This window comes from Thermobia domestica, chromosome 14, assembly GCF_964235325.1.
Source record: "Thermobia domestica chromosome 14, izTheDome1.hap1.1, whole genome shotgun sequence".
Taxonomy (NCBI): Eukaryota; Metazoa; Arthropoda; class Insecta; order Zygentoma; family Lepismatidae; genus Thermobia; species Thermobia domestica.
This window is the reverse complement of record NC_137467.1, coordinates 176008339-176080427: the sequence shown is the minus strand read 5'-3', so window position 1 is coordinate 176080427 and position 72089 is coordinate 176008339. Positions and strand designations below refer to the sequence as shown.

Sequence of the window (72089 nt, the reverse complement as noted above, 5' to 3'; positions counted from 1 at the left end):
TCTTTTGTTGATTTATCTCCAATCGCTTTCATACTACGGGTACTAAACCTTTTCTCTGACACGGATACTATGTTTCGGCGGCCTTTTGAGAACATTACCATTTCACATCAATCGTTTTCTCCTGCTATATGTTAGATTTTGCAAGATTTATCGAACGAGGTACCACTCGACTCATGTTACTATTTGAAATTTTGAAGTTAGCCCCCAAGACCCCTTTAGGGAGGCCACTGGGATCACAGGGACCACACCGTTCGATATGCCCTATGATATCTACGTATTTCAATTTTGTTCCATTCATTTACTTTCCATGGTTTTCACACTACGGGTACTGGAGTTTCCGAACCATATTATGGCGGCCATTTTGAAACCGGTGCACAATATGGAACATCTTTTGATACAGCGTTACTCAGTTTTCCAAGACCTTTCGAACGAGGTATTACTCGACCCATGTTCCTATTTGACATTTCAAAGTTACCCCCCGTTACCCCCATTTAGGGGGAGGCGGGGAGGGGTACTTTTGGCGGTATTGGGTTTCCCCCTTAGCAGTATATAACGTGTACTAGAAACATTTCTTCTATGTTTTATCATTTTTCAGATATTTCCGTGGATTAATTAAAATGGCCCACCCTGTATATGGTAGAATACTGCATGTATTTATTCAAAACATTCAATAAACATTCACTAAAACCTTCAGCAACAAACTGACCTTTATCTAACGTCAGTTGTCTTTCGGGTGTCAACTGCCGGGCATTTTGGAAAATGGTCACCACGGCCGCCAGGGGTCAGTTTGCTGATTGCTCTACATCCAAATTTGTTCATATTATATCTGTCTACTCCTGTGTCAAATTTGGTGCTTTCATCAAAAAGTCTACAATAGTTTAGCTAATTCGCAGTCTATATCTAGTTACATCTTATACTCAATTTCAGACAAATCGTAATTACATTATTTTATTACTAATACTTCGATGGGACGTGTTGGTGCGTACATGTCAATAATAGATATTACACATATAAACAACATTATTTCATATCCAAGACTAAAATGTAATTCAAAATTCTTTAGCACACACATTAACAGTATTGATATATAGTCAAAATTTTCACACAGAATTACAAAATATGAAAGCAAGACTAATGTTAGTAGAAATCAAAGATATAATACTTCAATATCTTCAATAGATGTCCTATAAGTGTATGGTAATTTTTTTCTGAGACAGTACTTTTATCCTGTACTTCCGTTCCAGAATGTACATAATTATATTAGTTATAAAGCTAATTAGCCAATAAGATAACTAAGCTTAGCTTAGTTATAATTATATTAGTTATCTTAGCTTTCAGATATAACTTCTAAATCTGCTTGATTTTTGATGTTAAAAAAAATTATTCAATAGTTTCTTATTATTAATGCCTCTTTTGATAATTGTTTTCTATTTCTTTTCAAATAGAATATTGTCACTGTGGACGATTATAAACCTTGCCGGTAAAAGTACTATCGTAATATGATACATTTCTCGTACTTATGAATTGTAACCATAATCTTTCTCCCAAAGGGATATTCTGTCTTACAACTCATATTCTCAAGAATTGAATATTTGACTTCCTAATACACCAGTCACATACGAAAAGACCGAATTTTATGTCAATTTTGGCTTCATATTTTATAGTGATAAAAATATCCCCAGTTATTTACCACTATCCATTGTTTATTGATGCATGTAAATCCTTGGAGATACTTTGTATTTTTTTGTAGTAATAATTTGACATTTGTTTTTTAGCCTCTTTGCACTTTGCTTGCAGCAGCACATTATATAAGTTTATTGACTAAGTTTACATTCCATGTATTGTGAAAAACAAAGGCAATTCTTTCAAGAACTTCTTTAATAGTACTTTAGTTCTCTCACTCAATCGTACATACAAGAAAAACAGTCACCACCTTAGCTATTACAACATTCTAAATACACTCTGTATGTGTTGACGTCGAGTAACCTATTTAGAACATTCAAGTATGAGCTTGTTCTATATAAAAACAATAACATTTCTTGTTGTATATTCGATCAAGGAGAGAACATTCCCCTTTAAATGCGTCCTTTAAATGCGTTTCAATACAATCGTTTATATTTTTAGTACTGAATATGAAACAGTTGGTACTTGTTCTGATGTTTAATGTGTAGTTTACACTCAGTTGTTATGACCACCTTTTCACCTTTTATAACATTTGCTTAGTATGTCCCATAAATTCCATTATGTTATCTTTACCAACATTCTCTTAGCCAAAAGAAAAAGGTCTCGTATGGATAGGGACATACTAAGCCTAATCGGGATAGGAGGTAGTTTCTACATGCACAGTTGGAAGAAACATATCTATCCCATTGTAATGGAAGGATTCATATCTAGGACTACAAACTACAAAACTAAACTCAAGGCTACCAGGTGGCTCAGTGGTGGAACATTCACTTCTTGTACGGAGTCTCTGGTTCGATCCTAGCTCGTGCCAAGTGGGTTTTGTGGTGGACACACTCCATATTCGTGGGTTTCTCAGGAGTCTCGTTTTGCCCTATTTTATTCATTCCACCATGCCACTCATTTCTCATCATCACTGTCTCCTTTACCGTAACCTGGGGCGTAAAACTAACAGATTTCATTTCGTTTCAAGGCTAGAAAATAAATTTAAATATATTAAATTAAAGTAAATAGAATCAAATGCAACTTATGTTTTGCAGGATGTTATATAAATAATATTTAGTTACCGGAATCGGGAATCAGATAATCAAGATTAAGAATCATCTCATAATTAAGTAGTTCATCTAGCTTTCTAATGAAACAACCAAATAATACCCATTGATATGTTGTAATAATTAGAAGCCATATGGAGACAAACGCTCTTTTAGAACATTTAGGCTGTACTCGTTTCAATAGATTTGTCTACACTTTATCTATATAAAAAAGCCAATTGATGTTAAAATAATCTTAACACGTTTCTCTGATTTTTGACCACTTTTTCCTGTATTTTACAGACTAAACTAAGGAAATGTATGGATAGTTGAACACATGAAATGCAAAAGTGTATTCTTACCAAATATTTCCTTACTATATCTTGCCTGAGCTAACATCTATAATTATCTTTGCAATAATACATTATAAAATAAAAAATGACCACCTACATTTTAGATAAATATAATTAAAGATATTATTTGCTAGGACTTTTAATAAAAGATTTAAATACCGATAATGCTGTAAAGCTTAGTATGACACTAAATTTTTAATAAGAAATCAAATTAATAAAGAAAAGCAGTATAATTCAGACAAATGATCCTTATCTAATGTGTAGTACGGTACATTGATTAACGTCATTATGTCCAACTTTCTACACCACCGTTTCTTTCCCCTTATCTTGTGTCCCTTGCCAGCTCCCGCACTCTGTTGCAACACTTAAAGTTATTACGTTTACCTATTATTTCTGTCACTGATCACGGAACCATGCTTGCGCTAATCATTGGACCACTCTTGAATAACGTTCGTAATATTAAGATCTATATAATTTATATAAACAAAATAACTTATGATTTTGTTCCTTAGTGTTGGATGCATCATCGAAACCAAATCCTGGCATCCTGGATGGGAATTATAAATCCCTGGGAAGTTATGACGAATGTGTCAACGTAGAAGCATTGGATAATGAAACTAAATCTATTATGTTCAAAGGTCAACACTGCATGGTATCCATTTCATTGAAGTTGGGTCCAATACTTCAAGATGTGAATAATCCCAGGGCTATGGGTGTTGATCTTAGCGCTGTAAGAAAGACGCAATTACGAGAAATATTAAACCAAGTAAGTCCTATATTTGTATAATGGAAGGTAAAGCATTTCACGTTCGACAATTCTTTCTTGTTGAAGCAATGCAACAATCGGAAACAATATAGGTGTGAATCCGTTTCTCAGGAACTTATGGCAGTTATGTAATAGGGTATTTATCTGCTTAAGAGATATAAGACAATTGAACTTTGCTCATACTATATTGACTACGTTGATAAGAATTGCTTGTATTACGAGTTACACTAGTATAATTAATATAGTTATTTCATTTCATTATATTTTAATTCGTTATATTTTATTATATATTAATAAATTCATTATAACTTATTCATTGTATTCATCAAGTCTGTAAAATCACTAATTTTGTTCTGGATTCATAACAAAATAACGCAGAAAATAGCAATTCTTAAATATATTACACTTATCTGCAAATATTTTAGTGTATTAGTTTATAAAGATCCGTGCATTTTCTTTGAAAGGTGAAATGGGACAATTTTGAACTATCATTGTAGATGTGCAATTAGATTAAAGAGTTAGAGAGTAAGGAATTAGAGTTAAAGAGTTAGAGACAAGAGTTAGAGACAGAGACAAGCTTAAGCCCTCTTCTTGTCAACAAAACAAACAAATTTAGGGCTTGTTCACAAAGAACGCACACAGCAGTTCCAATGTGAACTCAGATCATATCTTTCAAAGATACTTTTAACGTAACCCCCCTTAAATACACAGTTAGAGGTGAATATAGCATTATGTTTTGCAACGTTTTAGGTGCATTAAGTTATGAGTAGATGTATAGACTTTTTTTGCAGTCGAATAACTCTGATAAAGAAAGCACCGTAATAAAACCTTCAATCTTTGCAATTAGAACTTTTCCTGTTTGCGGTTTAAAGAGGTTAATACTTTGTTGGTAATACATTGTTGTAGAACATAGTTTATAGTATATGTTAAGATATAATTCTTATATATATATAGTGTGTAACAAAAAGGTCGAGACAGTAGAATATCTAGAGAAATTTAATTGGGACTCAAGAACCACGAAAGACGTATCGAATATTTCGAAAAATCTATTCAATTAACATAAAATGAAGCTGCCCTTCCCCAACTCCTAGGGACTTGTTTCCAAGAAATAGAAACGAAGTAACATTACTTTTGAATTTCTTTAAAGGATTTTATTTCGAAAATAAATGCTTGTGTAAGTATAATATCTAATTTCTTGTACGGTGTGCAACGCACGCACAAATCATTTTGAAGTTTACGGCACTTCGATATCTCAAACCGTTATGTAGACATGGCAAACATTGCAGAAGTTCACAACTCTGTATATATCATGTAATTGCGAGAACATGTAATGACAGCTACTAAAAACTATTTCTGTAATGCTATAAAGAGGAAGAAACAACAATAATTTTCAATAATTTTCATAATACGCCATTGTCAGCAGTGTTTCGAACTTTATCGATATTTATAACCGGAACGGTTTGAGGCCTTATAGTGCTCTAAACTTCAAAATAATTTTTACATGCATAGCAAACCATGCAAGCAACTAGATATGATACTTACCTAAGCATTTTTTTCGAAACAAATCTTTTAAAAATTCCAAATTTTCAATTTGTGTTACTTTGTTACTGTTCATTCGAAACAAGTCATACGATCACCATGGTGCCCACATACTTTCGAAGTGCACTATTCTGTTCATCTCCGTTGTGATATACGTGTGATAGAGGTTTCTAAACTTTGGATGTTTCTGATACTACAGCATCCTTAGTTTACAACATTGAATAATAAATGTAGTAGTATTTATGTTTTCGTTTAACATGTTGCTTTGAAATATGTAATAACCTGACGTGGTGACAACTGATAAAATAAAGCTTTATATTGGGATGGCAACACTGTACATCCAGTGATTTTACAAAATACCTAGGATGTTGCTCCGTCCCCTAGTCAATCGATGCAAAAATTCTCTTCTCTCCCTTTCACGATTTCTGAGATATTTACTACTATCATTATGAATTGACCAGCCTATATATACGTACTTGGGGAGTAATAATTAATTTATTAGCTTGGACGAAGTGTAATGTACGTACAAAAATGTAGAAAGAAGAGGAAATTAATATTTTAAATTTAATCAACATTTATTAAAAGTTAATAATTACTACAGCCCGGATTTATATGCAAAATACATGTTTATATTAACATGCACAAACCTATAGAGAATATTTTTTCTTTCCGACAGACTTGTAAGGATTCGTTTGAGATGCATATGTTAAGCATATAAGTGCATATTTTGAGTGAATTTCTACGTGTTTGCATATTTCGCAAACTTTGCAGGATACTGCATTTTTCCGAATATTATTGCTGAATAATAGCGTATTTCAGAGTATATTACAAGAAACTAGGTTACATTTAAAGTGAACTGAATCACTTCGTAAACGTAGATGTAGAATAAAATTTGCTTTTTGGAAAAGAAAAAAAAGCGTTTAATTTGTTACTCACAACTAGGTAAATTCACTTCCGACTGCTTTCGTATTCGATGTAATTCACTCGCACTAGTGACTTTTGCTGATGTAGAAAGGAACTTTTCGATCTATAAGACTTTCTCCCTGATAAACGCAGAGGGTTTACTAAAGAAAACCTAAGCAAGACGTTCCAAATTCATTGCAACAGAGTCATTAAGATATTGAAAAGACTTGAAAATTTAGTTTCTTAGTATTTTATTTTATTTTATTTTCTTAGTAGTACAAGTACTTATATATACTTGAATTTTAATGCAAATATGAAAATGTTAGTGCATATTTCAGTGCACATTTTTGATATTTTTCGTGCATATTTGCATGAATATCTCGGTGTTTGTGCATGGAAATCCGGGCACTAATAACTATGTTTGAATTCATTTAGTTTTGTGTACGAGGTATATTATTCATTCATAAGAACTCCATATATTTTCTCTCAGAATGGATCATCAGGGTTAAATACAGAAATCATAATAGCGGCTATTCTTGGCCTCCAAATGTCCTTCTGTATTCCATCAACATGTTCACCTGATCATCTGGTACAGCAACTGAGTTCGATTTTCAACCAAAACAACATCCCAATCAATGTGGCGGCTGGAAGATGCGCCACTAACGATCCCAAGAGTTTTGAACCCAAGGATTGGGGAATGATGTAAGTATTGAAGTTAATACTTCAGAACAGAACTTATCAATCTCATTAGCTGTCTTAATATACGGTATATATTTTGTATAATTCTCTCCAAATTTTTGCTCTAGCAGTACAAAACTTTTAGTGGAATTCGAATCAATTAGAAAGTAATAATTTCCTCTACTACTCACTAAAAATAACTAAAATTCTATTTAAATGTTATTTCAGTTTGTGATAAGAGTCACTCTTTCGCATGGTCACGGGTTCGATTCCTGATGGGGATACAGTTGAAAGACCAAAGTAGTTCGGATTTCACTATAATCATTAGTGAGACAAGGGTCGTTAAGTTAAATCAAACAAGAAAACATGATTCACTCTGCTCCTCTCAGTTTATAAAATGAGAGAAAGGGTGAATTACATCACAATTTTTTATCTTGTTCATTTGTAAATTAGAAGCGACTTTGAGAGGATATTACCACATCAATTTCCATTGAAATTTGTAACAAAATTTATTTGTTTCAAAAAAAATAATAATGTCTCTTTCTTCCCAAATAACAATACTATATATTATGTACAAAATTCAATATACTGTATTGATAACTGAATACATATACTTCCTTGAATAGTGGTGAACAAAAACAGTGTTCATGTATTTAAACATAACAAAAGACCCTTCTTTTTTGCGATTTTCCCGCCTCAGATACATGATGGAGTGATGCAATTGGCACCTTTAATAGTATGCTCTATTCTGAAGAGAAGGATGTACGGACAATGATCCTACACTGAGAAAAATCCGTTCTCCGGACAGCGGTATATTGTACAAATATACGGAATCCTTTTGCTTACTACAGAAATCACTACTATGCTTACTACGAAGCATAGGTTATCCATATTCTAAATATGCACTGCCCTTAGATGTTACATCATGCCGTTGCAGGATGTCTGACATACTTATGTTACCTTCGTCAGCTATATGTTATATACGCCCACTTGTATGTGAGATCCTAACTGACCATATTGTTTCATACGGAAAGTACGTATAAATGGAACACTTTTACGGCAAGTATTACAAAACGCGTTTTCAGCTATACGTCTGTTGTACGTTAAGTCCAAATACTACAGGAATTACGCATGTAACCTACCTTTTTAAGTATACCACCTACATTTTTTTCTCAGTGTAGGATTTATAGTGATGTCTAAAGAAATTTTACCTGAGATCATGTTTTATACGGGAATCTGGGGTATTGTGGAGATATTATTTATTGGCAGTCTTACTTTTGCACGTAAAATATTGAACTTTTGCACACAGATTCAGTGCACCCCTTGGTAGTTTTCAGATCTTTTCAGATCACTGCGTTAAAACAGGGGGGCCAGAGGGGCAAAAGGTAAAAAAGAGGGATATTTTGTAAGAAACTTTCCTTTTTGCGCTATTTTCACCCTACAGATACACGATCGAGACATGTGAATGGTACGGTTTGAGAGGGTAGCCTATTGTGAAGAGAATGATGAACGAACCATAAATCTAGGAAAAAATAAGGATGTCTCAGGAAATTTTTATATTACATCTGGGTCTTTTGGAGTAATCTGGGACATTGTAGTTCTCATTGTTAAATGGTTTTCAATGTTCAATATAGAAGCTTGAACTTTAGTACAACCCTTAGTATTTTTCAGTGGATTTTCAGATCTTTGCGTTAACACAAAGAGTAAAGAGACTCTGAAAATTAAAGACTCTGAAATATATATTAAAAAAAACCTGCTTTCTCTCAAAATCTCTCGCCTCAATTTCATAATAGAGAGATATCAATGGTATATACCATTTGAAAGACCGTTTTATTGTGAAGAGAGTGAGGTACAAAACATGATCGTGGACGAAATAGGGATGATGTTATAGCCGCTTGACTGGAACTCTATAATTTACCCTTTCGGGCCTGGTGGTAACATTTGTGTACATTATGTTTTAAGATTAATATAATTATTGTGGAGGTTCAAAAATGACTGGGTTTTCATGTCAGTACTTTTTGATACTTGTTTAAATCACTTTCCACTATTTCTCTGGTGCTTTCATCTGTTCTCAGGAAGCAACACACATTTCTTGTAGAGTACTAGCATGGGTGGACAAAGCTCAGCTACGTAGGCTGTTTTATTCTTAGTGAAGCAAACTATTTGCAATAAATTCTCTTTCTGCTTTAGTGATGTGCTTTTTAGTTTCTAAACTATGTAGATCACAATGATGTTTCCGATTAATGGCATTTTGTATTTTACATACGTATTTCAACCCTAGTGCACGTAAAATATTTCGTCCATAATTCTCTAAATAAGACACCCGAAACAAATTGACGGTTGTATTTCATTTGTTAAACCAGAAAGAATAATAAGACAAAATAAAAATAAAATCGGAGAGTAAACAAAAAATCAGGTCTGAAATTGTTAAAAAAAAATTAAAAGGGTTAAAGTTTAAAATAGTTACTAATAATTCATTTCCGTATTCTTATATATTCATTCATCTCCATATTTAAAACACTGACATGATATAGATACTTTGTTGTGATACTCTCAACATGATTAGAATAATAACTTCTCTCCATATGGTATTATGGTACATTCAGTAAGCACGTGCCACTCAGAGAAGAGAACACTGTATACTCACAGAATGCATAATATAAAACGACATTCTCCTCAGTATTACACCACCATAACGTTTGCCCATCTCTCCCAAACAAAAAACCACTATTCATGACGGGCCGATTTCTGGGCGTGGGCCGCTGCACGCCATCTGTTACTGATTCGTGGAACTATGTCGAGATTAGCAACGCACGCGTGTTCAGTGGGCCGCGTCGCCCTATCGCTAACCGTCGTATCGGGATCTTTCTAGATCTAGTGGCCGCCACGTGACTTTCCAGTTTGCCTCACGATGCGGGTGGACGCAGAGAATTGGGGGAAGCACCTGCCGGGAATCAAACCCATTACCAGGTGGACATGAATCCAATGTTGTAACCACTAAATTACGGGCTTCGCTAACACATCTCTTACAACAACTATTTACACACTCACACACAAGATTTAAAATTTCCTCTCAAAACAAGCTTTTCTCATCCTTTTGTCTATTAATACTTTCAACTATGAGGGTACGAGACATTAACACGTTTATCTTCCAACAATTACGCACTTTCCATGATTGATTAAAAAGAGAAGCTCTTCGGTGGTATTTGATTTTTTTTCTTTTTAATTTAAGCGACAATAATTAACTTAATTGTGAATGATAATTTACTGTTAGTTCTACAGTGTGGAGAACAGTCCCTCTTATGGTAAATATGTATTTGGTATGGCTAATATTATAGCTGATATTTTCATCAGTATATCTCACTTTTACCCATTGTTTGGGAGTAAAGTTAATAAGGAATACACAGATAAGTTAACTATGCATGCTTACGACAAATGATGTAAGAATTCTGTGTTTTACATGATCACAATAATACGTGTTTCTTTTCATTTGATGCTAAAGAGTTAATCTTATTGTTTATGACTGCAATCAATGTCGTGAGATAGACCATTTTTGAAAAATAATATTCATATGTATCTCTACAAAGAATCCCACGGTTGTAACAAAATATGATTTCCTTTTTAATTGTAGTTTTGCAGTTAGATCTATTAATAGAAGATTAAATTGTTCAACGAAAGAATGCAAATTTTACGATGACTCTAAGCAAGTGTTTTAGAATCACTGCCGTGGAAATATTCGCACTTCCAAGTACACGGCGTTCAAATTTTTAGGATAATAAGAAAAGCTGTATGTAAGGGCTGGTACACACACACACACACAAAGAAACCAGAGGACGGCACGTATTACTTGTGAAGTGCATTGAACTGTTCGTGGCAAGTGTCAGTCTGGTTCTCTATAGAAGAAAATATAAAAATAATGTTTCGAACCGAATTGTGTGCATTCCGTTTAGGCCTGCTCTAGTAAATGGAGGATACAGCCGAGTTTAATGTACGATACAGCGGAGGAATATGGCACAAAGATGCCACTTGGATATGTCTACCAAGGTTTGTGTCATCGGGCGTTCGAACGAGGTGGTACACAGACAACAGTAGCAGAGATTATAAATGTACCTCAACGTATCATGTTTAGGTTATGGAAATAATTTATTGAAACAGGAGACGTTAGCCTTAGGCGGTGACGTAGCCGTTGGAAATCATCCACATGTAAGTACTCCACAACACAAACGATATCTGACCGTAATTGAGCGTCGTAAGTGAACGATGCCTGCAAGGCAACTGCCAGCAGGACTCCTGACGGCCTCAAGCACGATATGTGTACTGAACTCTCAGTGCAGTGTCCTATATGCTAGCAACTAGCCAATATGCGTTCCATTTGGTTCTACTGATTCCATCCCACAGAAGTACCCATTTACCGTGGGTAGAGCAGGTAACTACTTGAACCCTGACAAATGGAGTAACATACTGTTAACGGAAGAATTTCTATATAATTTCCAGAGTAAATCCCGTCACCTACTGGACGGACCCACCCAAAGGTTCCGCTCCCCCTGAATATTGTGGAAAGTTGTCGGTATACTCGTAGTTGGGTACTGACCTGGTTGAACATTATCGTTATGGTCGTAAACTCCGAGATATTTTCAATGCGTGATCCACTATTGCCCAGAGGTATAGACACGAAGTTTGGTATGCCAACGTACGGCTTTCCAATGGAAGATATCCAACGCATCTTCCGTCCTAAACCAACTGAATATGCTTGGAACGCACAAAGGAGGAGCGTTGGCGCCCGGCAGCTTCCCCCAAAACTCACGATGAATTTGCACTTCTATTCGAGAGGAGTAAAATCTGATGCCCCAAGAATTCCTCAACAACATGGAGCAATCACATAGTCTTCAGCATTGAACGTTAATGCAAAACGTTATGGCAATTCCGATGGCCATACCCACCATTAACACTTTTCATGTAATGAAAGTACGTCTAAAGTTTTCCTGTGGTATATGAGTTTTCGTCTATTTTTGGAGTTTACGTCGTGTAAGCAATTGCTACCATGGTTTTTGTATATTGTGTTTATTCCATGCGGGGTATGTGTGGAGTCTTGTTATGGTATTATGGTAATTTCGTTCAATGCAATTCATTTATGTTCATCATGCACTATGTCCTCGGAAATTCACAATTCTTGTATTTTGACACGAGTGTAAAATAACTTCGCCCGGAGGTTTCTCTGAGTATTACATCAGAGTATTACATCTAAAATGATTTTACATTACGTTGGAGGTAAAATAAAGAAAACAATCATTGTTTATTAAATTCAGAGTGAAAGTATTTAATCCACATTCATATAAACACTAATTTATATACTAACTTCTAGATGTGAATTTGTTTTCGCTTGTATTTTGTAAAACATTGCAGTCAAGAAAATAATTACTACAATATTATATTTTTTTCTTTTCAGATCAGTTTTGATTATTTTCGGATTGTTAGTGATCATAAGTACTGGCTACGATTTGTGGTTATCCTTTAGTAATGGAATAAAATCAAAAGGTTTGTAGAATGATTATAAATTAGATCAAAGCAATTTTCAAATCTTTAAATCTTCTTGTGATTTATTTTCAAAATATCACGCGGAGTTATCTACATTCCGTTTTGTCTCTGATTTCGTTTATATAATACAGTATTTCAACTCTGATTCACATAAAAAAATTAAATTACATGGGACACTGTATTGCCTTTTTTCCTTATTAACCTGCATATGATATATGACGTACTAACTTTTAACTTTCACATAAGGCGTATCATTTTCATTGGAGAACGAATTCGATATAATGAACAAAAGAGTACACATGGTAAAATAAATCAAGATTGAGTGCTGAACTTAGATATGCAAATATACTTAGATTTATTTTTATATTATTCCTGAATACGGCTTCACATGGACAATATGACCTCAAAGTTATTGTTAGTGCCAAACCTAGGATATACAAGTAAATATATTGGTAACTATATTATGAACTCATATGTTTCTTTAGTTAAATTGTTCGCCCTTGCAATTTTGTGACATAGAGTTACAAATATCCCTCAAGTACATAATGATTTAATTTAGATTTCTACCTTGCATAAAATAGAAAATTCTAAGAGACATAAAATTAGGAATGTTTGCATACGATATAATATACGTGATCGATTTGTTGGACGTAGGACGGTAAGGACTAAAATCGTTCATATATACGTGACAATCACATGGACAACAAATTGCAACCAACTATAATAAACATGAATCAGAAACACATCGGTGATGTTGTCAGACCATAATTAGTTCTGTGGAATTAAGTGTCCATTTTAAGCACAATGGTTGTTTGAGACATGGAGCTACTATATAATAATAATATCATATTCCTTTAAAATTTTGTAAGAAATAAGTGTGAGGCCTCAAGTAAAGTCGCTGGTGATTTTGCTATTAGAGTCTTCCACATTACTGCTTCAGATTTTTTGTAATGAGGAATACTTCCACATTACCGCTTCAGATTTCTTGTAAGTATGTATTTATCTATATTTGGTGATTAATTCCTGCATGTAGTTGTTTAGTCATGATAAAGTTACGCGGAATATTACGTGAATTCGAGTCTCAGCTTACTGTCAGTATTATGAACTATACGTATCATTTGGGTACTTTTGTACCAGGCGTTCCAGAAAAATAATAAGATCAGGTAACAAGGAAGTGAATGAAAAGTAGAAGACTAAACACTTTAAAAAATTATGAGCTATGTCTTTGGTACTAACAGGAATATGCACAATTGGGGAAAAGAATGATTGTTTCTATTTGAATATACTGAGAAAGAAATTAGGAAGTTAGTAGACATTAAAATATGTGAAACCATTAGTCAAGATATCCTAAAAATATCCATCTCAGTCGATAAGGTGAGTACACATTGTTTAATTACAATGTTGTAATGGTGCCAAAATCGTTGTGCATGTTACAACACTTGTAATTAGTGTTACTTTATCATGAAACACTAGTTTCGTATGAATCACAACCTGTTAACAGACCAATACACCCATTTGATTTCTAGAGTAATACATATTATTTATGGTTATTTGCAGAAAACGTAGCTCCATACATAATCTTGTATAAATTATGATTAAGTGTGTATAGATTGTGTATATACAGTCTATAAACTGCTATTTTAGTCTAAGACTGTACAAAAATATTGAGACACAAGAAATATAGTAAAACATTATGTGTATTATTAAATTTCCATTTGTTTGAATCATTGTAACGTAATATTTGTTCCAGGACGAAGACAAAATCTTTTGTGTGCTTTCTCGCTTTATTCCAATGGAAAACGTCTCCTTTCTACTTCGACATCAGGAGACACGATGGGTTGTATCCATGGCATCAGGTTTTTGAGCATGGCATGGGTTGTGTTAGGACATAAATTCTCAGCGTATGCCACACTTCCTTTACTCAATCTTCAACCATTTGTCGAGGTTAGTTTATTATATTTACATTTACGTTTTGCTTTTAATTTTAATTTATTACTTCTGTTTAGTTTGCTCATTTATTTATCGCAGGAGCTTTAAAAATTATTAATTTTACTAACATTATTTGTAATTTCGATTTGTTGATTATGAAGTATATTAAAACTTGTATTTTAGGAAAAATGTCTATACTTAAATTAACCGCTTCCTGGTTTAAGCGGAGTTATTTGGTTTGCTAATTATGTCACTTCTGGTCTAATTAGTCAGAAGTATTTGTACGAAAAATACAACTTTGTAATCGCTGTTTGCCTTAATTTCAAGAAGAACATGTGCATACTATTTCTCTCTTTTTGATAATCGTTAATGTTTGTAAATATGTGTCACGTCAAAAATTAATACACGAACTAATCCGAGTTAACTCGTACCAGTAACGTAATACCCGAACAGTTACATATATGATTATATATTTTGCATATTTGGGTCCTAATTGTTTCAGGTGTAAACTATACCATTTGTAGGAAAAGCAACTATAATACTCAGTTCTATACTGTAGTAATCGTGGCTGTTGATTATATACAGCAGAAATTAAGTTTTATAGTTTACACCTATATTACGGCCATTGCGTGGTACGCACAAAGTAATGGCAATACAAACTGCTACGTTGCAATCTGGACACCAAAAACTGAAACTCACTTCGAAATTTCTTCCCTTTTGTTATACACAAAACATCTCACGATAAATCACCAAAGAACGGTCAACGTAACGAAGTGCAAAATTATTCTTGCTAATCTAACTTGAAACAAATGTGGGAAACGTAGTAAGTCGAGTTGGTCGTCAGGAACTAGTTACCTTCGATAGAGTGGACGGGGAAGTGGTTAAGTTCGATATTTTATGCACCTAGGTATAAAACATATTTTTGTATGTATGTATGTCGGCGATACAAATAAACATTGATGTATTTAAATTTAACCTCTGAACACGGTTAGCACTAAATCGACTTAACATTTGTTTTCATCACGTTATCAGATTAAAGTGCGTATTTTGAAAGCGCAAGAGATAATGTTGAAAAATTACTTCATGTAGAGTACCTCAGAAGCTCGCATGTTAGGAAGATAATGGCTACTATATGAACACATTAAAAAAAAATAATTTGACGCGTGAATGAGCGTTTTCAAAAAATCCACTTCCAAAACTGAAGGTGATATTTCTAGAATCTTTTAGTTTAGGAATTAGATTTCTGTGATGTCTGCATCTAAGGCCATTTAACCCGTCAAGTATATGAGAGATGAGGTCCCTTGGCGAGCACACTATGCAGGGAAAGGGAAGGAAGAAAGCGTCCTGGAACGTATATATTAGGTACCATCAAGGCATTTGCCTGGTATGAATTAGAAAAACATCATTCAGGATGCTGGACGGAGAAAGCTTTCTACTTTATTCGACCATGTGTCCTCACCGGAAATCCAACCCTAGACTGCTCGCACTAATATTTTTAGTATTCATTTTTTATTTAAAGGTAAAAATTAAGAAAAGGTTAAAGCTTGTAAAATGACTTTCCGATATCAACTAACACGTTCGTTATCCTGGATGTTGTTGTTTCATTTTGACCCAAATGCTTATCCCAACAGAAGAAAGGGTTTTAAATATACATTTCATTTTTTTTCTATAAAAAATATTTTTGCCGTGCAAAGAAAAGAAGAATTTCATTCAATTAGAGTGTACAAAATGAGCCAAATTCAAGTTACACGATGGAATTTAACATATGAGAATGACGACTGTTTAAGTTACTTAGAAATGTTAATGTATGTTTGGAAAGTTAAAATCAGTTTTTCTTCTGTAATCAGTACGACAAGTAATATTTGAGAGTTTACTTTGTTACTAAATTAATACTGCAACTTAAATTTAAGTGTAAGTAAGTTATTGTCTTGAAATAAGTGAAATAATTAAATTTGGTCTTTCTTACGAAATATGAAAACATATAATCTATCTCCATATACTATCAGTGAATAATAAGACATATCTGATAAATAAACCATGCGCATAATATAACATTTTATGTCGTTAGTATTCAACTATACCCAGGATGTTTCTAAATAACACCGACAACGTTTGATTAGTGATTCCTGACACCAAGATAAGACAAAAAGTATATACAAACCTGTGTGCACAAATGATTCCTTTCGAAGTTTTAGGCTGTCGAAATCATGAAAAAATGAATTTAAAGGTCCATGGCTCTAACTGTATGGGACGTACCGTCAGTCAGGACTTCACTTAGGAACTAACATGTGCTCTATCCAGACATATATGTTTCAGAATCCTGCAGTACTCACGCAACAACTTTTATAGAAGGACTTTGGCTATGGGCATATAATTTGAAATACTCAATAACTGCCTATAACAATTGTTGCGAAGTACCGCAGGATCCTGAAACATGGTTATTTGGATAGAACACGTACTAGTTCCTAAATAAGGTCTTCACTCGACTACGTTAGGTCTCATAGTATTGGAACTATGGAACTTTAAAGATCATTTTTTTCATTGTTTCGGCAGCTTATAACTGCGACAGGAAGCATTTGTGCACAAAGGTTCGTCTATACTTTTTGTCTTTTGTACTTGTGAGGAACCACCTCGCAAAGGTTGTCTGTTTAGAAACACCCTATGTCTAAAATTAATATCAAAGGATAGTTTTTCTTCAATATTATGAATATCCTGCCGTCTCTGCAAAAGGATAAAATTTCAACAGAAATTTTGTTTAAAATCCTTCTTTAAATATTTCCAGAGTTAATTTCTCACTGAAGTGAACAATCTAATACATGTAGAGAACAAATACATCCGAGTTAATCAAAGAAATTTATTTGTTCGGTAATGTACACATATACAATAGAGTTATGGATTAAATCGGTAGAAAACTAAGCTATTTCTAATTATATTCGACTTGTGATATATAAGTGCATATGAAAATTGGTAATAATGATCCAGGGGGAGATAAAAGAATAATCAGTAGGATGTTTGTATTCTTACATATAACAAGTTGTACATGTAAGACAGGCAATGTGAAAATTGATGAATATATATCCTCTTAGTTACCCTCTCCATACACTATTGATTAGTATTCACTCGCATTTATTATAAAGAATGTCCTAACAGGAACGCCGGGTTTCATATATTAAACAAGTAATACTTTTAAGAAGATGGAAGCCATTTTTGTATGCTTACATAAGGACAATGTTTTGAACTTCAAGTTTCATTTGACACAGTGACACTGGAATGTTATCACTGTCCATTCATTTCGCAACTTAGTCAACATAGAGTTTTGATTATCAAGAATTGATTGTTTTACACAGGCTATTAGAAAGATTCGTGCAATCATAGAACATAAAAGTGCACCTAATGAAACAATACTTTGCAGATGGATAAATAAATTTGAGGACACACACACAGGATAACAGACATGAAATCACCACTTTTTTGATTCAGCCAGTCTGTTGGAGAAACATCATCATTGCAATCTCATTAACGTCCCAAAAGAGTCTTCGACGTCGCTCACAAGAGTCAAGCATTTCAAAAATTTCACTACTTCGTTTTCTACGGCATGAATGCGTATACAATTAAGCTAATTCAGGAAGAGAAAACAATTGATGATTTTCAACCTAGGGACGTTTTGAAATCGGTTTCAGGGATGCAACCAATGGATAAGAATTTTTCTATAAACATAATGTTTAGTGATGAAGCTCCTTTTTATCTGAACAGTGTTGCCAAAAAACAAAAACGTCACTTTAGGGCAACAGGAATATTTCTAAAAATTAAAGAGATACCATTTTATCTACAGTGAGTAAATATGTGGTGTCGATTTCAGGTTGGTAGAATAGTGTGGCCTTATTTCTTTTAAAATGAGATTGGAAATACTGTTACAGCTAATAGAGAACGATATCACATATGTTTACCAGTTTCTGTGTCTACACTTCTAAGGAACTGATATTTTACCTTATGGTTTAAACAAGTGGAGCTACCTGGAACTTCTCCCATGATGTAATTTTCTTTTTTCATGAGAAATTCACGGGCCGAGTACCTCCTCATAACAGTTATCAGTACTGTCTATTTAGATCGTTTTACCTTACTTCTTGTGACTATATTATTTGGGGGTTCAATATAAAGGTTTACACAAATCTGTCACTGCGGAAATAGAACGGGCTGTTAGCTACCTCGATAGGCACAGTGTGACAAGATAATTATGAATTTCGCCGAGAGGGTGTGGTGCTGCGGAGCAAGTCGCATGTTACATCATATTTTTATTATTCTTCAATCGGAACATTTACCTGATGTAAAATGTAAAATATTTTCCATTTTCTAGAAATAAAGTACTGTTGGGCATATTAAATCCGGAGTTCTTGTGGAGACACTCTTGAGTTTTCCGAGGTCCAAACATCACGCATATAGCATGACAAGCTGAAGAGATATATTTAGTTCCATACGAATGTAAACGTCCTCCTATATTCAAAAGATAATGCACCAAAAAAGTATTTTATCGAATGCAATAATACTATTTTTGAAGTGCTTTGAAACTCTCACTACGTCCATCATAACTTTGTAATAATAATTTTATTCACTTTTCATTCATTAGGTACGTAAAGACTGGCAGAAGATGGCACTACTCAATGCATTTGTGTCTGTGGATACATTCTTTGTTTTAAGTGGAATATTGCTCGTCTACGTCTTCTTAAAACAAATGGAGAAAACCAAAAGATTTAATGTTTTGGACTTGATTTCATTTTATGTTTATAGATATTTAAGGTATGTATTGACTGTGAAGTTCAATTTTTCTTTATGCTTGTCTTTGTTAGAAACCTCTTAGAGGAAATTGAACATAGGGTATCTGTACCGTAGGGGTGTTAATGAAATGCAGACGTGAAGTTTGACAAATATTCTTAGTCATCTTTGGGGAAATATCATTATTAACGCTTTCTTTAAATTTTAGTAAACTATCACTTTTCTAAGCTATAGGAACAGGAAAAATATATCTCTTGATCAATCCATTTAAACGTTATGTATAATGTATGATCCTTATACACTGAATACAAAAGTCTCAAGTTATTGTCATATAGGTGGAGGTAGTCATAGTAACTGGTGTCGAAGGAATTTTGTTTTCTACTTGTGATCATGAAGTTCCAAAATTCGTTTAAATATGTATCTCATTTTTATTGGACATTATTAAACTTACTCTGAACTACCTAGGTACATAAATAGTTGGAAAGAACATGCAACTAAATTTTAAAAATAATATGAAACACCGTTTCAGAAAACGTTTTCAATTGGTGATCACTTGCATTTTTCAGAATGTTCTTTAGACCAACCTGTTCCTAACTTATCAATTTCTTTATTTTTTGGGCATATATCAGAATACAAATTAGTACTCTTAAAATAGATTTAATTAAAATTCCCTTTAATTTATTTGCCGTTAATTAATAGACGATATCTATATATATGCTGTATTTTAGTTTTTAATAATTTGATGTTATACAGAATAAATGAAGACTGTTTTTCTTTTATTATTACCAACATAAAATAAAGGAAATTTGAACTAATGGTATTTTAATGAAAAATGTAGTGAAATTATATCTTTCAGTTTTATGTCCCACAGTTATGCCGGCTAGGCTAAAGGTGATGGTTATGATGAGAAATGAATGAAATGGTAGAATGTAAAAAGGGGAGGAAACGGGACAACCCCGAGAAAACCCATGAGCACAGTGTTTGTTCACCACAGAGTTCACTTGGGGGGAGGCTGCGATTGAACCCGGAATCCCATGCACCAGAGGTGAACGCTCTACCATTGGGCCACCGTGGCCCCGTGCTATTTTAAGGAGTAGTATTATTAGTGATTATATGAAGGCCGAACCTGAAATGAAAGAAAGGATAAAAATGGTGAAAGAAGACTTTAAAAGGAAGAAAAGTCTGTTTTTGGGACCGTTAATAAAGAGTTGAGAAAAAAGATTCATAGAATGCTTTGTTGAGTTGAGTTGATTTTAGTTTAGCGTCCCTTTCAGCAGCGAGGCTATATGAGACGTGGAATCCGAACCACATGAGCTCCCGCCGGGAATCGAACCCGGGTCTGCCACGCCATAGAATGTTTTATGTACTTTATCGTACTCTATTGGGCAGATACGTGATGAAAAGAGACCGGAAGCTTTCGAAAGTGGGTGTGGACCAGGGCCGTAACTTGTGGGGGGCAGGAAGGGCAACTGGCCCCCAGGGAAGCTCCCCACCGTTCGAAAAGGGCCATTTTAAGACACAATTTTCTTACTCCATGTACGATACGAACATGAAATTATAAATGAAGCATCAAACAGGTTCACTGCATTACATAAAAAAACAGCACAAGAAAGGTAAATGAAACAAAAGTGAGTCGTGGTCCCATTCAGTAAAAAATGTCTACTATTAGGGGCCCTAGAAATAATATTTATTCTTAGGACTTTGGGATTACCAATATTGTCTCTAATTAATTAGTGATATATGGAACGGGCGCATGGGCGTAAGTAACGGACCCGCCACATTGCTGTGCGGAAAGACCCACAAGCTCCTATGGGCCCATAAAGAGTAAGATAAAGATAGAAAGAGGGGACCCAAGAATTAGAAAAAGAACTTTTTGTATGGGGCCCAAAGAAGCGTATTAATACTTGCCCCTCTCCCCAGGAAAGATCTAAGTCACGGCGCTGCTGTGGACAAAAATGAATAAAATTACCTGAATCAATCAGGAAAGCAATGAGAGTGCGTTTCAAATGGTGGGGGAGAATAGAACATTTGTTGATATTATTGTAAACAGAAAGAGAAACTAGTTGGGGCGTTAGCTAAGAAGGAACAGTATAATTAGGTGTGTGATGAAGAGAGGGTTGGTTGAAGGGGTAAGAATTCATGAAAGGTATAAAAAAATGAAAATCGTGCGGGAAGACGAAGAGGTTATCTCAAGACTGAAGAACATCGATGCTTCTCATTTGCGGCAAGTTGCCTACCAATAATGGCAGAATACTTGTGACGATCATACTTGACTTTGAAATACAATGCGTGATAAACAATTCATGAAATTGTTATTAGTGTCATGCAGTGATAATTAGAATACTGTGTTCCTTACCTTCATATAACTGTTACTCTGATACCTCCTCAACGGAAGCGTTTTTGTAAACTTTTTTTGCAATAGATACCCGACTTCGTTAATGCAGCCAATTCATTAACATCTTCTCAGTAACGGCAAACTTAGTGGTAGCAATGTACAACCAATAGACACCTAACTTTTGAATTATGTTTTGTTTGAGTTATATTTTGAACTATGTTTACAAATAGAGCAAAAACTCGGCTGAGCTTGTTGATCGAGTCAGTCCGTTAACACAGTAAAGAGTAACTGCATTTTAAAGATGGTTATCTATATTCCATACTTGGACATTTATATGCCTTTTGTCTTTTTTCTTGTAACCATGCTGGGTTTAATAATCTCACGCTGACACTCACTTGTGCTTTGTGGAACACATGTATTAAAACGTTAATGTAGGGAAATAAGGATGAAAAGCATTTTATCTCATTACCATCAGTCACTTGATTAGTATCTTGAAACTTATATAATATTAAATATTAGATCAATATTTTTTTTTGAAAACTTTATTTTCGACTGTATAATTGCATAATAAAAATTCTAAAATATACCACGCCTGCCGTAAAAGCATTCGGCGTTCTCTGCTTTGGAGAAAACTACGTTGTGCTGGCTGATCAAATATTTCATAGTGAAAGAGGGTTCCATTTTGGATTTAGCCTGCAGTTGGTGTAACCTTCGTTTGCGTATGCTGTTGTGAATTAGTGTTTATTCTGGGTGTTTTCATGGTCCCATCATGTGTCTAAAATGGCAACACGTGGATGTACGAATAGGATCCAAAAATAAACTCAAAATGAACTCAGTGGATACATCCGACTTTGCCAAGACCTGACAAGTCTCGTGAAGATCCCGAAATATTTGTCAGGTGCGAAGCAAAAGTAAAACCTAGCTTTATCTTTTCATGTGCTTGCCATGGCAATATGCATCCAGATTACGTACGGAAAGGACAAACAGGAACAAAGGATTTTGCTGAAGATAATGTCCGTCGTTACCCGAAGATCATTGTCCGAATTTACCACATGTGTGGAATTCAAAGTTCGGAAGACTGCACCAGAATAGAGGCTATTCATGCTACTCATGCAATTATCTTTGTTGCACATTACAACATCTTGTGCTACTGTCTTGTGCCTGGTAAAAATTTAAACTTTTCCCTGTAATTAAATGCTGCCAGCAGGACACGCTCTTTAACACCCAAGAGGAGACCTCTCACAATGCAATGGCTGCTCTCGTAGCACTTCCCGATGAGAGGGGAGCAGTGGAAAAGTCAGTTAACTCGGTATGTGGAAGCTGGACAGAACTAATTTGAATGAGGTTATAATAACTAAAACACCACGTGTATTGGTAGAGACCATAGTCAGATACTTCTCCGAAAGACCTTGTATGTAGATAGTATTTATATAATGATTAATTTGATCTTCGGGTTTATTTCTTATAGATTAACACCAGCTTTAGCGATTGCAGTTGGCCTAAACGCAACTTTGTTCTATTTCATTGGAGATGGCCCTCTTTGGGAAACAACCACTTTACCTGTAAGGGAAACGTGTGCCAAAAGTTGGTGGAAGACTTTAATTTACGTCAACAATTATAAATATATCCAGACATATTCAGGTGGAGAGGTGAGTATACTTAAAAATTTGTGAGACGATTTATCTTCATTAAGCAACTTTATTGCTTAAAACATTATACATTAGAAACGAACAGTGAAATGATAGAAATAATATTTTGAAAGGCATTCTCCCAAGAACTTAGAAGTACGTCGTATATATGGAATGATATAGAAAGGATATTCACATTTTTAGACTTCCATATCTTATAAAGTTATGTGAAAAGAGATATAAATTGTACGTGCTTGAATATTTAATATTATTATCATTTTTGTTAGTGTTTTAAAATATAAAGTTAAGTGAACATCATGTTAAATTCCTCTTTAATCACCAAATATGTAAACAATATCGCGATTAAACCATATTTGTTGGTAGGCAAAAAAAAAAAAAAGTAACGGTGTTTAAATTTCAGAAGCAGATTATGAATAGTCACAAAATTATTACATCTTTACCATGTGCTTTTATGTTTTCAGTGTCTTGCTCAGGCGTGGTATTTACAAGCAGATATGCAACTCTTCTGGATATCTCCTGTTTTCTTATATCCTCTGTGGAGATGGCCAGTTTTTGGATTAGTAGTTTTGGCCATTCTCACTACTGTGTCTATCGTTATTCCATTTTGGTTGACCATGGTTCATCACCTACCGTGGACTATAGTTATCACGTAAGTATTTTATTTCTTTTATTTCTATGACTAACATAACTAACTAACTCTATGGCCAAGGGAACCCGTAGGGTGAATGCCGAGTTCACTAAAGATCTCCATTGAATTCTATCCTTAGCCAACAGGATCCGGTTTCTATTTTGTATTCCTATTTCTGCGAGATCCATCTTAATATTATCTTCCCATCTGCGCCTTGGTCTTCCTAATAGTCGTTTCCCGATTGGTCTTCCAGTTAAGACTTTGAAAACATTTCTACCTTCTTCCATTGTGCCTATATGACCTATCCACCTGAACCTTCTAGAGTTGATGATCCTAACAATGTTCGTTAAACCGTATAAATTATGTAGTTTTTCGTTATGAAGTTTTCATCATTTCCCATTCTCGCTCCTCTTGGGTCCGTATATTCTAAACCCGAACTACTGACTTTGAAGTATTTTGCTATAAAAGTTTCGTTTACAAAAAGGTCAGTACCCACCAACAAATTGTTGGGAATTTTTCGAGGTTAGTTATTTGAAAAGTGTTATCACTTATGATTAAATACACTACTTGAAACTTTGTGCATTTTGATTTTAATTAGTGTCCAAGTAGTAAACTCTAAAGGCAATTTTATAACTTACAATGAAGGGTAATCCTTGGAAGTATTTAGGTCTTTCTTCTCCATTCCAATTTATGTTATCACCATTATTTGTGAAGACTACAGAAAAATGTCAATATTGAAAACGCTAAGGGGGACACAACGATCAGAAAGTAAATGTCGGTTTATATTACGACAAACTTTAAGCAAAACTTACCATGTAATTTATACGACAAATATTTCGCAAAATTTATTAAGCTAATTTCATTACGTAGTGAACTATGAAACAATATCTGGAAGAATTTTGTCTAAAAGATAATTTTCGATACAATTGAAAATAAAAGGAAACTGGTTTGCTTCTTGCCGGCTGAAGAAGGATGAGTGTTATAAGAGAAGTGCTACAGGCTATATCGGCAGTAGAAAGAGGGAGAGGGTGAAGAATGGTACGTTTGAAGTATGGTATCTGAAGATCGTACGTGAAAACAAAAAATAGCTTAATACAGTTGTTAGTGGAAGCTTCTCAGTTGCGGCAAGTTGCATACCAAAAATAGCATAATACTTATGATAATGATTTACGTTATTGCCAATTTCATGTAACACTTACAAAAAATATATATAATTGCTAGCCATACTATGAAACACATAATATGGAAACATTTTATGTTCCTGCTTTACATTATTAACATCATTATTTAAATTAGAAGGTTACCAGAAAAATTTAACTGGTTATGGTAAGTTTACAATTACCACCAGAAACAAGATTCATAAAAGAAAACTGTTAGAATTATCTTGAAATGTATCTTATCCTAATAGAATAACAATTATTTTTCCAAGAACTGTTGTTATTTGAATAATTTACGATAAAACTATATGCATACTATGTATACTTTAAATAAATTTAGAATATATAATTATTTTTTCTTTATTTGCCATCGGTGTGGATTTGGAGCAACTTATAAACTCTTTAAATTTAAATTCAACCATTATTTAGCTACTGCGGACATTCGAAGTATTCTACATTCAATTAATTAATAACTATACGTGAATATAATTTCCTTTGTGGAAATGGAAAAGAAAAGAAAGGAAATTTCAAAGCAAGTGTGTTCATGGTTATGAATAATATGTAATCTTACGCTTGTGCATTCGAAAAGAATGCTTTCGTCGTCGTTTTGAAGGAAGAAAAGAAACTATAATCGTTAATTTGGGAAATATAGCTCACTGGTAGAATAGAGAGGTAACTGAGAAGACGATGAGCGTTTTTAGTTTATAGGGAATGTGGGTAGAAATAAATAAAAACAAATATTTAAAAAAAGAGAGAGTCGAGAGTATGTTTAGGAAGAAAGAAGAGGAAGGTTGTTTGGGCGTTTAGGACCTTGGATGTGTATTCCGTACCTCAGTTCCTGGACGTCGACTGGTAGTCTCCACGTCTCGGCTTCTGTGTCGAATTGGCGTGGAATTTGGTATAGATCTCTCCTGCCGTTGCTCACACTCGCTCCTCGTGAACTTTACCGCTCCTCGTGTAGTTCACCGCTTCTCGAGTGCTACTCCCCTCTTCCGGGTCCTGGGACCTTTTTATATGAACCAAAGTAGGAAGATGGCCGACGAAATTACGGAAAAACATCCAAAGTACGCACGTGTAGGATTCAGGAAAGTGCAAGGTAAATGGAATTCTCGACTTATTTAATAATTTGTCAACAGTTACAGAACACTTTGGTTACATCAGATTACATAAGTTACATAAATTTACCAAGAATGAAGAATGAGGAATCGTCTACTAAAGAGAATTTTGAAATGTTTGCTGACTGTCTTATTATTCCAAGTTGTGTCTGTCTCTCTTCATCCACAGAAAAGAAAGAAAGAAAAAAGTAAAAAAAAATATGAAAAATAAAATCGTTTTTAAATCTTGATTTGTTTATATACTGAATATTAATAATATGAGGGAAATCCAATATCTCTACATTCCCGCCACTAAATCTTACTGAACGACGAAAAGAGAAACGCTGTCGTTTCAGGTCCAATTACTTATTGAACGCACTGTATATATACTTTGTATTATATGAACTTTATGTATGTTATATATGTATAAAAAATAATAATTAATCACACATCACTAAAAAAAAAACACTTAAATCACTAGCGTTAACAGATAATAAAATGTAGCACTAAACCAATCAATCAATCAATATTTGAAGAATAAAGACACAAGAAAGTTAATTTGTCAATTTGAAAACATCATCTTTCAATGTCTTGGATAGTTCCTGTCTTTTCTCCCGTATAAATAGTTGACGTAATCGTTAAGATATTGAAGCACATGGTCTTGTTTATAACATTGAACTTGAAACTGTAGAAGGCTGAATCGGCAGAGTCTCAGCTGCAAGATAATCTAGGCCAGCTTGGTCGTTGACCATATGCAAAGGACGTAGTGAAGTTGAAATAGCTGTCACCAGATGGCAGATGTTATCGACTGGGCTGGAAGGATGACGCTGGGCGTGATGGGGTATGGCTGTGAGCTGCTTGAAGATGTATAATTCATTTATATTAACGATGGTTTGTGAAGAAAAAAAAAAGTTTTTTGACGAGTGATAAGGTGAGATTTACGTGCATCAAAAAATGTGTATAAACCAAAAGTGAGAAAAAAAACGTTCAGCAACATATCATTCCTTGCGTCGGTTGGTGGGCAAATTGTAAGGTTAAAATTTGAGCGTCGATATCTCTTGATGTCCATAAATCCTCTTCTTCTTAGTGGTGTTATGCTGCATTGAGGTACGGAAAGGGGTTGTGGGGAGATAAGTTTTTTTTAAAAAAAAATAATAAAGGAAGAAAAGGAATAATGGTTGAAGTTATCAGAAACATGTGACTCTGTATATGATGTATCTAGGATGAAGATTAAGAAAGGGTGTATATCAGAAGGGTAGAAAGTGAAAAGTATATATGTTATAATATAAAGAAATGGGAATTGTAGCTAAAATTTGGCAAAGGAACACAGTTTCTAAGCCGTGGGAAAATGTAAACATGAAAATTTCCAAGATGGCTGCCATGACGCTATGAGGGAGGGATGGGAGTTTTCGCAAAGGCTCTCGGTATAGTAATGGCCGATGTTTGTTTACAAACAGAAGGATAGGAGCAAAACGAATGACAAGTTATAATGGCTGTTTTTAATTTGGGAGGGGGGGGGCACAAGAGTTCAAAAACAAGGATAATGATATTGGGAAAGTAACATTTGATTAAAATAACTATTATTAGGCTTTTGAAAGGCGATTTCAAAGTCAAGGTACCTAAGCGTGAAGCCAGTGGCGTCTCGGGGGGTTGGGTTTATAAAATAGTGGAATTGTGGAGAAGATTTGAAAATAAGGAAAATTAGAGTGAAATGCGGCGGTAAAGTTATCAGAAGACTTACTTCCGATGAGAAACAGGGTTGGCAACTCAGGTAAGAATATCAAGGTATCGTGAAAAAAATCAGGGAAGATAAATAAAGGAAGTGTCGTTATTTGAGGACTGTGAGGGTGGATTTTATGAAAGTCTGAGGGTGATCGTAGTATTTCAGTAGAGGTGGGTAGGAGGCATCAGTAAAATTGGGACAATAGAAAAACATAAAAAAAAGAAGAAAAAGAAAGAGTTTGTATTAGTATAAGTACTTCATATTCATGATCTGACCAAATGCCCAAAATGTCTAAACAATTTCCTATTAATATCTTAAATACAATTTCCTTAATATCATACTCTAAAGCGGCCGGGGGGCTCATTATTTCCAACATAAACCTAACCCATTTCCAAATTAGGTTCGGAATTTAAGGTAACTAGAGGTTGGATTGGGTTTTATCGCCCAATACTCGATTGTGTTAGTAAAATTATGTTGGAAATAAAAATTGTGGGGAGGGAGAAGGTCTCTAAATTCATAAAAATAGGTATGCCCGGTAATGATTCTCAATTTTATATGGTCGTGCGTATATACGTTCTAATATCTTCTTCTAGATGCTGTTTCACAAAATGCGTGAATTGCTCGACATCTCAGTTTCCGTATCCGCTTTTAAGAATACACTATGTAGTTGGAAATGTATGAAGATTTTACGTTAGAATTCCTTAATTCCAAGACGGTAGAATGCGGCACTATAATCTCTGTACCAAAACTTCCGTCACTAACTATGAATTCTTCCGGAGGAGGACGTAAACTCAATTCTGACACTGAATGTGCATCCTCATTTCTGTTCGACGTGGTGAACTTTTCTGGGGTCACTTCAGGTACTTGATCTCTTTCTTCAATCCTCCCGTTACATTTATTCTAAAACTCTTCATCTGCAGTGGCGTAGAAAAGGAAGGTTGTTTGAGCGTTTAGGACCTTGGATGTGTATTCCGTACCTCAGTTCCTGGACGTCGACTGGTGGTCTCCATGTCTCGGCTTCTGTGTCGAATTGGCGTGGAATTTGGTATAGATCTCTCCTGCCGTTGCTCACACTCGCTCCTCGTGAACGTTACCGCTCCTCGTGTACTTCACCGCTTCTCGAGTGCTACTCCCCTCTTCCGGGTCCTGGGACCTTTTTATATCAACCAAAATAGGAAGATGGCCGACGAAATTACGGAAAAACATCCAAAGTACGCACGTGTAGGATTCAGGAAAGTGCAAGGTAAATGGAATTCTCGACTTATTTAATAATTTGTCAACAGTTACAGAACACTTTGGTTACATCAGATTACATAAGTTACATAAATTTACCAAGAATGAAGAATGAGGAATCGTCTACTAAAGAGAATTTTGAAATGTTTGCTGACTGTCTTATTATTCCAAGTTGTGTCTGTCTCTCATCATCCACAGAAAATAAAGAAAGAAAAAAAGTAAAAAAAAAAAATATGAAAAATAAAATCGTTTTTAAATCTTGATTTGTTTATATACTGAATATTAATAATATGAGGGAAATCCAATATCTCTACAGTAATATGTCGTTTATGAAGTAATCCACATCTTTTTAAAACATGGTCTCATGTCTTGAGGATGATGTTAGTAAAATGACCTGCGTTTTCACGTTAACAGTTTTGCATCCATGAGCATCGTGCGTTTCATGATGTAACATGTCCAAAGCAATCTGATTGCTTTTCTCGATGATTTCTGTCTTCAGATCTCCAACTGGTGTATATTGGTTTTTGCATGCTTTTGGCTTTAAGTAACCGCAGAAGAAGGAACCAGAGACTATGAAATCTGGGAATCTTAAGGGACATGGGATATCACCAAATCGAGAAATTATTCGATTGTCAAACAATTGTCTAAATGCTTCAATCGACTAGCAATTTGTGTTTGATGCTACTCTTTTCTACTAAAACCACGTACTGTCACGAATCTGTGGGAATTATTTTAGTTCTTCAAGAACTAGGTTATTCATCATTGCAGCATAGTGTTCGGAGTTGATGGTTGCTGCGTTTCATTCATCTTTAAAATATGTATGATTTCAGTGGATGGCATTCATGCTCTAAACAGAGTTTTCAGGATCAAAATATCTAAACTTTAGCTTATTCATGAAGCAATTTAGATGGAAATGGTCCTCGTGTGACATCCACATCTAGTCAATGAACTCTTCGTATAATATGCTTTCACAGTAGATTGAATCTTAGTATCATCCAGCAACCCCATGGTAACTGAATAACATGGCATTTCTACTTTGTACGTGACACGGGGCCACGTGTACCAGTGCTGCAAACTGTATCTGGTATATTTTATTGATCACAAGATCGGTACGAAAAAAAATGTCGGAGTATCAGAAAATAAACGAAAATACAGGAAAAGCAGTTCAAGTTTACACTTTTTCAATGTTTTGCGATTTTAAAGAACGATTTCACCATCTATCGTCACTGTTTATGATTCTATGTCTTTCCGATTTCTAGTTCAATCTTTTATTGTCGTGACGCCTACATTAAGTTAATTGGCATTATTTTGAGTGATTCCCCTTTGCCCAGTCTTTGTAGCATTTCTAATTTCTCATTTAATGAAAGAGTAACGTGTTTACGTTCCACTCTTGACATTTTGAAAAGCACATACTATAATAAACATAGAAGAATACTGTCCTGAAACCAAAGAATAGTAAGCACTAAAAATTGCACCGTGCAGTACAGAAACACGCACAAAGAATGAACCCATACGAGAGATGATAGAGCACTAAGGCAGACAACGGTGACAGCAAGTAAACAACAATGCGACGACGGCAGTTAAGGACAATGAGTCTCACGAGTCACCGACGAGTCGAAATAAGTTCGAGCACGGTCGGTTCAAACGGAGTGGTGGATCAGCCGATAGCGGACGAGAATGGTTCTACTGTATTTCCATATGTCTCAGGTTCTTACATCAATAATTTTGCTGCATTATTGAGATTTTTTTCAGTGTATTATTGTTTCTTGCTTTCAGAAGTTTTGGATCCCTTATCAGGATTAAGACTATGTCGATCGTGTATTTACAATTTAATGAGGAATTTCGAACTACGTTCAATTATAATACGGGTCTTCCATCGGTAATCGAACCTTGAACCACGTCGCACGAACAAGTAACTAGAGCAACATTTAAAGTGTTGTTTAGTTTAATTTTACAAAATCAACTATGTAGTAACGTTTTTCAGTAGCGACTGAACCTTACTTTTCTGTAATCTATCGTAACTCTTTGTATTCACTCCTTTTTACAGTGACCTACTTAAGCTTGTGGATTACATGTCATATATCTACGTACCAGCTTTCTCAAGAGGGGCTCCATATTTTGTAGGTGCTGTATTGGGATATATTCTGTACAAAACTAGAAATCATAAAGTTAGAATTCCTAAGGTAAGATATGAAATACACTTTCGATATATTTATATTTTCATTACTATAGTTGTTATTTGCTGTAGAGAAAATTGTTTTAAGTTTCAGCTTATAATTAGCAGGCTTGTATCACGTATAGGACTATTTCATAACTAAAAATGTGATTTTTATTGAGTTCAATGCCAGGTTTGTATATAATATAAATTTTATGTCCATTATTATCAAGTTACGAAAGATGGTGAACTTTATAATATTACACCTTTTGAATTATTAGCAAGGTATTCTATATTTCACCCATTCATCACACATTTTTGTATAACCCAAAGTCTGTGTTGGTTGAAAACGACAGAATATAATACTTTCCATTTTTGTTTTCTGCACACAAGTTACGTTGTTCTTCGGAAACGAGATTCTAAGTGTGTTATATTTTACTTGGTCTACCATACTTGTCTTAACTTTATCTCAGCTGCCTTTGAATAAAAAATCCTTTATTAACTTTTAAATAGAATATACGAGGGGTGTTCCATATTGATCTACAATTTATTTTTTACACTTATAAGAACCTTTATGCTTCGGTAAATACATCCATTTTCTCGACATTGTCTCCATTAAAGACTGCAACTTGCGCCACTGATGTGGCAGGTTCTTTTGTGTAGGTGTGAATCACTTTTTCGGGGTCTGTCGAACCCACGTCCGGACAGTGTCTTGAATTTCCTGCAAGTCGGCTAAATGACGTCCACATAACAATTTCTTCAATGCCCCGAGTACCCGTAGGTGGTAATTAAAATGGACCAAGTCGTGAGAATAAGGTGTGTGTGAAAGCACCTGGAACGAAAACTCATTAATGACAGTCATGGTTGCCGGACTCATGTGGGTACGATTGTTGTCATGTTCCAGGAATACACATTTCGCCCGTTTTCCTGGTTGTTTCTTGTGAATTCCACACCGCAAACTCCGAAGCGTTGTCACGCATGACTCACTGTTAATGGGGATCCCGGGTTCCAACCAGTCAATGAGGATGATTTCATCTTTATCCCAGAAGACTGTGACAATGCATTTTCCAACAGAGAGCAGTATACTGAACTTGTTTAAGAACTTAGCTGTATAGGAACTGGGGATGCCTTTATGCTTCCATTGCAATGATTGGGGTTTGGTCTCTGTCTCATAGTAGTGCAGCCAAGTCTCGTTGCCAGAAATGAGTTTGAACATGAAGCCTTCTAAATCCTGGCTGTAGCGTTGTACAAGATCACTGTTCACGTTCTTGCTCTGTTGTCTTAGTGGTGCATTCAGTGACATGGGAACCCACTTGGTAGACATCTTACTCATCTTAAGGTGTTCGTGCAGTGACCACCAGCTCCGTGCATGTGATGCACCTGCTGTAAGCCACTACACTCTTGAAATGTACACTAGTGTTGTCACAGTCGCTTTCCTCCCAGAACTGGTCCCATCCTTGTTGACTTAAGGCCACTTTTCCAGCCGTCCACCCAATTGTATACGGTTTTGCTTGACGGTGTGCACTCTCCACACACTGTCTCCAATCCCCAGTGTGTACACCCTCTTTCTACAGAAATCACGTTGTGCAGCGCTGTCCTCGCTCATCACTTTCCACGTTGTCCGCTCATGTATTTACAGTTGTTTGTGAAATGTACTACAGTTTCTGTATTGTTCTTTCACATGAAGGCAGATCTATGTACTACGTCCTTTCAACTGTGATGGCTAGTTGAATGGTGGACCCTGAAAGAAGTGAAAAATGTGTAAATCAATATGGAACACCTCTGGTAATAATATTTGTTAGAAAAGCAAAAAGAATTACATTAATATATTACTTTCCAACATGTTTTTCGAAGAAATATCCTTTATTATGCAGACACATCGGTATATTTTGTTTGAAAACAACATTAAAATGTTATCATTAGCACAATATTGTCGGTAAAAATTGTACATGTTTAAGGTTTTTCACTATATAAATACCAAATTTGATCCTTTGTTAGTTTATTTCAAAACTCATAGGTCAAATCCTCTTCTAAAAATATACCAGTAAGCAGCTTTCATGTTTTGAAAAATGTAAACAAATTCAAACGAATTTATTCTACTTCTCCATATACAGCAGCAAGTCAATTTCACTTTTTTGAAAAATCTAAACAAATTCAAAAGAATTTATTCTATTATTTCTTTTCTGTGTAGAAAAATTTCTTTATTTTCTTTCTTTTTCTCTAGTTGCTTGTTTGGCTTGGATGGTTAATTTCAACAGGAGTCTGTCTCACAGTTCTGTACAGCCTTATTATTGTATATCATGGTAATGACGTTTTTACCAATGATCGTTCAGACATAGAATCAGCATTCTATTCTAGTTTGCACAGATTTGCTTGGGGAGTTGGTATATGTTGGGTTATTTTTGCCTGTGTAAAAGGATACGGAGGTAAATATATATGTAGCATTTAATTTATGTTTTTTCTCACATATCCTTAAATATATTTATTGGCAAACTACAGGTATATTAGAGATACTATTGTTTCGGTAGTAAGCGAATCTTTTTGTGCTGATTTGTATAAATTCATGATTTTTTTAAGACAATGTATTCAATAATCTTCTTAGCTGTTAAAAATTCAAACACAGCTTGTATCATTAAATTCTTTACTCCGGCCATGGATTTCAACGAAATCGTAGGCCATCACGTTGGGGTCCCTGGTGACCCCCTGTTTATCAAGTTATGAATGATACGTAGTTTGAAAGCTTATGGAACGCAAATTCCAACGAGGTAACATTTGTGCAGACCAATTCAAAGAAAATATATCATTTGTTATATGGAACCGTCTAAAAATAAATGTAATCAAGGTAAGAAGAACTGTGGCTCAAAAATGAACCAAATTTGCCACCCTCAACTCCCCACATAAGCAAGTATAGATACGGGGTATTACAATATATTGGACTACTTCATTGCCTTACATAACAATTTTTATGAGTGTACTCCCAAGGGGGGAAAGCCGCCCCAAAAGACTAAGACAAAAGAAGTGAAATTTATTCGTCCCCTATCCTCCGTGGTATCTCTTACATACACAAAATGTGAAAAAATAAGCTGCAAAATTCATCCTTCTGGAAGACATTAATACAAAACTTAGCTTGCTAACTTAATCTGAGACTGAGTAATTAACACTTAAAGCCTTAACCCGCCCGTTGCTTAAAAAATATATTTAAAAATATCAGTGCAAAATGCGGGACAGCTCTTTAAGAAATTGAACTATAACATAATGGTAGACACAAAATAAGTTATATTTTCGGCGAAACGAACCTGGGTCCTACTCTATGACAAACGTACATTTCTCCTAGTGTAACAAATCTATACAGAAACATTTATGAACTTAGCAATACCTTGATGTACTAGTAAACAGAAAAATTTCATAACACATATATTATCACAATAATTTTAATCAAACTTATAATAAATGGAACCCATTTGGTGATGTAAATTACTGAGCGAACGCAGTTACGATATCATATTATTCTAAGTATTGTGTAGACACACAGTACGAAAGCAGAACTATTAACATATGAAGAAAAAATCATTGTGTTCAATAATTTTCTCGTAGGTCCTGTGAATGCAATTCTGTCATGGAAAGCTTTCCAGCCACTGAGTCGTCTCACGTATTGCGCTTACCTTACACACTTCTTCATTATCAATTATTTCGCAGGAACTGTCAGGACGTCGGATTATTACTCTGATCCAAGAGTGGTAAGTTCTTTATCTCTCAACAATTAATGAATCATCACTTCTTCAATATTTCATTACAAAATCATTATTTAGTCATCGCTAACACGCTTGAATAGTTTCACAAAACGAATGCTTTTATTATCATTTTAATATATCTAAAATATTGCAATGCAGCGTTAGAAAAAATACTGTTTATCACATTTTTGCTTAAGGATAGTTGAATGAAAAGATCTAGATTAGTGAGTAGAAATTCCAATTTTCTTCTTTTTATAATATTATTTCTCTTGCATAATCTTGGACGAAAATGAGTAGTATTCTTATTGATTCTTTAGAAGATGATTAAAGGTGCCATTAAAGCATTTATTTTCAAGATTATCCTCAGAATAATTGTCAAGTTGACAGACCTCAAAAGTCATTAGTTTCCTATGTATATTGTGCTTTATCCTACATCCTTATTCTTTCAGTTTCTACCATTTCATTTGACAATATTCAACTTTATCCTATAGGAAATGATCATTATGTAACTATACAACTAAATACTTTTTGTTATGTTATTATTAATTCAGTATTTTCATTATCCTACTACGAGTCCAGATATGGTGAGTGTGGCATTATATTTAAAAAAAATGCACATGAGAGAGCAGAAATTTAGTAATAATATCAGATGAACTTTGTGTCTTTATCTATCAAAGTTTTTTTTGGGGGGTAATTAGGGTATATCATTATAATGTACAATAACATATAACTTAGATAACTGTATATTATAGATGTTAACTTTGTATCTTGACAAAAATATTATAAAGGTGACAAGAAAACCAGTCAATATAATAAATAATGGTTTTCTTCTTAACGAAAAGACAGTTTCAAAAATAATTACTAAACTTATACAAAACGTTCTCGAGAAATGAATGAATGTGGTACACCTGGCCCTATACCGATGTTCCGAGCCGATGATAATAAGCTGCTCATGACATACCGTGGCCTCTATGAAAGAACTAATGTATCAGCTTCAACTATGGAGTTGTGCCAAATCGTTGGAGATAGTCATTTGAATTTATGATATCGACAAAACTTATTCAATATGTCCACCGTGTCATACTGCAGTGCTCCAACCTACACGGATATTGTAACTAAGGCCGAAGCGAAGGGCTGGCTTTGAGGAGATTTAACACCCATCCTATAGCCCGAGTTTATCACAAAACAATATCAAAATTGAATAAAGACCTTAGAGGAACAATTTTCCAGATTGCAAAAAACTGAAATGCGACTTATAACCAATTTTGTAGATAAGAGTTTTTACGTTTGTACGCACAGTGATATAGATGCTATTCAAAAAACGTAAATTGTGTTTTCAAGCCACGAGTGATTACATTGTAAACTAACATCTTCATATTATTCTATCACTTCTCGATGTTGGTCAGGACAGAAAATTCTGAAAATGTCCTCCTATCAGTTTGCTACTTTAAATCTTACGCTTCTGAGAACAAAATGATAGATGATGTGTCCAATGTTACACCTCTTTGAAAACTAAATTTACATTCAGTGTTATGAAGAACGATGCACATTATTAGAGTGGTCATCTAAGACAGCTTATTTCTCATAAGGAAAATCGTTTACTGTAAACTTGATTACAAGACTAAATTACTTTGCTGTTAATGTAAAGCTCAGCCGACGCTTTTTATCAGTTGAAAATTAAAATGTCTTATGGCAGAGGGGAGTAAAGTATGTAAAAAATTTAAAACCAGTAATAATCAAGGCACGAAATCAATGTCCACAAAACCATCCTACATATAAATTTTTACTATTTCTTAATTATTTTTCGTTTAATTTATTACAGGTAGAAGCATACCTGGGAGATATGGTCTTAGTTTTGATGTTGTCTGCAATATTCACATTGATTTTTGAATCACCAATACTTATTCTCGAAAAGGAACTCTTTGGGAAGGGTAAATATAAACTTTCTATTTCTCCATTACAAGTAGTTATTCGTTATGTTTCAAATGTATTACCTATTAGATATATTTGTTTGTTTATTTTGATCAGGAGGTCTCATTCTCTATCGTTTTTATAATGATGGGCTTTATGATTTTACGGAATATTTGTAATAATAGACACTTCTATTGTTTAGCATAATTGTTAAATGAAAGTGCAGATTTTAGGTATAGATTCAACTATTAGTCTATTGTTGTCGAGAATCCTGTAAAGGAAATTGAAGATTAAAATATAAAAAATATAATCATGCCTGTTGTTCTATATGGTTGCGAAACGTGGTCGCTTACTCTGAGGGAAGAACGTAGACAGAAAGTACTTGAGAACAAGATCCTGAGGCGAATATTGAGACGAAAGAGGAACAGGAATAAGGAGTCGCAGAAACTTCATAACGAGAAACTACATAACTTATACCGTTTACCAAACATTGTTGGGATAATCAAACCTAAGAGGCTCAGGTGGGCAGGTGTAGCCGGAATAGGAGAAAACAGGAAGGATTTCAAATTTTTAACTAAAACGACAATCGAAAAACCACCATTAGGATGACCTAGGCGCAGGTGGTAGGCCGATATTAAGATGGATCTCACAGAAGTAAGAATACAAAGTAAAAAGTGGCTCCCGTTGTCTAATGATAGAAATTGATGCAGAGCTTTTATGAAGCTGGCATTGAACCTCTGAGTTCCATAAATCATAGAATTACAGTTAGTTAATTCAATTATTAGTCGGAATGGTAACTGGCATACAGAAATGAAGGATAAATTGACAATCTAGTTTTATTTTAGAATTATATCAATTTTCTACCTAAGATCACATCCGTGCCTTGTGGTACATAGTGAGAACCTAGTCTGAATCGTGTAGTAAGACTGAAAACTTCCCTAAGGTGTTGGAAGGAAGTAAATCCAGGAATATCTGGATTCTTAGCTTGACTTCTATTCATTGCTTCGTGAATTCACTCCAACGCGTACGTTGTTCTATATATATTCTTTATGAGTAATACTTTCTGGACGCAAATACATTACCTCAGCACCGTAATTTACTAGTTTACTTAATTATATATTATTAAGATCTTTATGATTATAAACTGACAATTTTCTATATTTCACTCAAAAGTCGCAATTTCACATTTTCGTTAACGATAAACTAAAACTTTATGATTGACTATCTTTTTCTTAAAAGAAAATATAAGATACATTTAACATTTCGTTAAAAAAAAAAAAAGCTTTGGTCTTTATCTGAAGAAATGGCAGATTACAAACAAATGTTTGTTCCGAAACGGAGGAGTAGAAAATATATTTTCATAGACGTAGTTTTGTGTTCAATTATAATAATATTCATAATAGAGTACCAAAGCAATGAAAATAATTATAAAATAGAAGCATGATTAAACATAGCATTACGAACTATTATTGTTACATATATCATAGTACATATTAAAATATTATCGTAAAAATTAGCCTGGTTTGGAGACGCGAGGAGCTCAATCATTAACTATGATTGAGGAAGTCTGGCATAAAAGCAGTCATAACATAGGCAACGACATAAAATGCATCACAAAACACTGTTAAACAATTTTGAAAATGCTAGCAACGAAAAGAAACTCCAGGTTTGGATATCACATGGTTTGACTCAATGGCGTTTAATCGATAAGATTTATGTTCTCAAATCTTCACTGAAACATAACCGCCTTTTGCCACTTGTGAAGTAGATTATCACTAGTGATGGGAAGTGGATAGCTTATAACAGCAATGTGGAAAAAAATACCAAGCCTCAGCGAGGACATGCTCTCAGTCTGTAGCAGTCTATTGTCAGTCTGTACAATAACGTCCAGGAACGTTAAGCTATCCTGTTAGTGGGATTAGAAGGTTATCTTATATCATGACTGAATGATAGGCGGAGGCGTGTCAGTCAAGAATTATAGCGAGTTTACTTACCAATTCAAGAGAAACCTCCGGAACTATAAACGGAAATGGTGCCTACTTCACGCTAAGAACACCAGAGCACATTTCAATCCATTAGCAGTTGTGAGAATTTGGCTAGGAGATTTAAACGTTTCCACCGTATATCCAGAACCTTATGCTTCAGGCTATCACTTTTCGGTCTCTGCGAAATTTATGGAATGGTATTAAGGCAATTTCAAAAGTGACCTATGAAAATCATATGTCACAACTTTCTGAACAGAAACCGCAGTACTCTACAATGACGAAATTATGATGTTGACTGACAAATGGTAAATCATCGAACAAGCTAGTATTTTACATATGAGGTTTAATGATGTTATCTTCAATTAAAATTAAATTTATTGTCAATTCTAACCTTAAAAGCTCAATTCTTTCAAGAGAATCTGATTGTCTTATTCCGAGTGTATCTTATATATGTTTGAATAGAAGTATGCAATCTTACTTCAAACCATAAAAAAAACTTTTCTCAAACTCAATTTCTAAATCAATTAAAAGGGTTTATAAACTATTTCATCTCCATTTAAGGATATGTATATGAAGTAATTACAAAAGAACTTAAAAATTATCTTCAAATGATTTGTTAATTATATCACTTTCTCATTTTCGTTACTTCTGTCTTTCGCCGTAGGTTCAAAACCTAAATCAGGTAAAGGAGATCCTGAGGAAGATTTAAAGAAAACATCTGACCAGCCAACGAACATGCTGCCAGATGACAATCTTGGATCTGAACTCGAAAAAGAAATTTCCCCATATGCTGTTGTTATAGAAACAAGTCGCCATTGAGCAAAGTTTTTCTTCAGTTAATATCATATATTTCAGCAGAAAGAAACATATTCAGGAAACATTTATGTTTCACCCGGAAATCCCAAAAATGGACTCGACACTCATTTAGTCAATCTCTATTCCTCGGGAAGGAAAGAGTGATTAATGCTCATAAATTAGGCTGAAAGTTTGAATTATAGTGTGTTTTTATCATCTAAGTTTATATTCTCAGAATATTTGGCATGTGTAATAACTGAAAGCGAATCACAATAAGAAAAGTTAGTAAACTAAAAACAGTAGAACATAAGAACATTTCTTAGAAGAGTCCCTTCAAGCTGCTCTTCCTTCTGAAGGCTATTTGTTTGACAAGTCATAATAGTTTGACTAGGCCCTTTTCATAATAGACATGTTATTTGCACTGAGAGACACGTGTCATTTTAACGATTTTCTTTAAGGATATATGTGTGTATATATAGCCCTCTCTGAAAAAGAAACTTCAGGTTTCCAATATTGTTGCTGCTGTAAACATTTTGTATAGTTATGTATATATTAATAAATTATTTATTATTTTTTGTATATCTTGTATAGTTCTGTTTTTAATAAATAAGTCAATATTAATAGAAAGTTAGTGTTTTAATGGAAAACTAAATACATCATAAAATTATTATTTTGTAAGAATCCTCTCTCGAGTACTTCTAGCTTGATTTGAAGTACTACTTCCGTTTGCACGACTTAATAGTGAGATATATCTAGGTTATCTTTGTCTAGGTTCATGTACAACAAATATTAATGTTATCCATACGAGTGTAACCAACTGTAATATATCTAACACGTTAAGTTTCACGTAGATCTCATGGGGCGTATAGCAAATTTTATCTAGGAATCATATAAGGTACATGGGACCTATATATCTACCCTATGTTGTTACTTCTTTAGAAAGTTCTTGATCCAATATTGCTAACGATATTGAGTTAGAATATATTGATGTGTGACTTCGAAAAAGGATTTTATAGCAACGACCCTGTAATATTTCATTTGTCTTTTAAAAGCATTTCGTTTTTACTTTTTAAATATCTTTTATTCATCTGGAAAAATCATGGATGGTCTGGTAGAAAAGTTTCATAATTCATTGCTGCCCTTAATGTGATGAATGATAAATATAAATATATCATATCGGCAGTAATTAACCGTACAAAATCCACAATCGGACGAGCTTATAATTTCAACTGCAATGTAAGGTTTCTCCACTGCTTTTAAAGCTGTGCGATTGCAATCTCGTTCAACATTACTCTTCCATAAGAGCTGTCTTGGTATCACACTTTTTGCTATTATTAACAAAAAGATAATTTTCAATCGCTTTATTCTCTGGAGCTTACAAAATCTATTTATCGTAACACTCGTATCCTTGACCTATGTATCGTAACCTTGACATTCTCGAACGATATAACCCAATGGGCATAGAATTTGTAATTGTAGACACATTTTTTTATAATAATTTCATAGGCGCTAATACTTACTCCCAATATTACTATTCTAAGTAAAAATTGAATTATTGCGCGAGAGGTTAAATCCAATGTGCCGCTGAGGTATATCAGCTTCTTTAAATCCTCCTATCTCAAACAGATTAATTATGGGTTCAATCCTAACTTGATTATAAAAACGAAGGAAATTATTATCATAGGGTGATGGAGTAATTATGATACTACTGACAATTTGTAAATGAGAAACTCTGGAATCAATTCCAATCTGATCATAATATCTTCTAGCCGGTGTTGGAGGTTGAACAACTCTGCTTAAATTCTGTACATATGGAGTTTCAAAACCCCTGATATTACTTCACATACTGAACAATGAAAAAGTATCTCCTCCTTCCATTCTATTCGCAAAAGACTGAAAACTCAGGGAATGATTCTCGCTATTTGCATACATGATTGGGTCCCGATTTGGCGTCAAACACATTGAAATTACCTCAAACTTGCTATCAACCATTTTAGTTTGATCTAAAGTATCATTAGATGCAGATCAACATCTGGCATATGAATGCAATCGAAATTATTATCTCTACATATTTTTTACGTTAATCTAGAAACAAGGGTAACGAAATAATAAAGAGTACACTAATTATTTCAATTTTTCCAACAAAATATTCATCAATAATATTATATAATTATTGTCGTTTCGAATTATTGTCTCAAAGTAGTATGCTAAGATCCATATTAGTCAACTCATCTCTTGAACTTACCAAACTACATTAATTTGTGTTAAGTTGATTCTGAGTTTAGTGTGGCGCGAGGCTATATAATACGTGGACCTACTGTTTAGCATAGAATCCGAATCACATACGCTCACACCATTAATCGAACCGGGATTTTATATTCATTTGGTACATAGTTGTTTTAATATACATATTTGTTGTAGTATACTTTCTGAAAATATAAGAAAGATAAAGAGAGACGCCATTCAACGATGCTGTACTTAGACAATTCCTCTCCTTTTGAAAGCATAGAAATCCACTAGTACTAAAATAATGGGTACATAAGCACGCTTTAAAAGTATTGAAATTCTACTTGTTTAGTTATTAGACTTTTACCTTCTTCCAAATATTCGTGACAGATTTGAAAATAAATTTAGGCATCACTTACGTCCGTTGTGTTCAAAAGTATTTACGACAAAAAGCTACTTGTTAATAGAACAATGTTCGTTAAGTTTATAACATATTTGAAAGAATCGCATGGGGAAATACGTTTCCGTAACAACGCCTTATATAAGTTCATTGTTATATTTTAGTTGGCGGTATCATAGAAACCGAAGAACATATTTTTATAGATTTGTCATGTACGCCTAACGTCTTTCATCAAATAAACACTGAGGCAAATCCCGGGGGTATGAAGGGAACATGTACCCTCCAATCTTCGAACTGGGCGGACTGCCACCCCAATAAAACTATTTGGAACTTGTTTTGGTTGGAAGAAATGTGATGATTAGTGTCCGATTGCCACAAAAGAAGGTACGATGAAACTAATGTCCCTTTAGAATAAGGCTCAATTCTGCCCTCCTTCCAATGCTGAAGACAACTCTGCTCCACTGATCTTTCACCATAAATATTTCGATCATGGCTTAAAAAATAATGGTCTTACCCGTCCATCACAACTTTGCAACGCCAGAAATGAAGGTGCAAAAGTGGCCATGTAATACGAAAACGTTTTCGCAACAAATCCTGCTTCGTTGATTTACTTCTGATATTAAAAGCAGCCTTTAAGCAGCTGTTTTGTTTAGTATAATAGTTCAAACGCTACTACACTGTATTTTGGTTATAATTGAAAAGAATAAGTAGAACATCGAGTTGAGTTGACTTTACTTGATTTTAGCGTCCTTGTGAGCACCGAAGGTATATGAGACGGGACCTACTGATTAACCCTTAAGAGATCCGGTGTTTTGGGGCTATTTTTTAGACTTTCAGTCAAGCAGCTACTGCATCGTCACTATTTACCCTAGGCTCATGGTTTATACCTCATTCTCTTTAAAATGGAGCTGGCTTTTAAATGATACCACTTTCATACTCATACCATATACCAGGAGCGGGAAAAATGATGTCAAAGGGAAAATTTCGGAGGGAAAATTTTTTTCTCGCACTTTGGGCCCCCCTGGAGCAACCCTGTGTGAACATAGCCATCTACAAAAACATATGATAAATAGTAATTAGCATACTGAATGTGTGTGCCAAATTTCAAGTTTCTATCTTGAATACCAAGGGCGGGAGAAATTTTATCATGAATTTCCTCCATGCCCCAAATTACCGTAAAACACCATGATCTCAGGTAAAAAATTTCCTAAGACATCCCTATTTACCCTAGGGTCACGTTTCGCCCATCATTCTCTTCAGAATAGAACTGCCTTTCAGGCGGTATGACTCACGTATCTCCGTCGTGTATCTAAGGCGGGAAAATGAGGAAAAACGGGATTTTTTGGGTCTAAATATCCTATTTTCAACTTTTAGCCCCCCTGGACCCTCCCTGTTTTAACGCAGAGATCTGGAAAAAAAATCTGATAAGTACTACTCGGTGAGCTCAATGTTTATGCACAATTCCAATTTTCCAGGTGCAAAAGTAAGCCCGCCCAAAAAAAAAAAAAAAATATTCCGACAATATCCTATGTTCCCGTATACAGAGGGAAATTTTTAAACATTCCCTGAGACATTCCTAATTACCCTAGGGTCATGTTTCGCCCATCATTCTCCTCAGAATAGAACTGCCTTTCAGCCGATACCATTCACTTGTCCCCATTGTGTATCTAAGGCGGAAAAATCCCGTGAAAGTTATTTTTTGGTAAAAATTTCCCTTTTTCAAAGTTTAGCCCCTCTGTACCCTCTGTTTTAAGGCAGAAATCTGAAAAAGAAATCTGGTAAATACTACTCGATGGACTGAATGTTTGTGCACAATTTCAATCTTCTAGGTGCAAAAATAAGCCAGCACAAAAATAGTACAGAAAATGTCCAAAATTCCCCTATAGAGAAGTATATTTTGATAAAAATTCCCTGACACTTCCCTGATTACCCTAGGGCCATGTGTCACACATCATTCTCTTCAGAATAGAACTGTCTTTCAGGCGGTACGATTCACTTGTCTCCGTCATGTATCTAAGGCGGGAAAATGAGGAAAAACGGGATTTTTGGGTAAAAATATCCCTTTTTTCAACTTTTTGACCCTCTGGATCCCCCCCCTGTTTTAACGCAGAAATCTGAAGAAAATATCTGGTAAATAGTACACGGTGGACTGCATGTTTTATGCGAAATTTCAATCTTGTACATGCAAAAATAAGCCCGCCAAAAATACTTTACATAACCCCACCAAAAAGTATTACACGAAAATATAAATTTTAGACTTATGACGTCATCACCTCCTATGCCTCAACACAGGAAGGTGTGAAACCATGCGTAGTGTCTTCTGCAATGCCTCTGGACTTGAAAAAAAAAAAAACCGGACGAAAAAGCTCAAATAGGAGAGTTATAACGCAATGTACCATGAAACACCCCGTATGGTACAAATTGTACCATAGGATCCCCAAAGTGGAATTCGAACTACATGAGCTCCCGCAGGGAATCGAAATCGGATCTCTCACTCCAAAGACGGGGAAATCAAACTTCGATAAGAATAATCATAATAAATAGTGGGAGGTTTAGGCTGTTGACAAAACAATTTCAGAATAATCAAAACTTAAGGTTACGCAGTTAGTTCGTAGTACAGGGTGTCCGAGAAGTCCTTCCCTGATTACAGAAATTGATAACTCAGGCTAGAAATAAGATAGAAATATGAAACTGGTGTTGAATTGTTTACAAACTATAAAAGTTTTTGTCTGTGTTAGGTTTGTTCTGTTTTACCAAGTCTCATTTTTTGTTTGTTTTAGGTTTGTATTACGTAAGTAAGAAGCCATGCCAACCAACCAGGAGAAGGCACAGTGTGTCCTGTGGTACCATGAGACACGATCACCAACCACGGTGCAGAGACAGTTCCAGACAACCTTTGGGAGGACTCCACCTGATGTCAAGAGCATTAAAGCCTGGTATGAGAAGTTCACAGGGTCGGTTGCTGACCTTCCGAGGTCTGGTCGACCAAGAACCTCAGCAGACACGGTGGAGTCTTTTCTGAGAAGTCCTAAGAAATCGGTGCGCAGGGCGTCACGTGAATTACAGATGCCAAAAAGCTCTATCCATGACATTTTACACAAACGTTTATTGTTTCGTGCTTACAAAGTGCAACTCGTTCAGGCCTTGTTGCCCGACGACGGAACACGTCGATATGACTTTGCGGTCGAAATGCTATCACGTATTGAGGACGATAATGGTTATCTCAGACGAATTGCCTTTTCCGACGAAGCGACATTCTTTGTCAGTGGAGTAGTGAATCGCCATAATGTACGCATTTGGGGTTCAGAACCCCCCAGGGAGGTCAGGGATCTCACCAGAGTCAGTCCAAAGGTGAATGTTTGGTGCGCGTTATTGCACGATCGAATTATCGGGCCATTCTTCTTCGCTGAGGATACCATCACATCTGCATTGTACCTGGATATTTTGCAGCTGTATGCTGTTCCTCAGCTGCTTCAGTATCGCCCCGATGTCGTTTTTCAGCAAGACGGTGCACTACCTCATTGGGGTTTGGACGCCCGTGCCTATCTCGATAGGACATTTCCTGGGCGATGGATTGGTCATGATGGACCAACAGCTTGGCCTCCACGCTCTCCTGACATAACCCAATTAGACTTCTTTTTATGGGGTTATGTCTAGGATGAGATCTACCGAACACGTGTACCAGATCTTGAAACCCTGCAGCAACGAATAACCACAGTCGTTGCATCGATCCCTCCAGTGATGTTGGCTAATGTGTGGATGGAAATTGAATATCGCCTAGATGTCCTACTTGCTACCAAGGGTGTTCATGTGGAAGTGTGCTGATGTGCCCAAAACTTTTATAGTTTGTAAACAATTCAACACCAGTTTCATATTTCTATCTTATTTCTAGCCTGAGTTATCAATTTCTGTAATCAGGGAAGGACTTCCCGGACACCCTGTATTGTAGATTACAGGAGTCTTAGGGTTTGCAAGAATAGTACTGATCTCACATTTCAATGAAGAGTGAGGCAACAAGAGCTTAACTAATCTAGAAACAAATCTTTTAAAATAAACAAAAGGACAATAAGATCTTCGGTTAAAATATATCTTCTTGACCTCTTGTCTGTTGTTATTGTGAAGATCGTTTTGAATGTAAAGGAAAATGTAATTGCGACCACTTAAGAAAAATTGCAAAAATCCTCGAAAACTGTATCAAATCAAAAGAAAAGGAAAATAAATTAGAAAAATCAATGTTTCTGTAAATCTTTCTGCAGTGACTTCTTCGTTGTCATATTTGTATCATTTCTTCCTACAAATGGGAAAACGTAACAGTATACATATGATCACAATTCACTTACTTGAAGGGTAATGATACTCAACAACATTTCTGATAATAAATCAATACCAACTTCTGTACGGTATAGATATCGTATTTTTCGAAGCCATGTTATGTATATACGTAAAAATAAAAATTTGGGTATATATTCAAATGTTGAACCATTTTATAAAGAAGTAACTTTGTACTATTCATGTTTCTGTTACCAATAATACCTAAATCTAATCCGACGACGTGGCTTTTATAGACTGTTTTATAAGTGATAAGGTGATAATGTGGTAACTTATCTCATTAACGTTTCATGCGCAATACTAATAATACAATAACACGGAAATTACATTCAGACTTATCGCCACTAACCAACTGTTGTCAATCTTTTGATTTTGTTTATCTTATTAACAACATTAGTGACCATATTGAGGTCATTCTTAACATCCTAACATCGTACAGTGTCGTTTTAAAACGTGATACCAATACTGTATTTTATTGAGATTAGCAAAGATTTACATCAAAACAGGTCAGCCACGACATTCACACAAGGTTGTCCAAATACAGGATTCTTCAATGTATCTAAGACAGAATAATACTATCTTACCTTCATTTGTCCTATTATGCTTGGATAACCCTTCAGAAAAAAATGTAACTAGCCGTAGTTAATATACAGTAAATCGTTGGTTACTTTACTGCTATGCTAATACGGAAATAAGCAAGGATTTGTATTCAAAGTTACTACAACGCTAAAACGAATCTGTATAGTTCCATAAACATTTGCCTTATAATAATATGAAACAGTGACGACATACTTCCGTTATATTTTTAAAAGTGGCAAATCTCTATTGGAAAATATAACTCTAACTATATTGCAATTCTTGTCCTTAACATTTAATTCCATTTCATGTGAACTAAGTTTATCGCAAAACCTTTTATTTAGTCAACCCAACAGCTATGTGTTAGGTACAAGATGCGAGAACTGCTAGACCGCATTACACACTACGAAATAGTTAAAGAGAGTGAACGGTATTGTAAGATAAGCGTCGTTAGTTGAATCTCCCCGACATCTGAATAATTAGTAATGCAAGAACTAGCATATAAATAAAATGAAATCTTCAAATTAAACATTCATTGTCTTTGTTCAACTGATCACATATTTCCACTAATTCATTAATAGAACTGTTCATCTTCACAAGGGTAAATATTATGGGACGTACTGTACATGTTTTATTGTGGGTAAAAACCGTACATGGACAACTTTTTTGCTTTCATCCTTTATCCTTGTCCATTGATTACTGGAATTCTTCAATAATCAGGCACGGTAAAGTTGACCGAGCTGCAGTAGGTGTGGGGCTTAGTTTTTCATTCTGATCAGCATTAATTTTTGGAATACGCTACTAATTAGCAATAATTCAACTATTAGTTACACGAAAAATTTGAAATCAGTGAGTTAATAAGTGTCAAGTTAACCAAGCAGTGTTTTCTACGCCAACCGCCTCAACGAGAACAGCATGAATTCTGGAAATATAGCACTAATTCGCCACCAATTATTCAACTGAAAATTTTTGGATTCAGGAAAGTAGTTGTGTCAACTTCACGAACGTTATATATGCCGCATTGCCAGCCAGCGCGGGAATGTGTCATCGATCTTAAGCACATTACCTCCTGGTGAAGAATTGAACGAGATGTTTTTTCTATAACCCGCAATAAGGCAGAAGTACAGATATCCAAGGAGGCTGACAACCACTTTGACGATGTTCCGAAGAATGTGTTGAATCCAGGAACGGAAAATACCGGTAAAGATACAAGCCAAGCCAAGTGCTTCACAATTTTAGTTTAAAATTTGTTGAAACTTTAGGATTGTAATTGTTACTCATATCCTAAAATCACTGGTAAAAAATTACTGTTATAAGTTTTAATTGTTTAATTATATATATATAGATTAGGGTGTACCGAAAAAAAAATTTTCGAAATGTTAAGGTGGGTATTGCGGAAAAGTGTCCATTTGTTACCAAAAAGACGCCAGATTTTTTTCACATTTTTTGGAGGTCGTTTAGGTGGCGCGCATCGACTTTGAAGTTTTGGTTATGCAACCACGCACAACAATTTCACAAAATTCTTAATAATTGATTATTTTATGTAATTATTTGTAGGTTAAGGTAATTTCTCATTTATCCCTGGCAAATATATTAAATTTGTGCCTCAAGGGGGGGTTCTATGTTATTTACGTATTATTTTTGGCTAGAAAAGTGATTTTCGGCTAAAATTCCTTTCTTTCTATGGATTTTTTCCAATTTCTTTTCAGTTTGAATTTTTTCGATAGTTTCTTGATATAAAACACTAAAACACGGTTTTTCAGAGTTCAAATTTATTACCGTTTCTCAGTCTCTGTCCAGCTCTTCGCTTATTTTCATTTCTAATTGTGATATGAAAATAACCCAGAGCTCACCACGAGGAGGTAGCTAGACTGCGAGCTCCACCCACCCACCCACTCGAAATTATCATAGTAAACAGAAGTTTACTAAGAGGCTAGCCAGGATTTTCTTTTAGTTTTCTCCATTAACTTTATAGTCACTTTTTGTTTGAAATGTCGGCATATGTCCTCTAGATTTCAATTTTGCTTTTATGTAGCCCTCACGAGCGCTCGCGCCGAAAACGGAAGAAGCAGCCTCTGTAACAATTTTCACAAGTCGCTCTACGCCTTGGGTGTGACAGGGGAAGTCTTGAAGTTCTACTATTTTTTGTTTTTAATGTATTCATCTACATCTTCATTTGTCATCTTCTTGGTCAGCGGAGGCTCGTGGAGGGAGCATGAAGCCCAATCAAGCATCTCATAGTATTGCTCTGCATTAAAATTGATGACTGGTAAAACAAAAGTTCGTATTCTCTTGCCTTTTGTCAATCCTCTTGCTTTCTTAATTCTTCTCCAGCCAAGACGTCTGATGTCTGGATTTTGATACGTTACTAAAACCAGCAGAAGATTTTCAGGGTGAGCAAAAAATGCATTTTGTTGAATGACCCTATCAGTCAGATTTCTCAAGTGGTCCGGAAGAAATCGGGACAAGTGGATCATATTCCAGAGGTGTCGAGCTCCGTCAGTTATCAATGGTTTCTTCTTGATCTCAAACCACACCGGTGCGTACACATTCATTATATACCTTGCAAGAAGTTGCAGCTGTTCAGAGGGGTGGGGTGTGCTTACATACAGCCGAAGAATACGGCATGCTGTCGTTAACCATCGTGACTGGACAAGTGACCCAGGCTTTATCCTCGCTAGACTGCGAGGACAAACACCGCTCGAAACAGCTGAAGAGATATCCAACAGATGTTGTTGATCCGTGCTTAAATCTGTTATACCTGACATTTCTTTCACCCAGGGGATTGTGATAGGTTCAAACTTACAAATTGAAAGATTTTCACAGGTTTGTATGGCTGTTCCAATTGGTCCTGAAAGTTTTGACGGACCTTTCGTGGCGTCATCTAATGTTGTAAATAAGTAGCGAAACGGCAATTCGTTCAAATTAAGAAGACAAACTGCGTGTCGGAGTGGTTTGCCGACTTTTCCTTCAATCAAACGGAATGACTCCAACTTTCCATCCTGTATTTACTGGTGTGCCGTCACACCCGATCACTTGTATATCACACAAATCAATGTTGTTCTTTACAATGAAATGAAAAATACTATTTTTAATTTCCTCGGCAGTTCCAGATGAAGGCGTTGTATGCCCTAAATAAACACACCCTGGTTCTTCTACTAAACACACATGTTCTTCAAAGACATCTTTTCAGTAAAAACGATCTTCTTTTTGCTCCTTTGCTAAAGTTTTATCTTTACGCCCATCAAAGTAAAGTCCACTGATAGGTTTTTGATCTGGTTTTGATGTAGACTCAATTTCAGCTCGAAGTTTTTTTTCATTTCTCGCGCCACTTTGTTTTTATCAACAACATTATCTTTGTTGTCATGTGAAATCATTCCCACATCTTCCAAAGTAGCAGATACTATAAGAGCAACTTGTCTCCTCGAAGCCCATGTTCTATAAGCAGCTGAAGCAACGGCTTTTAGATCTAGACGTTTCTGTGGTTTTCCTGACTTTGAGGCTGATGCCACTGCCTCAAACTCCGAATCACTTGCTCCAGAAATATAAGTTGCACTTGAAGAGTCTTCTTTTACCGGAGATCTGGTCCTCCTACTCTTCATACTAGTATCAGAAGTACTTGTTTCTGATGCAGACCTCTTCCTCCTTCTTTCAGCCTTTTTTTGAATTATTTTTGTCATTTCAGGATCCACTTTCCCATTATCATTGTTTTATTCGTTCGTTGGTCCATAAGAAATAGTTTCTCTGCTTCTGGCACTTTTTTCACTCTTTCACAGTTACACAACTTTTCTGGGTCGGTACACTTCCACGAACAAATATCAAAGAGTTTGTGTCCACTATCCCTAAAACGTTGTAGTTTGTCTTGAGTAGAAACACGTTTTGCAGATTTACGCAAATTCACTGAAGATTTGTTATAATCCAAAATCATGTCCACCACTCGTTTTTTAGAAACTGTAGGAATTGAAGCCTTTGTTCAGATTTGTATCGTCTTATTCACGGTAGCGTTCGTCAAATCTGTGAGGGAAGGATTTTCACCAAATACATCCTTTCTGTGGTTTCTTTCCCAGAGGAAATGTTTCATAACATCACGATAACTTGGAAGTCTATTGTCAGGAAGCTCTTCTGGCCAACCAAATAGCAAGTCCTTGTCCGTCTGACGCAACACTTTCTTCTTACTCATTGGAAAAACACTTTATAAGAATTATAAAATGGTAGTAAGTGCGCAGTGAACACTGAACAACGACAAAAGTAACGCAATTCAATTATCGACACACGCGGAACACTAGCAGGCGACAGCCGCAAAGCTCAAGTCAGACTAAGCGTCTCTTATTTAAAACATACAAACCCCTCTTCCCACCCCCCTTGTAACGCCTACGAAAGTATCAAAGTTTGCTTCCCACTACCAACCCCTTCTCCTACTCTTTCTCTGCCGAACAATGATAACGTTAAAAACCTACAGTACAAAATTTTCTGCGGCCATTATGAGAGAGGCTTGCCCGAAATCAAAACAAGTTTTGTACTAAGCTGTTTGGTTTTCCACGATGTATCAAGCAACATATCACTCGATCTATATTCCCACTTGAAATTTTTAGGTTTATCCCGCGGCCCCATGACGGGTGCCCTGGAAAACCACGACAAAACCATTCCACGTTGTGTATGACCTTTACCTTTTTCATTTTTTGTTTCATCGGTTTCTCCTTAGCGGTTTCTGATTTATAAGTACTGTAAATTTTATCTGGTACAGGACCATTTTTGGGGCCATCTTGAAAACGATGGCACATTTCAAAATTGTTTCCTACAGAAAATTGTTCAGTTTTTCATGGTCTTTCAAACGAGGTATCACTTAACCTACGTTCCCATTTGAAAATATCACGTACGCCCCCTTCTCCCAAAATGGGGGGCGTGGGGAGCCTCGTGTTTGACTCAATTTTTAGGTTCCTCCGTATTATACGTTGACTCATTTCTCTCATTTGATGTATAGTTCGTGAGCTATTGGCTTGTAACACTTATTTTACCCACCCTGTATTTATCTATCTATCTATCCATCTTTCTTTCTTTCTTTCTTTCTTTCTTTCTATCTATCTATCTATCTATCTATCTATCTTTCTATATATATATATAGGGTGTTTCAACACAGCGCCGACAACGTTTGGGAGGTAAACCCTGACACCAAGCTAAGACATAGAGTATAAACAAACCTGCGTGCACAAATGCTTCTTTTCGGAGTTATAGGCTGCCGAAAACATGAAGAAACAACATTAGAGGTTAATAGCACCAATACTATGCGACTTACGGTAGTCGGGTCACTTAGGAACTAGTATGTGTCCTATCCAAATATTCGAGTTTCAGAATCCTGTACTAGTTCCGCAACATTTATATAGAGATAGTTGGTGAGTACTTCAAATTAGATTTCCGTAGTCGAACTCACTCTATAAAAATAGTTGCATAAGTATCTTAGGATTCTGGAAAATGTACTTTGTATAGCACAAATATTATTTCCTAAGTGAAATCTTAATCCCACTACGTTATATCTCATAGTTTTGGAGCTATGGACTTTTAAATTTCATTTCTCCATGTCTTCGGTAGCCTATAACTCCGAAAGGAAGCCTTTGTGCACTCAGGTTGGTCTATACTTTTTCTCTCATCTTGGTATCAGGAATCACCTCCCAAACGTTGTCGGTGTTGTTTTGAAACACCATATATATATTGTAACGTTCTCCCGTATAGAATTACGAAGAGCTTGGTGGTGTAAAATTATTGGCTTGGAATATTTTCCCACTACCAATTGCTTATAAAAGTCCTCTGTAAGCAGTATCTCTACAAATATGTTTCAATAATATAAATCCTCTAATGTAATGTTGGAATGGGCTAATAGCGAACTACTTGAGGATGTGTAGAACACTCTCTGCTCTACATCAAGCAAAAGGGGTTAAGATCCAAACAAAGCTCCAATACAAGCCAGACCGAGTTGTGATTAGAATTCTCTCGCTGCTTCGTTGCTAGCAGAAAGAGAAGTAAATTTTCCACAAAGCTCCACAGCAAACCAGGAGAAGAAGGAACCGTTGTCTCTAGTGCAATTTAGGGCTCCTGGATTAAAATAGGTACTTCCTACGCAGCACTGCAAGCCCAGAAGGGGAATTTAGACTCCGTCGTCAGCAACGTGTGGTACTCCAACGCAAGGTATATTCCATCGTCATTTGCAAGCGGTCGTTGTTTATAAACAGGACCACGTGTAGAATGATTTTAAACACAAGTACGTGTTACACTATAATATATACAAATATATATTTGCCATAGCTTATTTCCCGCAACATATATATACAGGATGTTTCAAAACAACACCGACAACGTTGGCGAGGTGATTTCTGCCACCAAGTTAAGACAAAAATATGGGTGCACAAATGCTTCCTTTCGGAGTTATAGGCTGATGAAAACACACACACACACACAAAAATGATTTTTAAATGTCCATAGCTCTGAAACTATGGAACCTACCGTTGTTGGGTCAAGATTTCACTTGGCAACTATTACGTGCTCTATCCAAAAATGTATCTTTCAGGATCTAAGGTACTCGGGCAACAATTTTTGTACAGGCAGTTTGGATACAGGCATATAATTTGAAACACTCACCAACTACCTCTATAAAATTGTTGCGCAAGTACCAAAGATTCTGAAACTTGGATATTTGGATAGGGCACATACTTGTTCATAAGTGAAATCTTGATCCCACTACGGAATGTCCCATAGTTTTGGAACTATTGACATTTTTTCATCTTTTCGGAACCCTGTAACTCCGAAAGAAAACATTTGTGCACCAAGGTTGGTATATACGTTTTGTCGTATCTTGGTGTCAGGAATCACCTCCCACACCTTGCCGGTGTTGTTTTGAAACAACCTGAACATATTTTTGAATCTTCACTTAAAATTTTTCCTCGAAGTGTCTATTCGTGTTTCTTATCAGGAATGTAAACAAAGTATTATTTAACTGTACTAAAATAATGAAGAAAACCAACATTGAGTTAGGATAGTTATCATCGTCATCTCAGGTAGGACAGCACATGCAGGAAATTCGTAGAAATATTATTAATTTCAAATGATCATCTGTCGAAAACAACAACAAAAGGACGAAATTTTAGAAAAATGTTAGAGTAGTTTTAACAAGAATTTAGTCTCGTTGATATCGATAGGACTTTCAAAACGTATATTCGAACGACAGGAGCCAAGATGTGTACATGTTTCTAGATTCATGTGTACATGTTTCTAGATGTGTACAAGTTTCTTGGACGTGTTTCTAGATCCATGGTACTTACTGTAAAATATACGTATATTGTACACCAGGCAATTAGCTGAAATCTTTCAATACAATATAGATTGAATTTCTATCGAAAATATCTCTTATATAACGTGAAGATAATTTCATTTTATTTTATACTTCCTAGTATTTGTTTCACTTTATCTTGTACTTTACGTTTCATCTTTATACTTTTAGACTTAGGTATGAATATTTGCGTTATGATTGCATATAAATGCTTTGTCAGAATTTAGAAGAATAAACTTCATTAATAATACAACTCATATACGTTTTGTCACTTTCTTAACTGAGTTTAATATCCACTCACGAGAAGCGTACATAACAAGATGTCTATCTACACACACTTATTTATTATGTATCCATAGCAACAACTTTTTTTTCTAATTTTCGATTACAAAAGAATAATCTCTTAATATCTCTATGTATCTTTCTTTTCTTTTTACATAATACTGTTCGACTAATTCGCCTCTGATAGCCTTTTTGTAAGCTGGCACAGATTGCCAATACTATATACAAACGTTATTGCTGTAGAATTTCGTCCGAACGGTACGTCTGTAATAGTTTCACTATGAAGGAAAGAACCCTGGGTTAAAGTTCATGAAACACCTACCTTTTGAATAGCCCTCATATATACTCAATATTATTTTTAATACAAATATTTTACTCCTCAAATATATAATGTATTATAACATTACACTTTTTTATATTTATTAATATGTCGATTTACAATTATCATGAATGGGCCTATTCAAAATTTAAATCTAACTAATAGTTTCCTTCATGTTTAAACAGCATTAATCACAAATAAAGATCTTCAAAATATTAAATATTAGTAGGATCAGAAAGCATTAGAACATATAAACATATGAAAAATTAAGAGATTCGATATTCATTATTCATATTCTTTCCATAAGTTGCATCTGTTTTATATATCTGTCATTACCTTGATGCGTTTACATTAAAATTATGATCTTTTATTTTTACATACTTATAATATTCATATAAGTAATTATGAAATTTCAACATGTGAAGCACCAATTTTAGGTGGAACACAAATTTTGATTCGATGTTCAAATTTAAAATTCTTAATTACCAAAACATAATTTGATTACTTAAAATACATTTTAATAATAAATCGAATAAAGAACATAATAACCATAGACATAAACAAAGATCGATTTAATACGAATCCATCGGACGCCTTTTCGATAGTTCAAGTTATACGTTCAAAGGGTTCAATTAGGCTACATTGTATAGCACAATCTTGTGTACGTTCTTGTCTTTCATAGGATGTTACCATATTTTGATTCCTGTTTACAGAATTCCTGTCATCTACAAATTGATTTTGTAAAAATCGGCGATAATTATTATTCCTACTGAAATTTCTGTTGCTGTTTCTAAAATTCCTAACACCATTTCTGTGATTGGGTTGTATTTGATTACCGGTACGATTACAAGTATTTATTCTATTATTAAAACTAGGCACATTGGAATTATTTTCAGGTTGTACATTTACATTACGAACAGAAGCATATTGTGGCTGATTACGTCCAGAATTACCCTGACTTCTATCTTGTATTCTATTATTCTGTATTGCTGACTGACTTTCATAACTTTGAATAAGCATAATTAAATGGTTAAAGTTGATGCATTGTGCCGACATTAACAGTTGTTGTAATAGGAATGGCAATAAGATTCCAATGGAAGCTATAATACGAGATTTCGGATGATTTGGATTTAGTGATCTCAACTCATTATATGTAGATACTACAAATTCCGTAATACTCCTATGCAATTTTGGATTAAAATGCCTTGTTCTCAAGATGGCATCTCTATTCGGTGTCATGAAATCATTTTCGTAATTAGATAATAGAGCATTCTTAAAATCAGAATATGTATGAAGACTACCCCTGATAGCCTTAAACCATGTTAAACAGGGTGGTAACAATATATGAGGCAATAATTTTAAATACTGCGACTCATCTACACCTATAAGCTCGCACTCATCCTCAAATTTTTCAAGAAACTCCCTAGCGGATACATCTTCCGGTATGCCACTGAATTTGGTAAGTGATTTAACTTCACTGAATCGTATGGGTTTACCTGTTGTAGTCTTCATATACCTGTTGGAGCTTCGCCGGGATGACTGCCTCACTCTTCTTTCCCTATCGATACTTTCCTCTCCACAACTTGAAGGTTCATTAGCTTCCAGAATCGTCCTAGGATGGCGACTAGGTTCACGAGTATTAAATGCAGGACCCACCCTGTTCCTATATCCACCGTCTTGCGTTGCACTCTCGGAAACACAATTTTCTTTTATAAGATTAACCTCCTCCTGTAATAGCTTGATGTGCGTATCGTGGGCGTTTAAGGTTGCCTCTTTGAGATCTACAGAGTTTTGAAATTCCGTTACTCTCTGTGATACTCTCTCCATCTTTTCGTCATATTGCTCAAATTTGACTACAATATGCTGGTTCATCTGTGAAAGTTGACGTTGAATAGCTTCCCACTTGTTTTCGTTGCATTGTTCTAACTGTTCTAGCTTTTCATGAAAATCCTTCGTTTGTTGTCTTGTTTTCCGGTCTAGTTTTTCTTTAAGATTCTTAATTTGTTGTGCTATTTCTTCATTTTTTCGAGCTTCTTTCTCGTCAAGATTCTTAATTTGTTGTGTGATTTCTTCACTTTTTCGAGCTTCTCTTTTGTCAAGATTCCTAATTTGTTGTGCTATTTCTTCACTTTTTCGAGCTTCTTTTTTGTCAAGATTCCTAATTTGTTGTGCGATTTCTTCACTTTTTCGAGCTTGATCTTGAATATTTTCGTCAAGATTCCTAATTTGTTGTGCTATATCTTTTAAGATGTCAGTAAGATTTTCATTGGGATTAATCTCTAGATGAGTATTCCGCTCTCCAGTTGTATTTCTATTCGTGACACTCATGATACTATTTCGGCGTATCAATTTTCCGCTTCTTAGAGTGGTCACACTAAGGTCACTTATAATGTTGGCCGTTTTTACTGTACTTCAAAACGACAAACTTATTTTTCGGGTTTAAGGCACCAATTTTAGAAGAATAAACTTCATAAATAATACAACTCATATACGTTTTGTCACTTTCTTAACTGAGTTTAATATCCACTCACGAGAAGCGTACATAACAAAATGTCTATCTACACACACTTATTTATTATGTATCCATAGCAACAACTCTTTTTTCTAATTTTCGATTACAAAAGAATAATCTCTTAATATCTCTATGTATCTTTCTTTTCTTTTTACATAATACTGATCCACTAGTTTGCCTCTGATCGCCTTTTTAAAAGCTGCCACTGATTGCCAATACTATATACAAACATTATCGTTGTAAGTTTGCATGAAGAGGATAATCATTTTCAATAAGAGAACTGTCAATATATGGGACAATATGTGATATCTTCGCACATTATCTCATGTGTGAAGATAATTTGAAAGATTGAGGAAACATGATATAAGCACACAAGTGGTCGGGGTACGTACGAAGAGCACGTATTGTAACAGGTGATAACGTTGCCCTAACATCTGGAAGTAAACTTCACTTGTATGAAAATAACAAAACAAGCAGTATGATATCTAGATTATGAAAAAAGACGATTGTCTCAAACGTGATAAAAGATAAGGTTTTTTTTGTTCCTAATTCACTATTCAGGAGCAAATCTGATTTATTTTCTTTTTTATGCGTCAAGGTAACACTTGAATGCTCTGACTACAGTTACGGGTGAAAGGCACATTCACAAGTTTTGTGCTGAGTTACTGCTGATATGAGTGTTTTTGTTTTCGGTGTCGCTGAGATGAATAGTGAAACTTTCGATACTGTGTACTCCTATTGGTTTAGTAGGCAGGAAAAACGTTAAAAAGAAAATCTAAACACTACTGAGAGTATTATCTAATCCAATGCTTTGAGACTGGAAACTGGTAAATACATTTAAACTGACTTTTGGAACATAGTTACTACTCGCTTCAAGCTAGGATTTTATCATATTACTTTCATTAAAGAATATGTTGTAGAAGGAAAGGTTTGTTTAAAAGTAGAGTATGTTAAGGATTTTTACAATTATATTTCCTTGGAATTTCTATACTAAGGGGATAGGATTAAAATAATTTCGGCGAGCATTTCAGCTTGTTACATATTAAAAATAAAGAAAATAGAAAGAATAAACAAAAGAAAGTAAATTGTTTGTTTTTGAGTCAAAATAATAGAAACTATTTTTCGTACGTATCGTGTAGCTCAAAACTGAGTTTCTGGTATTTGAATTTTATTGAAATTCGTATCATAAAACAAGAACAGAAACAAATTTATGTAAAAAGAATTGAGTACTTTACGACCAACTTAAACTATGAACATGAAACACGGTATACAAACCTCTCATATAAAACCGCCGCTGCTTCTATAAGACATTTAACGTATTATATATATATATATATATATATATATATATATATATATATATATATATATATATATATATATCATAATTTGTTCCGTCAGATATGTTGTATTGATGTTTGTCATACATGGAACTTAATCAAGGTAAATAAAATACCATTTACTTCTCGTTAATTAAGTCGTACCAACGATATTAGATTGAAAATCAAGCTATAAATACTCAATAGGAGGTATACAATTTATAAAATATAAACCACTCTTATTATTAGAATGTTTCTTTATTTTTGTATTATAACTATTATTTACTTGTAATATTAATGTGCTTATATTAAAAGCAGAACTATGCAACCTATACATATATAATATTGGGGCAAAGCCCATATTTTATGGTTAATTTTCATGTACATTTTGTGATATTCATTTTATGAAAAATTTTATTTTTGTTTTGGTTAAGGATTAAAGAAGAATAAAAACACGGAAATAATTAATGTTAGTATAAGAAATCACATGAATGCAATTCTTAGTAAATTTACAAGCTTGTATTGTCAGCTCTTTAGAATAACATCTTAGCACATTGTTCTCCGTCTGAGAATTCAGGAACCGAATTCTACAAATGTGTAAACGAGAACAATTAACAGAATTTTATGGTTATGCATTTGTAAAATTATTGTGAACAGAAGACACATTCACGGGACACAGAAGACATGTAGAAATTGCCAAGAATCATGAGACTAAGCATTCCAAGTGTTGCCAGGTGTTGATTGCTATGAGGAAATAACCTAGTTTTCCTCAAGAATGGAGTACACGCGCTTCTGACGTCATGCGACTGTGGCGAATTCCGTGGTACGGAAGTTCGAACAAAAACGGAGGAACGAGAGTTCTCGAGAGAAGTTCCAGGGAAGCTCGAGGGTAGTTAGACAGAAGTTGGAAAGAAGTGACAGAGAAGTGACAGAGTAGTTAGGCAGATGTTCTGACAGAAGTTCAGGAGTTGATCTGAGAGAAGTCTAGTTCCGATGTGACTAATCTTTAGTCACGATCCTACTTCGTTTAGCGAACACATAAAGTATATTAGATGTGGAGTCCAATCAAATCCTAATCGTCGATGACTACAGCGTAGAGTCTTGCCAATTGAGACGCAAACCACGAGTCTATAGTACGGAAATATCAACCCAGGCGATATCTCTCAACCGGAGGCCAGACACGGAGATACCACCAAGGACCACCACAGAGGCGCCAGCTAAATCCCAGAGGTATGTGTTACTTTAAAGTCAGTAATCAGCAGCTCAATGCTTGGTTTGCGATGCTCAATCTGGCGACACTTCTAAATACCCGTAACTAAAGACATCACATTTTACAATTGCACATTCCGTATAAGAAATACAAACATCTTTTATTAAGTTAAATCTGAGTTGTGATTTTATGATAAAAAACGCCATAAGATTATGTACGATAAATTAACCTCTCGCATAAAAGTAGAAAACATTCCCACTCATTTCAGATGGTGAGTGGAAGGTAACTTCTTCAGTTCACTATTTCATCCCCGTTTTTAGACTCGAACTGAAGTTGTTAACATGGTGGAGATGCCCATTATAGTATAGGAAGAGCGGAACGGGCCATAGGTTCTTTACAGCAAGTAATGAAACATTATATTGAGAAAGACTTCGCAAATTGGGATGAGATCTTACCCAGTTTGGTTTTCACAATAAATACGCAAGTGCATGATAGTACTGGTTTTTCACCATACTACTTATTGCATGGAGTTGAACCTCGAACATTTCTCGAAGAGGATTTGGATATCCCTTGCGAGTGTGTTGAAAACGAACTGAGGAGTTTTGTCATGGTGGAGAAATGCTGGTGGCTTACGCCTATGTAGCGATCCTAGTATGTAAATTAAGCCCCTCACTTTGTTACTTTGTAATTAACCCATTGTCATGCTGGAGATGCTAGAGGTTCGCTCCTGGTCTAGTATTAATTTATTTCGGATTGGCATAACATGGTTGGAGGTTGCTGGTTCGTTAAGATCTCAGTTACCGAACCTAGTTTCTATAAGGCCACCATTGTCATGGTAGGAGATGCTTCGGGTTTTTGATTCCCGCAAAAGTTTAAAATTTAATTTATAATATAATTCCCGCCCGCCCACCCTCACTATGTTATGGTACAGAAGTTATGAGTTCGATCACAGCACAAGTAAAATAAGAGTACACCATTGTTATGGTAGAGACTACTGTGAGTTCGTTTCCCAGTTGATATTGTTAGCGTATTGTCATGCTTTCTAGTTTTATTATCCCACTAATGTCATGGTAATTTAAAGCATTTATGAAATTAATTAATTTTGTAGTGGTGTTATGATTAATATTTATAATTCCCATCCCACCCACCCTTGCTGCTAAGTTAGAAATAGATACATACATAAGTTACGTAAAATAATAATTTATGAATACAAGATATGAATGCAAGGTAGTACTTTGCTTGAAGCGTTGACAGCTGTAGGAAGCGAGTTGTGTTTTGAGATCACTGGCAACTCCGAGCGCTGCCGAACGTTACCGAGAGTATACGAAGTCAAAGATACAGCGGCTTTGGCTGATTCCATCATCAGCGACGGCTCAAGGTCAAGCGCATAGCAATGGGTATAATAAGAAAGTAAATTAGTTATTTCGTAACGATATTTTACGATAACTAGAATATAGAGTTAAACCCACCCTCCCTCCCTTAATTTTAAGTTTTATTTCTAGTGGAATAATTACTTTAGATAAAATGCTTTCGTTGAAAAACAACCACAGGGTTCACTACCCTGTTATGAAGGATAATGGAAAGCCGGCCACAATGTTCTCCAAGTCGAGATTTTATTATCTAGACTTGGGGGTTTTGAAGCATTTTGTGGAGTTTAACCCGACCTATAATGAAGACAAGGAAGTAGTTTTTAGAAATAACGTTTTAGGGTTAAAGTACAAACGCTATTACATGATCGAATTTAACGATAAGAATTTTAGGTTAGAGGACTTAGTCGAACTTGGGTTCAGACGGCATTTGTTGTCAGTGGTTACTGGCATTGCTGAAACCAATACGCTACTCCGTGAGTCGATATTTTTCGCTTTAAAATCCGATCAACTAAATTATAAAATATGTGCACTGTTTACCTCTGGAGCAAGCCAAGAAACAGTCAATCAATGGTTGGATAGATTTAGGTACAAGTTCGATTGTACGCAGGCGATAAGAATTGCAGATTTCGTTACGACGATATCTCAAGTTGAGAAACAAGCGAACCTTGTTATTGCTAGTGATAGATTATCTCTAGATTTAGTAGCTTTAGCTACGCTGTTTAAACAGAGGACATCTTGGTTGTCAAAGTAAATGTGTTAATGAAGGTGAATAACGTTGTATGTAGTTTAGTTTTAGAGATTATAAATAGATAAGGAAATGTTAGTGATATATTAGAATTATTAGTATTAGGTTTATTTGCGTTATTATAGTCAGTAATTAGGATTAAAGGGTAATTATAGTTAGTATTAGTAATTTAGAATTAAAGTATACAGGACAGATAGAGTTATAGGTGATTAGAAATATTATTAGTGTTATTAATTAACTGTAGAAAGTCTGAGATAAATTTTGATTATGTCTTAAAGGCATATAAATATAGAGTTTAGAAATTGGAATATAGTATAATTATAGAATCGACATCGATTATTTTGTGTGACTATGGAGAAGAAAACAGAAAAGAAATTGAATGATTTTGCTATCAGAGAATAATATCATGGAAAATTAGTAATAAGTAAGGCAAGAATGAACAAATCATCTAGAAGACAATGAATGGTGCAAATTTATGTTAATTTATGAGCTAGAAAAGAAAATTAGAATTGGTGAAACAGAGAAATTTGGCGAACTTTTCAGTAGGTGGAAACTCTAATTAGGAAAGAAATCCCATTCTCGTCGAGTTGAAAATGGGCGATTACCAAAACGTCGAGGAGAATATTTTATTTAGGTAGTCACGTAAGTCTTCAGTGGCAAGATTTGAAGAGGCACAGGAGATGCCTCGTTTGCCACGTGAATGCAGTGAACTTTTTTTTGTGTGGTGAATCTTTCCTATTTAGCCAAGAACCTAGTGAATATGGAAGTAAGATTTAAATTTAGATAAGTTACTGATTTTTTTAGATGATTAGTAACCTAGAGTGTAGTTATAGGATAACGTTAATGCGTTCAAAGGAAAATATTTATAATTATATCTAGTAATATAGCATCCTAGGATAGAGTTCTATCTTTCAGTAGAGTGCTTAAGTTGTAAGTTAAATCTATCCGTTAATTTTTCATGAATTTGTACATGGAGTGAAGGAAGTGAAGAAATAGAGAAGGATTTGGAAGGAATGTGATTAGAAAGAAGGAGAATAGAAATAAAAATAGATCAATTATGATAAGTGAAGATAGCATATAAATAAATAAACAGAATGTGACTAGAGAAAATGACAGATTAAGATCATGATTAATAGATATAGATACCTAACATAGACTTAAAGAGAATAAAATAAATATAAATACAGATGTAGAAAAGAATGAAGAAAATAATGTTTTTAATAATAGATATTGAGAAGAAATAAGAAATATAGAGAAATAGAAGAAATATAGAATTATGGAAGAAATAAGTGATATACAGAGAAGCAATATAGCATGCTACGAAGTGAATTATGAAGAATATAAGTTAGTATATATAAGTGAATATAAGTGTAGATATATATATATATATATATATATATATATATATATATATATATATATATATATATATATAGTAGAAGAAAAAAGAGATTTAGATTTGGGGATAAAAACAGACGATGAGTTTCTGAAAATTAAATCCCTAAACAAGCAAGAACATTCCGAGACGGATAGAAAATATCGTGGTCCAATGACTGATTATAGTGGTCCGTTTCACAAGTTAGGCCTTGTTGGCAGTTCTAATAATAATAGTAATAATAATAATAGTAATAATATTAATAATGATAATAATAAGAATAATATAGAATAAATAAATAATAAAAATAATTTTAAGAACGCGCGATTATTTAATTTATAGTATTTAAATTTTAATACAGGATTATGACTTTAGCCAAAGTGATTTTGCTGATGGTTGGCCACCAATGCGAATAACTGAGGCAGAATACCAATTTTGACTATGTTTAAAAGGATTAGACGTTAAGTTTAGTCGAATATACTGATTAAATAAAATATGATCATAATTTTTGACATGAAGTGATCATTTAAAAAAAGAAAGGAAAATATGAGTATGGAAAAGAATCGATTTTTTTAGTCAACACAAATCGGACTTTTTATTGTTGTGTATATATTCTAGTAGATAGTAAATTATGATGACTGGAAACAATTCACAGTTAGGATGCACGGCTAGTCGAGCAGACGTTGAACAACCAACGCTCTTTCGAATCTTGAGGAAATGCAAGGTTCCGTCGATTCATTACCCCTGAATCTTAAACGAGTTTTGTTTCAGTTATCTAGTGATAGGTGTAAATAAATATTTGATTGTTATAGTAACATAGGATAATAAATTAAGTAGTTGTAAATACATATACACATTTAAAATATTGATATTATAGTTCTTGTACTCACCCTTGTAATGGTAGGTTATTGTAGTTTTACACATTGTTTATGGTAAGAATGTCACTCTCCACATATCACTACACACGATGCCAGAGTTTGCAGAGCTTACTTAAGCACTAGCGTTGTTTATGAAATTAAGGTAACATAATTTATGTATCACACAAAAATAACGTGTTAAATCTTGAGCACCAAGAGACTAAAACGGGACACATCACCGATTTTCAATCAAACATTTTAGTGATTACGCCCGATAAACATGTGAAAAGTGGAAACACGGAAAGCGACGACAAGGAATCGTTTTATCCTTGTGATATTATCGTAATTCAAACGCAAAAACTTCCAAAAATACACTAAATTTTTTGTTGTGTGGGATCACCGAGTTAACTTTTAAGCACGCCAACGCCCAAATGAAAGCACGCCAAACAAAGCAAAGCGGATGTTTGAATTAACCTTGGTTCGAAAAACGCTGATTTCGCGCTTCTCAATCAAAGTCATCCATCGTAGTCATCCATAAATTTTTTTAATGAAGTAATTGGTGAATTTGTGATACTAATTCGTGTAGTGTATAGTATCACATGTGCATATATATATTTTTTTATTAGTGTGGAAGTTTTAAAACAGAAAACAGTGAATAAAAGTGTCATAAATATGTGAATAAATTTTGGTTGCACAGTCAACTTGTGCTCGAGTTGGCAAGTTTGTACACAATGCCAATGGAAAATTTTACTTCTGTCTTAGCAACATATAACTTAATTGCATATTATGAGAAGAACTCTAGCTGCAAATAATACAGAGAACAGCTTACTTGTCATAATTATTTCCTCAACCACTAGATGGTGTGACGATTCACATGTAATCCTTATTTATGCATTATGTATTACAAGTATTGAATGATTAAAAGATTAATAGTTTTAATTGAAATTAGGGTTTTGGAGATGGAATTATCAATTATGAATATTTATTTATGCTATTATGTATTGTTATTTTGTTTTAAACTATATTTTGCAATTTCATATATTTTTATACGTTCATGTTTATATATATGTACAGGGTGTTTTATATAACAACGATCTCTTGTGAGATCTAATTTGTTAGCAGGGCTAACAAGGTTTCGAAGAGGGGCATGTGGCAGAGCCAATATTTCATGGTTAATTTTCATGTACATTTTGTGATATTTATTTTATTAAAAAAAATATTTTTGTTTTGATTAAGGATTAAAGAAGAATAAAAACACGGAAATAATTAATGTTAGTATAAGAAATCACATGAATGCAATTCTTAGTAAATTTACAAGCTTGTATTGTCAGCTCTTTAGAATAACATCTTAGCACATTGTTCTCCGTCTGAGAATTCAGGAACCGAATTCTACAAATGTGTAAACGAGAACAATTAACAGAATTTTATGGTTATGCATTTGTAAAATTATTGTGAACAGAAGACACATTCACGGGACACAGAAGACATGTAGAAATTGCCAAGAATCATGAGACTAAGCATTCCAAGTGTTGCCAGGTGTTGATTGCTATGAGGAAATAACCTAGTTTTCCTCAAGAATGGAGTACACGCGCTTCTGACGTCATGCGACTGTGGCGAATTCCGTGGTACGGAAGTTCGAACAAAAACGGAGGAACGAGAGTTCTCGAGAGAAGTTCCAGGGAAGCTCGAGGGTAGTTAGACAGAAGTTGGAAAGAAGTGACAGAGAAGTGACAGAGTAGTTAGGCAGATGTTCTGACAGAAGTTCAGGAGTTGATCTGAGAGAAGTCTAGTTCCGATGTGACTAATCTTTAGTCACGATCCTACTTCGTTTAGCGAACACATAAAGTATATTAGATGTGGAGTCCAATCAAATCCTAATCGTCGATGACTACAGCGTAGAGTCTTGCCAATTGAGACGCAAACCACGAGTCTATAGTACGGAAATATCAACCCAGGCGATATCTCTCAACCGGAGGCCAGACACGGAGATACCACCAAGGACCACCACAGAGGCGTCAGCTAAATCCCAGAGGTATGTGTTACTTTAAAGTCAGTAATCAGCAGCTCAATGCTTGGTTTGCGATGCTCAATCTGGCGACACTTCTAAATACCCGTAACTAAAGACATCACATTTTACACTTGCACATTCCGTATAAGAAATACAAACATCTTTTATTATGTCAAATCTGAGTTGTGATTTTATGATAAAAAATCTCTCGCATTAACCTCTCGCATCTGAAATAAATTAACCTCTCGCATAAAAGTAGAAAACATTCCCACTCATTTCAGATGGTGAGTGGAAGGTAACTTCTTCAGTTCACTATTTCATCCCCGTTTTTAGTCCCGAACTGAAGTTGTTAACAATATTAAATAATTTATAATCATATACATAATACATAAACAAAATATTTACACCAGTAATATTTTCTGAAATTATTACCTTTCAGACAGGGCCATATATAAAAATAATAAAAAATCATACAGTAACCCGTCGGGGTTGGGGCTGTGCCCCAGTAGCAAGAGTTTTTCTATCCTGCTAACAATCCTGATCATAAACACATAACTTGTACACTTTAGACAGAAGAGGAACATACAATGATTTTCCTCATGTCCTGGTACTACTTTCACCTCGCTAACTCTTCTATTGCGATTTACTTTCAGTTCTTACAATTTCCGTATAGGATATTGAAATGATAACCATCGACAATAAAGTAATATTATCATTCCAATTTACAGAATATTTTATGAGCACGAATCATTTTTCTTTAGCAAAGAATCGACACGAACCAAACTAATGCAGTACCCATGTTTTGGAATTCTTGGAAGACACACAAAAGTTTCCTTAAAATGTTACTTTTGAAAGGGAAGTGTGATATGAACTGAGAAAAACTTTAATTCTTCTGTCATACTTAATGGCGAATTGTTTCTACAACTCCAGACTATGGAGAAACTTCATATTTGGTTTTAGGTTCACGATTCTTATCTGACAGGACACTCGATCGTTGCTGAGATGTTTTCCCTAAATGTTCCACCGGACATCCTTTACATGGTTTACGGTTTGAATCTCCTGCAAAATTAGAAATAAGGAAAGTGAATGTGTCTTATTGATTATTAAACACTTGAAAATAATGGCCCAGTTATTTAGTAAGTATTGAATGTTTATACTGAGTCCTGAGAAGAATATTCGGACCCAAGAGGAACGAGAATGGGGAATGGCGGAAGCTTCATAACGAGGAACTACATAGTTTATACGGTTTACCCAACATTGTTAGGGTCGTCAAGTCTAGGAGGCTTAGGTGGGCAGGTCATGTAGCTAGAATGGAAGAAAGTAGAAACGCTTTCAAAGTCTTGACTGGTATACCCATAGGAAAACGACCATTAGGAAGACCTAGGCGCAGATGGGAGGATAATATTAAGATGGATCTCGCAGAGATAGGAATACAATGTAAAAACTGGATCCAATTAGCTAAGGATAGAAGTCAGTGGATGGACGTGAAATGTTTTCAAAGCATGTTTACATGATTTAGAATTTAAGTCACATACTGGCTTTATTATGGCTTAAGGCATATATGCATACATTAACCAGAACATTTATGAGATATACCTAGAATACGTATATCAGGTTGTTTAAAGGGAATGGAGATTTTTGAGGAATAAAATTAAGAACGCATTTGTTGCTATTGAAAATATGATTACGAAAACTCATATGCAAATTTTTCGTTGGCCTTCTAAAATATGCTACACAACAAAATAATTCTGTTTGTAGAACTCTGTTGTTCCTGGTTAAGATATTATGATACGTCGTTTCCACTTTCTTTCTTTGAAACTAATGCTATTTAGGAAACTATACGAAGGCCGAATAAAATACGTTCTAGCGTGTCAAATCGAAGGTGTAAGCTAGAAGTAGTTAAACCTCCAAAGAAAAGTTTTCTTAATTGTTGAGGGGTCGTTGAAGATGTATGCAGTCATGTGTTTCCAGCGCGGAACATGACACTATTTGCGCTTAGAGTTCGAAGGTTTCTTTGCAATTCTTAGGTGAACTGGCACTAGTTGTCGCCAGTTGTCTATCGCTCTGGCGGCGCTAACTACTGTGATACATGCTGCAAACTGTAGAGCATGTACTCGAAGATGTCTCGATCTCCTTCGCTCATTGTTGTCATAGATTATCCCATTTTCATAAGTAGTGATTATCTAAGTCATTAAAGGTTCTAATGCGTTGCGTTTCAGCAAAGACCGAAAGATATTAATTCCATCGAGTAACTGTTTCTAGGCAGATAACGTATCACCAAAACACATTCGAAATGGATTACCCTTTTTTCTTTGCAAATGGATGTTTACGACATTGACTATGTTATGACAAGTTTCATCTCCATCTTCTTCAACTATCACAAGAATATGATCCATGTTTACCCAACCTCTTCTACCACTATTTTGGACATATATGACAAAAGCGATTGAACCAACTTTTGGCGTTTGCAATTGATAACATATCTCGGCCAGAACCATTACTTATTTCGTCACGTGCTTGCACAGAATGTGTGCCTTTATCGAAGCAAAATTGTGAAATGCAGATTAGTTTTGAGGAAAGCTCACTCGATTTGTTCGACCAATATCTTACATCTGATTATAAAAGTATCAACATATTCTGCACGTCTACTAGCATTAATTGGCAAGTGGGAAATGACTTTAGTCTTGGACCAATGTGACCCATATAGAATACGATTTGAGATGCTGATGTCATGCCGTGCGCAAATATCTAACTAGCCTTATAATATATAAGTATATGGTCAATATATCTCATTATACCTGTAAAGTATATCTGAGGAATGCTGAGCAGTCACCTAAATTATCTTCAGACATCTCGTAATCAGGCAATGTATATTTATGATAATATTTTAATATTTTCTATGATTTAACATTACTATAACCTATAACTATCTTTAACTCTTCTTATATGTTAACCATCTATTCTTTGCTTTCTTATTATCATAATTGTGACGCTTATTGATTTGTGAGGCGAGCTGTCGACAGGTGAGAGCGGCGATCACTTACAATACAATCGTTTCTGTAGAATTTATAACTCTGTATGAATCATTTTGTGATTTATTATTATTATTATTGCAAATAAAAAAACGACGATTTTATTTAAAAATCTTATTAAAAAATAAAATCCTTGTGTGATAATAAAAATAAAAATAAAAATAGATATTACTTTTAATAAGAATTTTTTTATAAGAATATAATTTGTAAGAATATAATTTGATAATGATATCCCTGGGTACTTTTAATACTGATACTACGTGTATAATCGGAAAATGTATATTTGTGGTAAATGTCATAGGAAAAGGATCATAGATACGAAAATTGGAATGAGTAGAACTACATGTTGCTAAATGGACAAAAAGTATTATTTTCGTTTTATTGTTCTTATTTACTGGTCTCTTAACATGAAATTTGCCACATACGTGTATTTGCTGATTATACACATACTAGCATTATATGAAATATTGGGCGAATTAGTTATCAAATTATATTCTTACACCATAATTATAGACATGCCACAATAATTTTGGACATGAGTGTAAGTTGGAATAAATCATTATGTGAAACAATGAATAAATGTCAAACTGAGAATCTAGTTGTTGCTGAATTTATTTCCATTTGATACTTTAAGCAAGTTTTCAGCCTTACTACACGGTTCAGACTAGATACCCAACACAAATTGAAGTACTGATGCTGTCTTCTGATAGAGGAAAATATAAATCTAAGGCAAAATTAAGTTATCAATTTAGCCTTCATTTCCGTGTTCTTGCTATCGTTCTGACTAATAGTTGAATGTTCCTTAAATCTAATGATTATGCTAGTCATTCGCCTTAAACATAAACGGAATTATGTTGAAGAAGACTGGCACCTCCTAATCAAGGCACAATATAAACTACCTAATTGTATAATACGTGAAATTTTTAACACTTTCAGCCCCATGTGTATCTTTTTGATACACAGTGAGTGTTTACTGATGGACCACGTGTATCAAATAGATACACATGGGCTGACAGTGTTCATAGCAAACTGTAGTCTGGTCCTGGGATGAAATTTACTCAAACAGAGTTGGGGCTGAGAGTAAATGGAAAGTTTATATTTACCTTTCCCAAACAGTTCCTTTTCAAGAATAAGTATCGGTGATTCGAAAACCAATGAGAATATTGCAGACAGCATCAAAATTAGCGCCAAATCTCCCAGATATGCTTCTACCTATGTTAATTTAAACAAACATTCATTACGAAATACTTAAAAAATATACGCCGGTCAATTTTATGGTCATTGATTTCGTGCGTTGACAATTACTGGTTTATATGAAAATATTTTTATCCTTGTTTGCGAAAAAAAAATTCAATTGATAAATAGAGTATAGCGAGTTTAGTTTAAAATCGAAGCAACTATGTTTCATAAGCAAGCTTACAGTAAAGGATTTTCCTTATACAGGTGAGGTGAGGTGATTTTAGTTTGGCGTCCCTTTCAACGGCGAGGCTATATGAGACGTGGACCTACTGATTAACGTGGAATCCGAACCACATGAGCTTCCGCCGGGTTTTCTTATACAGGATGGGCCCTTTGAGGATATATATTATTAAAGAGCTTAAGATCTAAAGTAGGAAAACTATTGGAGAGTACTTCCAGAGGTTTAAGTCCTGACCAATGAGATGTCATTGAATGAATCTCATCATTTTAATTTTCTGTATAATCACCCGTGTCTTCAATACTCTTTTTACACCTTTTGATTTACATTTGTGCCCCTGTGAAAAGCGTCATCGAAGTTATTGTTTATAAAATGAGTTATAACGACGTTTGTTATCGTACAGAAATTTCCTGCCTCATTTTGTTCCTATCTGATATTCTTTGGTGGTTCATGTGTGGTATAGGGTGGGTATTGAATCTCCTCAAAATAGCCTTTCGCTGCAGCCTTGGTAATTACAACCGTGGGAACACGGCAAACTTATGACTAATCCAACGAACTGGGACAACGAGACCGTTTAAGCTCATACATTATTATCTGAATAAATGACACTATAAGTAATGAATAGCTTATTACTAGTTGCCAGATATTCCAGCGTTGGGCGGAAAACTTTAAAATTACCCACTTATATCACATTTACTATTTTCTTGAGAGCCTTTCTAAATTAGCCAGTAATTGTTTCTTGGTATTGTTTTTATTAAAAATGAACAGCAGTTCATAGTAACTTATTTTATAATTTTCCTTTTAGTCAAGGCACAAAATCGACTTGTCTAATATTGTATATAGTTATCTAAATAAATTATACAGTGTTGTATGTTATCATTAGATATCCTCCTTATGAAAGAAAAGAAGGGCATGTTCGATAGCTAGTACATCAAGTTCATCCGATATATTTACGAATATTGTATTTTCTTATTGCGCTTTGTTATATCATAATACTACATTCATGACTACCACCATCATGAAAGGGCTACGAAAATATTAAACTGAACACAAGATAAGAAAAGAATATTGAGTTCAATAATTATCGTAAGAATATTCTCTACAGGATAAAGGGTAATACAGTAAGACAAGGTAGAAGGAATTCGTAGAATAAGGAAGTTATAGAAAAAGGAATATATTAAAGAAACTAACACTTTCGACGCCTGCTAACAAGC

The 72089-nt window shown here is 34.7% G+C and overlaps 1 protein-coding gene across 1 annotated transcript; it reads left to right on the top strand.

Annotated features, from left to right (window-relative positions):
- Nucleotides 1-23654: 23654 nt before the first annotated feature.
- Nucleotides 23655-40114, top strand: LOC145670755 (O-acyltransferase like protein-like). Its single transcript, XM_081739522.1, has 6 exons — nt 23655-23817; nt 31051-31186; nt 33383-33584; nt 34753-34895; nt 36712-36820; nt 39450-40114. The coding sequence occupies exons 1-6, from the start codon at nt 23663-23665 to the stop codon at nt 39602-39604; spliced, it is 900 nt and encodes a 299-aa protein (XP_081595648.1). The 5' UTR covers nt 23655-23662; the 3' UTR covers nt 39605-40114.
- Nucleotides 40115-72089: the final 31975 nt, after the last annotated feature.

What these genes read in the sequence shown, in the direction of transcription:
- LOC145670755 (XM_081739522.1), top strand. Translation starts at nt 23,663, where the DNA reads ATGCAACTCTTCTGGATATCTCCTGTTTTCTTATATCCTCTGTGGAGA. An exon ending in CTGTGTAAAAGGATACGGAG is followed by an intron (nt 33,585 to 34,752) that starts GTAAATATATAT and finishes ATTTTCTCGTAG; the next exon opens with GTCCTGTGAATGCAATTCTG. An exon ending in AAAGGAACTCTTTGGGAAGG is followed by an intron (nt 36,821 to 39,449) that starts GTAAATATAAAC and finishes CTTTCGCCGTAG; the next exon opens with GTTCAAAACCTAAATCAGGT.